The 72,089-nt window shown below is 32.8% G+C and overlaps 1 protein-coding gene and 1 long non-coding RNA gene across 2 annotated transcripts; both read left to right on the top strand.

Moving 5' to 3' along the window:
* The first annotated feature begins 29,405 nt into the window (after positions 1-29,405).
* Positions 29,406-37,693, top strand: LOC128867544 (ecdysone receptor). The gene is made up of 5 exons (XM_054108858.1): positions 29,406-29,430; positions 31,647-32,134; positions 32,249-32,392; positions 35,837-35,989; positions 36,097-37,693. Exons 1-5 carry the CDS (start codon positions 29,421-29,423, stop codon positions 37,003-37,005), a joined length of 1,704 nt encoding a protein of 567 aa, XP_053964833.1. The 5' UTR covers positions 29,406-29,420; the 3' UTR covers positions 37,006-37,693.
* A 13,923-nt stretch (positions 37,694-51,616) lies between these two features.
* On the top strand, positions 51,617-70,846 carry LOC128866858 (uncharacterized). The gene is made up of 3 exons (XR_008454960.1): positions 51,617-53,654; positions 59,758-63,931; positions 70,818-70,846. It is a non-coding gene; the product is annotated as an uncharacterized LOC128866858 (long non-coding RNA).
* The last annotated feature ends 1,243 nt before the right edge of the window (positions 70,847-72,089 follow it).

Genomic DNA, 72,089 nt, shown 5'->3' with positions numbered 1-72,089 from the left:
TTCCCAAAATCTGATGCTAACCTAAGCTAACCTTCTTGGCCGATTCCTGGACATGAACCCCTAATGAAGCCGAACAACCAAGTTCACACCAATCTTTAGCTTCTTCTTTTCATTTAGGATCATGATGATAAATCCAGGTCTCATCCATAGTGATGAATCGATGCACGAAATTCGCTTTATCCTTTCGAGAACGCTCTAAATGTTGCTGAGAAAGTCGCATTCGAATGGGTTTGTTTTCCATTGTGAGTGAATGTGACACCCATTGTGCACACAGCTTTCTGAAACTCAATACTTCAGTCAAAATATTACGTACCTTTTATTGCTGCCCACTGAGATACACACGGCTTCTACTAAATCTCTTTCAGTCACTCGACGATTTTCCAATGCAATATCCTGTATTCTTTCTATGATTTCTGGTGCTGATTTTGTTAAAAAAAATTACATTAAAGTTTACATTTACAGTAAAAGTTTTGCTTTATTTCACTTTTCCGCCAAAAAAAAAACTCCAAAATATGCCTACATTTGGCTTTGCTGTCCTAACCCCTTAAGGCATGGAAAATCATGTACAACTAATTAAGCTCCGAACGCATCAAATGAATCGAATTTATTCTTTGATTTTTTACACCGCTGAAATACTTAAATGAAAAGTCCCATTCTCAAAGTCTCATACAAATAACTTCAACGGACCTCAGCCAATTTAAATAACATTACCCATGCAAAGCATTCTAGTTTGTATCAACGTAGCACAGCATTCAATATTTACCCATACGGTCACACATACCTACATTAGAACAAAGAGAATTAAAGTCGATTGATTTGAAGTCAAATGCGAAAAGTAAATTTAAACAAGATTACAATTTTCAACAAACTCCTGACAAACATGCGCGCAAGTGAAAAACAAAGTCAACAAGCACGAGCAAATTGAAAAAAAAAAGATAGCGCGTATGCAGTTGGCAATGCAGCGTTGCCAATGGCGCAAAAAATTAAGCTGCCTGTAGCAAATAAACCATCAATCGATGAACTGAGACACGGATGATTCGTGGCTAAAGTGGACAAAAAGCAATTTAAAGTTGGTAAATTAGCGAATAAAGCGCAAAGCCTGTCGCACACAAGCAATTGGCAAATAAAACCGACAGGACGTGGGTGAAAGTAAACAGCGCGAAAATTGGCTTGATGTTGGTTAAAGTACACAGAAGGCCAAGAGGACACAGCATACATAGGTCATGTGCAAATGGAAGGCTGCTTATATCTACATATATTTGTGTGCACTATAAATGATGTTAATGCCAGGAAATTGTTTACACGCTTTATGACAGCATGCAACATACACCTACAGACTCTTCTGCATATTTTGCCATCCTTCCTTCGATATGTTAATGATATTTACAGCGCTAAAAATAGAATTTAAGGAAATGCGTCAGGCAACAGATTGAAATTCCAAAACATAAAAAAGTGTGTTATAAAAAATTATTTAATATTAAAAGAAATTAAATATATTTATATTTCCATTTTAATCCACACAAAATAAGAGTAAAAGTCGCTTAATAATATTTTGTGCTGGGGGGTAAAAAACTGAAATGAATTCACTGCTACAAAATGAGATTTAATGAAATCGCGTACGAAAATGGATGCCCTGTAGCAAAAGTAACTATAACTGCCTCTGTCCATACAACATTGTCAAGCTTGTTGTACCAAGGGGGAAATAAATTCCCTACCAACAACAGCTTACATACATACACACACGTAAGAACAAATGCTGCAAATGCCATATATGAACAACACTCATAAAAATTTACGTACACATGCATGTAAATACATGTCATCTTGCATGAGATTGTAAGCTAAAATTTATTATTTATACCCTCTTCTCATTTGTTTACGAAAGTTCTGTTAAAATCATTGTTTTTCGCGCTTTACAAATGAGAAAATATGCCTGGAATAAAATTGCAACACTGCTTTGCCAGCAAGGCAGCAGCAGCAGCCTCATTTCACTGCTGCTGAGGGATGCAAAAGGGTTTGTGGAATGTGGAAAGGATATGAGGGAAGGTGTACTTGACAGCGAGTTATTATAGATAAGTGCAATGCGGTGGAAGGGAGGCTGTGGCAGCAAAAGTAGAGTTTTTAATATTTGTATGTAGTTTTTTTTTTAATTTTTTTTCTTTTTAAATATAACTTTTGTTGACACGGAAGGCAGCGTGAGGGAACGTGCAGAAACAGAAGCGTGCACAATGGAAGTGAAGCTACTGCAAGTGGGGCATTCAGTACAAAATTGCTTTCGAATAATTTTTTATTGATTTTTTTTTTCTGGAACTTTAATAGTCTAACGAAATATCCTTTTCTTCGTTAATATAAGCAGCTGAAACTGTTTTTGAAGCTTTGACATTTTTCAAATAAGCTCGTTTCGTATTACAAAATTTAAAAAAAAATTAGAAATAAAATGATAGATTTTATTTATTTTTGTTAATCTTTCGGAGTTTTGTTTAAAAATTTAAATGGGTTTAATGAAATTATTTTTTTAAATATTACAATAGTTTGAAACTTTTGTCTTGATTTTTGTACTTCATATTTTTTATACTGTTGAATTTTTAATTTTAAATTTAATTAAATAAAAAATTTTAAAATTCAACAGTGCAAAAACTATAAAGCATAAAAATTAAGACAACTAATATGCAAAAAAAAAAGTTATAAAACCCATTTAAATGTTTAACAAAATAATCTAGAGATCAACTAAAACAATAAAATCAATAATTTTATTTGTTATCTTTTTAAAACGGTTTTAAGCAAACTAAAATACATAAACTAAATATTTGAATTTATCTAAAAGTATTTTTCATTAAAATGCGTATTAATGTATGTAAAAAAAAACTATATTAAATATAATTATTTTATAAAATATTCATTTATGTGTAAAATTCGTTTCAAGTGAAATTTCTTAATTTTTTTAAATCTATTATTTTTATATTTATTGTTTTATAAATAAATTCGAATTTTAACAAAAATATTATAAAAATAATTTTTCCTTCATCAATTATTTAATTTAATTTAATATGTCACAAAATTCTTTAAATACAATAAAAAAGAAAAATATATAGCAAAATAATAATTTAATAAAAATATTTCAAGATCTATTACGAGTGAAAAAATTAAATTCAATTATTTTATAAAATAATTTTATTGAATTGCGATAAACATCTTTAACATTTTTTTGTAAAAATACGAATTTTCTTAAAAATATTTGATATTTTTTCCATTTACATTTCTAAATACTAAATGATTACGCCGAAAATTTCATTTTATTTTATTAAAAACCTGAAATAATAAAAAATAAATATTTTAAATAAAGTTAAAAATCAATACACAAACAATTTAAATGAGAATATTTCAAAAAAAAAAATTATATTTAATTGTTTTATAAAATAATTTCATTGAATTGCGTATTAAGATTTTTCTCTATAACATTTTTTTTGTAAATAAATACGAATTTTCATAAAAATATTTCAAAATTTTTCCGCTTGCATTTCTAAATACTAATGAATGATTACGATAAAACTTTTTGTATTTTATCACAAAAATAATCAGAAAAAAACAATTCAAAAATAATATAAAAATTAGTACATAAATAATTTAATTATATATCCTTACAATATAATACAAATTTGAGAAAACTCAAAAATGTTGCAAATTTCTAAACATTTACTTCACAAACCAATTTAAAGCAGACTTTAAACTGTTTTAAAAAACTAAAACCTTTTTGTTATGAAATAAAATTAAAAATATAAATCAATATGTAAAATATGTTATATGAATATCATAAAATTGTATTATATTTTTCATCCGCTAAGCCTAAAATGACCCACATTGTCAACCTTCCTCCCTTCACACACACAATGCTACACACAAGCATCCATATATACATACAATACACACAATTAATGCAAATAATCCGCCCCATTTTTTCGCCTACTCAAGCAAAACTCTCATTTATGTATTAGTAAATGAACGGCATCAGAGCGTGACTACCACTACTCCACCAGCTTGCTAACCAGCCAACCCACCAACCCACCAACCTGTCTCCCGTAACTACTCAGCTGCTGCACTATGCTACTGCCAAACAGCTGTTCCACTACCCAACCTGCCTATGGGCCGTACTCAAACTCGCAGTTTAACCAATGCAGCCTAACGCAGTGCCACCCCCCCCGCCTTTTGCCTGTCATAGTTTGGCTACCCAGTGGCTTGCAACATTGATATTGGCCTGCACGATGCGCTTGTCTTGTTCGAGCTGCCGCAAATGCTTGTACGAGTATAATTTGCAAAGCAATGAGTGGTAAGGGAGATAAAAATTACATGCATACATACATACATACGTATGTGAGCAAGTGAATGGTTGTGCAAGGGGACAATGGAGCAGAGCAAAGGCGATATGTATGGATTTGAGTATGAAAGTGTGTGTGTATGCGATAGTATTGTGTGCACATGTTAAAAAGCCGTTCCAGTCATTGTTGGCGGCAACAACGTGGCAACTAGTTTTTACTTATATATGTATGATTGGTTGTATGCGTGAGCGTATATATGTATGTATGCGTATGGTTTTGCGTGTTTGTCTAAATAAAATGGCAGGCCTTTTCAAAAGCCTGGGCAACAAATAGTGCGAAGTCGGGCATAGTTACATAAATACTTGCATAAATACACACACACACAAACATGCATAGAGCAACTGCAAATGAGGCAACATTTTGCATTACAAGCATATATATGTATATGTAAGTAAGCATGTAAGTATGAGTGCTTGTGTGCTAGCTGACTTGCCTTCATTGTATGTCGTTGGCACACTGACTGCCACTGACTGCCACTGCCAGTGCCAAAGCCAAAGCCAAAGCCAGTGCCACTGCCATTGCTACAACAGCATTGCCTCCACTACTGCTGCCGTTGCCGCCGGGATCGTTGTCGTTGCATTTTGCCGTCACTATGGCTGCTACCGATTTAGCACTTGCAACATTGCATACCACAATAAGCTTGTCACATTGCTCCGCACTCCGTGCGCCGCCTGCTTTCAACACTGGGGCTTGGCTTGTACGTCGCTGCTAGGCAGGTTTTTCTTTTTAATTTTGTTTTTTTTCTTCTTTATTTTTTCCTTTGCTACTTACATGGATTATGTGGGTATGTAGTGTTAAGCATGAAACAAATATACTTACATACAAACATCCATAAGTATATGCATTAAAATATATGTAATATATGCATGTATATGCGCTTAAGTATGTGTGAATATGTATGAGTTGCATGCCAATAGCGGCTGCTAGGCTCCGGCGCAAAGGCACAATAACACAATGAACTCTATGTTGAACGACTGACTGGTGGGTTGGTTGGTTTGTTGGTGGATGGCTGGCTGTTGCAGTGGGTGGCACGAGCGGTTGAGGTGGAGCGGTGGGCGGCGGATCGATAGGTAGGCTGGTTTGTAGGCAAACTAGATTGTGGTAGGCCTGTGCTGTGCTCGCTATTACTTGCTCGCATACATACGTATTTATGTATATACGTATGTATGTATATATGTGTTTGTGAGCCTACATTGCTGCTGCTGTTGTTTGTTATGCGTCGAAATGTGGCATGCAGCGCGTATAGGCTCATGCTGTTCGAGTGTTGGCAGCAGCTGCCACTGGATTTTCCAAGTTGCTTTTATTTTTGTAATGTTTTCGCTTTTTTGCGCTCTGCTTTTCTGCACTTTACTTTACTTTTTTGTATGGTACTTAAGTTTTTTTATTTTTATTTTATGCATTTTTTTTGCTGTGCTTTATGTTTTCATGCCTCGTTTTGCGGCTCTCTACTTTTTTATTTTTTTATTTTTAAATTTTTTCATTTTGTATTTATTTTCTTCGTTTCACTTTATTACTTTTTGTTTTGAGTTGTCGTCATCAACGTCATGTGATTGCTGTACTTGCTATGTCACAGTTGTTTTTTGTTATTGCTGTACAAGCATGCACACGTACACAACTATGCGTGTGTATGTATACATTTAGGCGCATGCACTTACCTATATTACATTTGCGAATACGTACATACACACATACAGCTGTACATAGCTTTATAGGCACATATTTGTAATTGCAGTTGTTAATGGTTCTGTCGACAGTATTGGACTACACTGAAAAAAAAAAGAAAATCAAAGAGTGCAGAGCGCAAAATCAAAGGAGGAGGTGTAAAAATCGGTAGTGGTATTAATAGATGAAGATAAAATTGTTGGCGATAATACTCCCATAAAGTGGGTGGTGCGGCAGAATAGTGGCTGGTTAGCTAGCAAGCAGGCACTGTAGTTGGTTCAGCAGCAGTTGGTTGAATTAAAGGCTTTTGAGCGTCTGGCGATGGGCGCTGTGGCCCTTTGCTGGTGCTGCCTACACTGCGCTCTTTATTAGCCTACCCTTTAATATCTGTAATACGTTTTCGCCATATACACCCTTTACCGTGCCAGGTTATTTGTGTTGTGATAATGAAAATTGCAAATGAAAATAATCAGAAAAGTCGACCAGGCACAGCCAATAGTTTCTGAAGATGGCTTTTGATTGACAAGTCAATAAAAGCAATTATTTAGTTGTTATTTTAATCGTGACCTTAATCGTCTAGCTGCCAAACTCGGTAATTTACAGAGAAAGTACTCAACAATCTCCTTCTCTGAAAGGTCCCCACAACTGCAACAGTGCGAGTTAAATGGCCAACCTAACATTTCCGCCTGCTTACCCGATCGTCCAATGACACAATCGGTAAACACAGCTACGAGTTTGAAAATTGAATGGCGTGGTCTCCTCAGGACTTTCTGAGTCCTTCTTCTATTGTACTGGGGCCAGAGTGTTTTCGAAATAGCACATGAAGAAATGGAGCTCCATCTTTTCAACGCTTTCCTGAGAAATAAGTGTCCACTCCCCTTTTAGCAACAGTTAGCGGCATGCCGTTGACCGGATAGGAGGTCTCTGAGACCAATTCAGTCCCCTGCCTGGCAAGCTCATTAGTAATTTCTTGCTGGTATAAATAAACATGTCTTGGTAGCACTGTAAAAGAGCTGCCAAAAACCACATTTGCTTGGAAGTACTTAATAAGTATTAGTAAGACCGCGTTTACACAGGTAAACAATTCAACTCGTCAATTGTGGTGCTCGCGCTCTGTCAACTCCCTTTGTGTTCTCACTCTTCTCTATAGAGACTAAAAACTAACAATCGCAGGTACTTTGATGGGTAACTCCAAAGGAGAATTCGCAAAGTTAATGCAACAAAAGTCTCCCTGTATGCACGCGGTCTAATGAAACTGTCTTGAAACAGAGTTGGTCCTTTCACTTTCAAGCGCTTTAAATACAATGGGCTTTTTAGCCTGAGTGTTTTAAGCGTTACCAAATCTCTCGGTGCTTCTTGGCTCGACTTCTTTTCAAATTTCAATTTTAATTTCAGTGGCTTAAAAATCATATCCGGTTGGTCACATAGTGAAAAGCCATATTCAATTTACAATTTTCAAAGACACTTCTTGTCGAACAAAATATTGTGCGTGAAATTCGCAATGCACGCCAGCTTTTCTAATTCTCATGCACTCACCAGTCCACCCTTTTATTAAAAAAAAAACACCACTTTTACGCAAAATCGAGTCGTCCCAACTATGCACTCCTCTTGCACACACACACACACACTTTTTGCGACGCATCACCTCGGTCTGGCACCCCATCAGCTAACGGCTCGCCCCTAGTTCTAAGCGCGCTAGTCTAGCAGTAATGCATATTGGACTTGCTCTTAAGTGCCTCATTGTTATGCCGCCACTGCCACTCGCTAGCAACTAGCCTGCTTACTATTATGTTTTCAATTCACTTGTTGTTGCTATTGTTTTGTTATATGCTAATTTTTCTCATCTTTACCACACTTTGCAACTTCAACGTGCCATATGTTTGTACATATCCATGTGAATATTTAGTGTTTTTTTTTTATTTCAGTTTTTTTCTTGTTTTTTGTTTTTGGCTTTTATTAAGCTTGCTACCACTTCTGTTTAATGTATTCTTCTACATACTTTGGCGCTTCTTTCTCCTTTTCCACTTTTCTTCTATACTTGAATATTGTTATTGTTGGGGTTTTTGTTTGGGTTTTTATTTCTCTTTTTACACAGGGTACTTGTCGGAAATTGCACTCATAGGCGACGAAACGTGACTATTTAGTCCAACTTGTGTGTGCATGCAAATGTACTCGCCCATTGCCTGGATATGTACACTCCATTGTGTTGCTAGTTTTTCGTTCTTAAGACTTCCAGCTTGTCTGCGGTTACTTAGACGTACTAAGTAGTAGTTGTCTAGGATTTATGCGGTCGTCATGTTCGAGTCTTCTATTTTTTCTGCACGTATTTATTTTCTAAGCATGTGTGAAGTATATAGTTTACCAGAAAATAATACTTGAGAAAATTTACTTCCACTGCCTGGGCGCCTTAAGTGACTTTAATGCAACTTACTGTGTAAAGGGAAATCAAGAAATTTCTTACCAAGTTTGAAACAAACAGAAGTATGGCTTCACTGGTTTGGATTGTGGGTACTCTAAAAGTTTCAGAAACTATGAGTTTGTGTCTGATAAAATGGATTAGTGTACACCAGCGTTCGGTGCAAGTGAATTCTTTTTCACTCTTATCGATTTGTAAGAACATGGGACGAGTCTTGGTGCATGGAACCACAGACCAGTTGAATACTTTAAAGAGTAGCTAGAATTTCCATACTTCTTCGTCTTCAAATATTAAGGAGAATGGATTGAGCCACCGTTCAGTTAGACACCTTAAAATTAGCACGAATTTGCATCCCATTACATCCTCAAATTTCAAAGAGGATAGAGCGAGGCATAGTGCTTAGAACCATAGTCCAGTGACCCTATTCACAAATAGTATGAAGTTGGATCCTTCTTCGTCTTAAGATTTTAGGGATAATGGGTTAAGTTTTAGCACTTGGACTAGCAGAGTTGGCGTCCTTTTACGTCTTCAGATTTCCAGAAGGATGGGACGAGGCAGGGCATTTGTAATCACAGTCCAATGACCCTCTCTACAAAGCTGAATTCTTCTTCGCCTACATCGTTTCGAGGTACAATGGAGTGAGATACAGTGCTTGAAACCACAGTCTAGGGAACTTTTGCCACGAATTTGAATCGTTCTTCTTCTTTATCAGGCACAGAAAGGGGTTGGTGAGTCATAACAACTTGAAGAAAGTTACCTTCCTCTCAAATGGTACGAAGTTGAATTGAATCATTGGAGCAGGCTTCTTCTTCATCTTGATTGGTGCGGTAACCGCTTAAGCGCTTTTTAGTCGAGTTTAACAAAGCGCGCCAATCGGAGGTCTACCTCTTCCTCTGTTTCCACGAGCTGGTACCGCATCGAATACTTCCAGAGCCGGAGTATTTGTATCTACTCGGACGACATGACCCGGTCAACGTAGTCGCTGCATCTTTATTCGCTGCACTATGTCTGTGTAGCCGTAAAGCTCATTGTGTTTCTAGATTACTGCAGTATATTTCAAAAAGAGGAAGCCACCTCCAAAAAAACGATTGATTGCATTAGTTTACAGCCAAGAAACGCAAGCACTAGAACATCCAATTTCTTTGTAAAATTGTTCGCTGAGTCGGAAAATCCACATAGCTTTTTTTGTCTTTAGTTTTTGAGTTATCATCAAATAATGATTTTGGATGAAAGAAAAAAAGGTATATTATATCAAAAAAATTTGAATATCTGAAGTATCCGTTAACCACTCAAGTTTTAAGAAATGAATACAACAAATATTATATATCGAAAGTAGTTTTCTTATATATTTCTTGTAATATAAATCAAAAATTTTCATATTTTTGCAAAATAAAAAAGTTTTTTTAGCTTTGTTAGTAACATTAAAACTTTGAGTTTTATTGAAAAATGTAGTAAAAGCGCATCTTAGAAAAATTATTTGCCCTTACTGTGGTATTTAACTTGTTTTCATCGGCTAACAGATTCTCCAGATATTCAACATTTTTGTGATTTACCTTTTTCTCTTTAATCCAAACCCTATTTGGCGTTATTTTGAAAATTACATGACAGAAAAAAATGGAAATTTTCGGACCCAGCCATTAATTTTACATAGGATTGGATGGTATGTTTCTTGAATAAAAAATCATTAATTATTTGCAAACTTTTGCTAAGATTTAAGCTTTAATGAAGACCTGGTTTGCTCAAAATAAGTAAGGGTATAGACTTGCCTTTCTTTTCCACCTATGAATATTTTTTGTATGAAACTGATGTGCGTGCGAGATCATAAATAATGCTATTGCAGGAAATTACAAGGTCTATGAAGCAGCTTCCGCGAGTTTCTTAGCGAATTTTTTAAGTAGATTTCTCTTGGTTGTGTGGAGCCTAGATAAGCTCAGCAAACGCTAGGTTAACTCCAGTTCTTCTGGCTAGACGCCGATTGAAACTGATCGACAGGGTCGCTCTGGCAATTTTTTCTAATTAATAGTGGTGGTGGTGTTAAAGGACGCGTTCTTCGACCGACTGGTTTCGATGTTGTGAAACTTAATTTTCTTTCAAGTCTCAGCAGTTAAAGCTAAGTATGGAAAGATGGAATCAACCAAACAACGTTCACTCAACGGCCTTGCTTTTACGAGGATCAGATTTTTACATCTAAATGCTCGCCCGAGTAACTCACCTGAGAAGCTATCAAATAGCTAACAGCCGCCTGTTGAACTTTCTGATCAAGCTACAGCTGTATCGTTCATAATACCTTTTGCGTCCCCCGTTCTCCTTTATTTTTCTATCACTTTATTTTTGTGGTATGACAGTGAATTATTTCACGCTGTCCAGCTAAGTGTGCGACTCTAAGTGCTACCCCCTTTTATTACACATTTCTTGAGCCAGTCTATCCGAACTATGACTTCAGTTTGAGTTAAAGCAAGTAGCGAAAGCTTACTTTAACTTCTTAATTATTATTTTATAAAGAGTCAGCATTAAATGGAACCTCTTGAGTTCATTCGCTAATTACGGGCAAATTATAATAGTCCCTTAGTGCTCAATACTGTTCAATACTGTTGCCGCCTTGTACTTGTATATGCCTCCTTGGATTCTTTCAACTAAATTATAATTTTTTTTAATTCTCCTTTTGCACTGGTTCATCTGTTTGTGCTCTCTAAACGACCAGTTTTTTGTTTTTGTTTTGCTTTTGTTTTGTTTTTGCATACTACATACGTACATACATATTTACAAGTACATATCAATTTCACTGCCAATTGCAATATATCACTGAAAGTTACCTGCTGTTGCAACTAAAGGAAAAATTTCTGCACACCAAACCAGTATCTACATTTTTTTTGTTTTTATTGTTGTCTTTATTGCAGTTGCTGTCAGCTAGCTTGTTTGTTGCAGTGATTTGCTGCATCTGCTGATTTCTGACTTTCAAGTTTTTCCCTCAGCTGCATTTACCTGCCACAGATGCACTGCACTCGTCTCGCCTGTGTGTGTATAAATGAATGACTGACTGACAAGTCGTTTATTTATATGACGTTTTCTACTGCGCTCTGAGCCTTTTTGCATGCATACATACATACATACAAACATACACACATAAAAACATTCGGATAGTGGCATAGTATGCCCTGTGTGTTTGCTCCTTTTACCTCCAGTGCCATTCCGCTTTGTTCATTTGTGCACAACTTAGTCTTTCATCTAGCAGCTTTCGAAAAACTATGTATTCTCAACTTTTTGCAGCCTATCGGCAACTACGTACACCGGCAAAATGTCCATGAAAAGGCCAGTGAAATGGGAGAAAATAGAAAATTAAAGCATGGGAAAATAGTAAATTAAAGCATGAGAAAATTATTGAGCAATTGCAAAAACTTGTAATTTGTGTTTGAGAAAAATGTTGAACAAAAAAATAGTTATAAAAAAAAATGATACAAAAAAAGTTTGCCCTTTCCCTTGTTTTTCAAAATTCGTATTTATTTCTTTCTAAAGCATTTTTCGCTTCATTTTTCATCTTCAGTTAAATGATTGATAAACATATATATGTGCGTACATACATATATATATACATATATATTTATATATGTATGTACAATACCCATAACAGCTCTGTGATTTCCATAAAAGCACTGCTTCACGTAACTCATACGCCATGTAGGCGCACAGCAATGCGTGAAAATGTCTGCGTTTTGTTGCCTCTTCTGTAAGAAAAATCTGTTTTACGCGCGCTTACTTGCATAAAACTAAACAGTGAATGACTTTTTTTTGCTGAATGTACATAAAGAAAGAATTTCGTCTTAGATGTGTCTGCCCTTTTAGCTCAACACTCACTGTCTTTGATTGATCATTTCTCTTTTATATAAATGGATGTAATTCTTCTCAAAGTTACATAGGAACTATTGAATAATCCAAAGTAAGAGCAGTGATTTTAAACATAATATTATCGTGCATAAATGATTTGTGCAATGTTTTTTTATATAAATATAAATTCATATGAGTGTGAGTTTTGAGTGATTTTAATAGCCTCGCATTGTGTCACGCTGTAAATTAAGTGTATGAAGGAATGTGATTGAGAGCTATCTATTATTAGGCAAATAACGTGGCATCCTTGTGAATTGTGTGAAAATAAGATTTCTATGTAAATACAATGTAACATAACAAAATATTTGTTTTTGACACTTTGGTAATACTGATACGGGCCTTATGGCGAATACTACAAAGAAAGTTTTAAGATACAATCCCTTCCATTCTATGCGGTCACCGTATGATGATCGGCGTTTGATAGGATTATTAGTGGTTGAAAACATAAAAGGAGTATAACGGGCAGCTGCCGTACTTGTCATAGGAACTTTCGCTACCTCTGTTATTGCCTTTCGCTCGCACAATGGCTCTTGAGCTTTGATTGAGACCTACTTCAGTATCTAAGACTTGGAAAGTAGAATGTTCTGTATACAAGATGGCGCAAAATTTAGTTTTTGAATAACTTTTTTACTAATGCAGAAAATTCTGTTAAATGATGGGTATATTTATTTTGTCATTTATGCACTTCCTTGTTGCGTACTGCAGCTTAAAAAGTCATTTGCAAAAAAGTATTATCCTTCCGATTGAGTGATTTGGTGAGATTTTACTACCTGCATCTGTGTTCGCAATAATAGCAGCGCGATATGTTGCAAAGTTTTTACTATTTATTTATATTTAACTTAATCCCTTTTTTATTTCTTTATATTAAATATAAAAAAAATATAAAAAATAATAAAAATAATATTAAGAATTCAATAAAAAAAATAATATTAAAGATATTAAAAAAAAATCATATTAAGGATTTATTTTTGTTATATTTTTTTTTTAATTTTAATTAAAATTGTTTTTTTTTTCATTTTTTAAGTTTTTTTAAACTTATTTTTTAATTTTTTTTATACATTTAACTAAAAAACAAATAAAGGGGTTTTCAATTGGCGCGGGTCGATTTTGGCGCCCTGTGGTAGCCATTTTGTTTTGGTGACGTCTGTCAAATCTTTTGTGTATGCCAAATCATCATGGCAATTTACACGATTGAACAGCAGGTTCAAATGATAAAACTTTATTATCAAAATGAGTGTTCATTAACGCAAACGTTGATACAAATGCGCCCATTTTTCGGTAGACGTGGTGGTCTTCCAATTTCTTATGGCCCATATTGAACCATATGGACCTAGACGACATGTGGTTCCAGCAGGACAGCGCTACGTGCCACACAGCAAACACCATTTTATTCCATTTCAACATCTACCCGCCCTTATTGAAAAACACTTTATAAAAAAAAATGTATGGTAAAATATAACTTAAAGTTGCGAACTCATACAAAAAATTTAACAAATCGCTCTCAACATTTTTATGGTTATTAATAAGAATTAAAAAAAAATGGGTATGCAGTTGAATAGAATTTGGTATAACAAAGTGCAAGTTTGAAGTGGCTGAAAAATCGTGTTGATTTTTGATAATTTTTTTTTTTTTTGCAGAGGGTGTTAGGTGTTCTCTTCCATTGACTCAAGCAACAAATCAAAAACTACGTCTTACGATTTGCGCTATGACTAAAAAGCTGCATACCCACAAAAAAAGCTTCTAAAAATTTTGACTGAAAAATGTGAAATTTTCATAAAAATTTGTTACATTTTATTTTTTATTTTTAACAAGGTTTGAAATTTTCAGTAATATGATGCTTTTGGTTTAGTGTTATCTATACTTTTTATCTTAAGAAAGACGAACTAGTAAAATATCAAATAAATAGTCTAGCCTTTGCAAGTATCGCGCTGCTATTATTGTTAACACAGGTGCTCTGTATACACCGCATAAAACGCCAGCACTTCTACCTAACCTAACCTAACCCAGTCTATAAATACAAAGGCGATGACTATGAATTGAGATTCTCACATTCAATATATTAAAACAAAAAAAAAAAAAAAAAAAAATTACCCGGTAGAGTTTTTCTTTGTTTTGGTTTTTTTTTTTTATTTGGTTTTGTACTTCATTAATTTTCCAGCTGGAACAAGTTAACGCATAGCGCAAGTAACACATTCAACTATGATGTAAACATGCAGTCCATTGAATATGTAAACGTTCCCACTTTATTTGCGCTAATTCAATTCTTCAATCAATTCTAATCAATGAACTTCTATTTTTTTTTATTGGCGCGCAAAAAGGTCACCGGATTCTAAAACATATACTTTACCAAATGCAAATCCAAAAACAAGTGTAAATTTCATTGCGGCATGGCAGCAAAACGCTCTCGTCTGACTAATTGCAAATGAACCACTGTAAGAAAAAAAGGTGGGAAAATTAATATTAATTTTTCTTGAAAAGCATGCTAAAACCTCGCTTGTGTTATTAGTATGTAAATGTGAAAAGCCAGCCGATTACAATTGGAATTAACAAGAAAAAATGACCTCTAATGAAATCTATGTGCTCTTGGCAAAATTTATGCGAAATGCAATTGAAATGGAAAAAAAAATTGTTTAACTTAATGAGGCAGCAATTGAAATTGCGTTAAGGTGAACGAACAGAGCTCTCTCACGTATGACACAATAGCAATTTCCTATAAATAAATTAATTATTAGAAAATTGCAGACACAATGCATTGCATAATTGCCTGCTTTATATGCAAAAGTTTTTATTTGCACGCAGTCAGTTAGCTGCAGTTTGTTGAAGTGTTAAATGATTGTTCAAAGAAATCTTTTTTTTTAGAAATATGAGCAAAATTAAAATTTTTTTTTTATTTTATAAAACTATAAAGGACGTTCGACTTTCAATACTAGTGCAATTAATAGAGTCAAAAAATTTTATTTTTTTATTTGAAAGAACAGTTTTGTACATCATTTTTTTTATATTTCAATACCAAAGTTTAATGGAATCGTGTTTAAGAATATAGAAGCGTACTTTTTTGAAGAATTTTTGAAAGAAACATTTAAAAAAGGCAATGCATATTTATTCTCAATCTCACATGCAAAGTGTAAAGAAGAGTTTTAATCAGTTAAGTCCAAAGTGGGTTTTAAATAACTTTGAAATTTAATTGAAATTTTCTAGCAAAATGAATTACAAAATTTTTTGCTCAAAAAACAATTCGTTTTAATATTTTTCTTTCTTTTTTCACAAAATTAAACGTCCAATTTGGTTTTTAAATAACTTTGAAATTTAATTGAAATTTTCAGGCATTTTTTTCCAACATTAAACATTTATTTTGTTTCTTTTTAATATAAAAACCTTCCTTGGTTCCTTTTTAGTACAAAAAAGTTGGTGACACAAAATTAAACGTCCAATTTGGTTTTCAAATAACTTTGAAATTTAATTTAAATTTTTTGGCAAAGTGAATTAAATAATTTCTTACTTAAAAAAACATTTTTTTGTTTTTAATTTCTTTCTTTTCAAATAAAATATTTTTCTAACATTAAAACTTGTTTTTGTTTTTTAAATATACTTTAACAATCGTTCTTGGTATTATATTTTTTTTCCTTTTTAGTATAAAACATAATTACTTGTCACCATCTGAACTTCCTCAAAATCTCCTGTTAACTTCTCACTATAAAAAAGTTTGATTTTTTTCAATTTAGCCAAGGCTCAAGATATTATCGAGAAAAGTGTTTGAAAGTCAGGTTCCATCTTTTATGTTCTCTTAGTAGGCGGCATAAAGGTTTATACGAGTAGTCTTACATTTCTAAGAAGAAATAAATGAAGTATGTGCGACCTAAACCTGCCTGGCTGCCTGTGCTTCATTTGAAAAATTCATTTGAAATTTCCCTAAATTTCATGTCGGCTTAAAGAAAATAGGTTTGCACAAAATAAAAATTGTATTTAATATGTTAGACCCTTATTTATAATTTATATATATTATGGAATATATTTTCTTATATACTTTCACTTATTTACTCTACTCTACAGAGGCAAGAATATTATAATTTTTTTTTTTTAATTAGCTACTTACATTTCTTGGTGTTAACAACACCTCTTATTAAGATTGATGTTTGCTTAACTTAGCCTCCGGGTATTTGTGCAGACACTCATATAATAGGATGTCCATATATATCTATATATATGTATATTGCGTAATAATACGAAATAAATTTATTGCAGACAAAATACTTAGAATGAAGTGAAATCTATATTTGTACAAATTATTGTTGTGTCTTACTTAAAACGAAAGTTTAATTAAAATAGATACCTAATACTGCTTGATTTACCACTACTTGCATTGGTCGAAGAAATTAAGACTTTTCGAGGAAAGTAATAAATCTGAATTAGAATCAAGATTTGTCGTGTGCTTGATAAGCGACTGTCCGAGTGCAAATAGCCACTTATACGACTATGTAAAACGTGTGTGCACCTAAATGTATGTAGTGTATTGGACTATGTCTGGACTAATGCATGACTAACCTAATTTCGAATGGTACTAGTCCACATTCATCTGGTTACTCTCGCTTTACGATATCATTGTTGAAGGAATTGACTGCTTCGCCGTTGCTTACAAGTCGCTCACAATCGCATATATAGTATTACGTGCGAATACTGCTAATTTAATTCAAAATGTTTTATATATATTAAAATTTTTAGAAGAAAATTATATTTTTTGAAAAGTATTATTTATTTTTGGAAAAAAACTGTGTTTTTCTTTATTTTGACGTTTTTGAAAAACGCTCCCATCAGATTTTTTTCTCAATTTATTCAGTGAATTTAATTGAAATTTTTTGGCAAAGTTAATTACAGAATTTTTTACATTTGAATTTTTTTTTATTTGTTGTTTGGTTGGTTGGTTGGTTTAAGGGTGACCCCGCATCGGAGTGCCACATAGACCGCAAGTTGGGTCCGTTGTGTTGCCCTAGAGATCATTATGTTATATGATTTCCCCACCTAACCGAGATTTTTATTGTAGATTTTGGTCAAAGATATTAATTCGTTTCGAGAATTTGATGAGAGATTCGATTTTCAGGTCCGAGAGCACTGAAAGATTGTCAATTGTTGGAGAGCCTAGAAGAGCGAGTCGACTTCTGGCTAGACCGGGACAACTGCACAGCAAATGCCTGCTCGATACTTCCTCATCTTCGTCCTCGCAGTATCTGCACAGGTCGTTTTGAGGAACCCCGAGCCGACGTGCGTGAGTGCCCAAAAGGCAGTGACCGGTGATGAGAGATGTTATATGCCTTAGTTCGTGTTTCGAAAGACTTATAAGGGTTTTTGTCTGTTTCAGATTGTAGGATGGCCAGATTTGTCTGGTCGTAACGCAGGTAGTTTCCACTCGCCACCTCCGATCAGCAATGCTGTGAAATTCTCGATCAATGAGCATTTTACATGTTGAGAGCGGAATGTGGATTGTGGGTAAGTTACTAACATTTGATTGCGCAGCTCCAGCTCTTGCGAGCTCATCAGCTTTGCAGTTACCTTCGAATCCACTGTGACCCGGTATCCAGATAACTTGGACAGAATTCTGAACACTTATCTCGTTAAGAGATAAGAGACAGGATCGAACCACATCTGAGTGGGTATAAGAGGAGCTGAGTGCTCGAACGGCCGCTTGACTGTCAGTGAAAAAGCAGATATCCTCTAGTGATGTTCTATTTTCTAAGAGAGTTTTCGCAGCATATCAGATAGCGCATACTTCCGCTTGGAATACACTACAGTAGTCGGGTGATCTAAATGATAGATTGATGTGAGGGGAATTGGAAAAGATTCCAAATCCCACTTTGCCATCTTGTTTTGAACCATCTGTATATATAATCAGAGGGCCATCGATTTCGGTAAGATTTGTCTTCCATTCTTCCCTAGTTGGGAGTGAACAGGAGAATAGCAAGGGTGGTGATGGAAGACTTACATGATAGTCTATGTCGGAAGAGATAACAGTGTTCCTGTTCAGTATGGCCATATGGCCAAAATACTTATTCCATTTCGATATAGCATTCATGCGTGTCGCTGCTTTCGCTGCAATCGCTTTGCCAGCCAGATCGATAGGGAACAAGTGAAGCAACGTATTTAGAGCCTTAGTAGGTGTTGTACTTAAGCATCCTGTTATCAGGAGGCAGGCTGTTCTTTGGACTCGATCAATTGTGGCTACTCTGCACCGTTTTTCGAGTGCTGTCCACCATACAACCACACCGTAGAAGAGTATCGGTTTGATGATCGAGGTATATATCCAATAAATGATCCGAGGTGTTTAGTTTTTTTTTTTACATAAAATATAATATATTTAAAAAAAAGCTGTTTTAAAAACATTTTATTTCAACGTTACAAATTTTTTTTTTGTTTATTTTTTTATTTTTTCTTTAAAATATACTTTTTAAAAGAATTTTTTGGAAGAAATGCTCCCGGCAGATTTTTTGCTCAATTTATTCAGTGTGAATTTTGAGAATTTCACAGAATTTCTCACTTATAAAATTTCTTCAATTTAATTTTTTAGTTTTTTTCTTCTTTTTAGCATAAAACATAATATATTAAAAAAAACAAATTTTATTTCAACATTTAAATTTTTTTTAATTTATATTTAAATTAAAATATTTCGTTTTTGTCATTTTTGAAAAATGCGCCCCTCAAATTTTTTTTCTCAATTTATTTTTTTTCAACAATTAAAACTTTTTTTAATTTTTTTGTTTTGTTTCTACATTAAATATTTTTTGTTATTATTCCTTCATCCTTTTTAAAGGAATTTTTTTGGAAGAAATTTTTAAAAAACACCCCAGATTCATGAAGTATAATAAGAAGCAAACTGCAATTTATTGAATCTTGAAAATTTTGGTTTAGAATTTTATAAAGTGAAATAACTTTGGATCTTTTCCATTTAAAGTGCGTTTTAGCATAAAAAATATTTCTAGAGAAATTTTTTCTTTTAATTTGTTTTTTCGTTTTAGTAATATATAAAATATGCCTTTTAAAAAAATTTTATTTCCTTTTTGTTAATTTTTTTCTTTTTAAAATATATTAAAAAAAAAATTGGAAAAACATTTAATAATTTTGTAAAATTTTAATATAATTATATTTTGTTTTTTGTTTAAAAAAAATTATCATTTTTTTGTTCATAAAAAATTGTATTTAAGATTTTTAATTTTTTCCTCACTTTATTCAGTATAAATTCCAAGTGAATTTCGTTGAAATTTCCTGGCAATCGCATTGAAAATCACTCGCAAGTGAATAATAGAACTTGCCCGTCCGCCCCAGTACTCCCTGAAAGTTTCATAGTTGGATTCCCTTAACTTTTCATTTTATATTCAAATACGTTCTGTAGCAAGCAGTGACGAACGTCAGATTCTGCTTTCAATTTGGACTAGTTCGAGACCAATCATTAAAAAAGAAATTTTTCGGTGAAGGTGAAATTTTTGGTACAGGGTATTTACTTTGTAATGTTTGATTTCTCAGTTGGATACCTTGTCCATTGTTAGCTTTAGGCGTAGTAGCCACATTCCCACACACACGTTCACATATACGTATTTATCAATGTATGCTATATGTAAATATGTATGTTTTTACATATATCGACATAACTGCGTGTCTCGTATTAAAGTAAGTTCGACTTGTCGCTTATTTCTTAAATATTTAATGTAAGTAATTAATTGTCGCACCTTCTCTATTGCTACCAACAAGTGTCTACTTTCCTTGCCTACATTCGCATTCATTCATACAATTCACATAGCTATACTGCAATCGTGGCTAGTAAGGCGTATGAATACATAATTGTAATTTATTTGCATGCTAATTAAATGCTTGGATTGACAATATACAATACAACATGGATTTGTTGCATAGATTTGCAAAAAAATATGCGAATAATTAAATGTGCGCCAATATGTAATTTAATAAAGTAGATTTCATTAAAATTTATTTGAATGAAAAGTGTGTTAAAAACAAGAAACGAGTATTAGCCATAAAGTCCGCACAGGAAATTGCAGTGGAACTCTCGAGATAGTGGTGGTTATGTTCGGAAGTCTTTTAGAAGAAGAAAATGCTCAATATCGTATGCAGAATTTTTTTTTTTTCAAATCAGCTCGATTTTTGAGCGACTTTAAACTTAAACTTTATTATACTAAAATTGAGGTCTTATGTTCTGATGAGAGAAACAAGAACCGATAATGAAGATGATCCTAGAATTGAACGGGCTCTAAAGCTGCATACCCAGAAGTTTTCTAAAAACAAGTGAATTTTATTGTTTTAGTTTTGTGCAAGTTTTGGAATTTTATTTATAACATTTTTTTATACAATGAACTATATTTTTAGAAAAATTAACGAAAATCAGCATGAAAAATATTGCTCATATTGTAAAGAGTAATAAAATAGAGCTATAAAACTGCATAACCTGAAGTGTTCTAAAAAAAACTTTGAAAATGTTTGTAACACTTTTTCGAATTCGGTACAAATTTTGGATCTTTGATTTATAACATTTTTTTATACAATGAACTGAAAACGAAAAAGGTAAAGTAACTTATTTATGTTAGTACCAGTTTACGTTCGAATGTTATTTCAGCAGTACTTTCCAAAACTACATGGGGAACGTTTTATGGCTGTTTTGACAAAAGTTACACGATGATGTTACCCGTCTCGCATACTTTACCTCTCCGTCGGTTTATTCTAGTAGAATTAAGGTAACTCACCGGGAAATTCTACTTGAAGTGTAATGCAATTCCTCTATTAAGTTCTATACAAAAAACTTTTCCACGTCATTATTTATCAGATTATTCCCTTCAGGGTGCTGGGGACATGCAAAAAACGTGAGTGTGAATAAAATTAATTAGCAGCAACAAATGCGTAGTCCAACTGTCTGTCAGCGTGTGCTGAAGTAGACTTGTTTTGAGCCATTTTGAGAGAAAATACATGTAAAAGTTAAAGAGAAAATTTATGGCACTTATTTAATTCGCAAGGCCATTGCAAAGCTCAAATTTCCCAATGCTTGTTGGTGCGATGAAGAATAATTGCATAATGTTACAACTTGCATTTACATAATTACTGGCATATTAGGAATGTCAATACCGGGGTTCTGGCGTTTTTTAAGTCTCAAAAATTTCGGGACTACTTCGCAATAATACCAGAATTTTCGGGATTTGTAATTTACGAAGCATATGTAATAAAGATAAAAAATCCCTCTTTATAGCAAAAACAGCAAATTTAATTTTTTGGCAAATACATATGACTATTTTCAACCGTTTTTGTTTTGCTTTCCTTCTACCATAAAAATCAATGCATGCATATATCTGGCTCTGTTTGGCTGATTGCGAAAAAGTGGCTGGGTAGTAGGATTTTTAGCGATATGCAATCTGCACTAAGATCCCCTGCTACCTCACGCTGCTCTTTTCGTTATTAGTCAGTGAATGTAAGACAAAACTGAAGAGTATTGCAAAACACTACAAAGTTTGTCTTATTTGGGTGCCTGGACACTGCGGTATTACAGGGAACGATTAGTTGACTGATAAACTGGCTAATGAAGGTTCTGCAAGCACACCATCACTGTACCCTAAACCCTTCTTAGGGGTCAATACTGCATCGGTTTAATTATGGATTGAAGACTTCGTGAGGTCTACACATAGAAGTCGTTGGTGTGAGTTGAGCTCCTGCAGAGTAGCTAAGTGCTTTGTGAAAGAACCAAACAGGAAATTAGCGACCTTCCTCCTAATACTTAGTAGAAAGGACCTGAGAGTACTGGTAGGTGCAATCACATGGCACAATGCTTGTGGTGAGCATATGGCTACCATGGGAATCATTGACGACCCAATATGCCTATCTTGTCGTGAGAATGAGGACACTGCAGAACATTTTCTCTGTAGCTGTCCGGCGTTTTCTAGAATCAGACTTGGGCTGCTGTCGTGCGATGTTTTGAGTATGGATACTCTTCCTCGTCACGACTAGTCCCGAAACGCCGCGAATGTAATAACTTGATCCGGAAAACAAAAATCGAAAAAAATGTACATACTTAATACATATGCAGCTGCATGCGTGGGCAGGTAGGTTGCTTAGATGTTGTTAGTAAAGCCTATATAGCAGCTTGCGGCCTTCTACTAGGGTTGGGCATAATGCACTAAAAACTAAATGCAATATGCATTTCACTACCACTACTTCTTCAGTGGGAGTTAAAACACGAATTTCATTAATACGGAATATTTAGTGATAGCACTTCGCCTAAAATTGCACTTCGCCTAAATATTTAGTGACAGTGAAAGTTTTTAGTGATAGTTAACATTTTCCAGTAACATGACACTGCTTCTTGAAGAATAAGAGTAAAAGTAAGACACAATGAGCTGAAGCAGTATAAGTAAATGTTTTCAAAATTGATTTGTTTAATATCAATTTTTCAAAATTACCATCAGTGAGAATTTGCCTTGTCGATCAATTGACAATCCCGGCAAAGGAAGAAGTCTTCCCGCTGGCTTCTACAAATGTAACCACTGTATGCTTCTTATAAAAAAATGCAAAGGAGTTTCATGTTTCATACATATAAGCGCTCGAAAATAGGTGCACTGCATACATTAAAACAGCAACTTTTATTAGAGTCTTAAAACTATAAAAATCGAATGCCTTACATGTAACAATAATCTTGTTTGCGTACTTTGGGAGTTTATTTTTTTATTTGCAAAAATTCATGTATTACACATTTTTCTCTTTCTTGATTTACTGCTCATTCACTTTCACCAGCACAAATCGCAATTCAATATCGCATTTGTCACACCATAAATTTCTTATCAATATCTGTTGCAAGCGCCCAATTTGTGCACTGCAAGCAAGCAAGCATATGTTTATGAGCAGGTAAGTTAAAAAACAAAAAAACTAAAAATAAAAAAACTGAAGCATGCAACTAATAAAAAATATGCGCCTAAAACAACAAAGCTAGTCAAATTAAAGTAATGAAAGTCTTCGTGAATGCAGAAGACGACGCACTGGTCATTTGCTGACTACTCCAGAAGCTGCTAGATTCTACTACTTAACTACAAAAGCTAAAGAGAGATATATAGAATATCTGCAATTGTATGTATTTTTATGTTTTCTTTTCTCTGATTTTATGTTCTACTGATTGCCATAGAAGTGATTTTGATGGTCATAAAAATGTAATGGCAAACAAGTTTATTGGCATGGATTTGATATTTGGAATAGAGTACTTCCTGGTTTATGTGTATTTGTATTACGCACACATATATGCGCGTATATTTACAGAAATTTGTATTCAAGTAGTAGAAACTCATTTCAGATTTGTAGTCTAGTCTGTATTTGCTATAATAAAACTATAGCACTGTTCTGTCTGTATTAGTTGCATTGTTGAAGGTATTATTAAATACCAAAAGTGACTGGATTCCGTTTATTCTTCTTCTTTATTTGGAAATTCTTATAACAGAATGTAAGCGACCACAGTAATAAATTCTTCATTAATTTTAATACAAATGTGATGAATAAATCTTTCTTCTTGTTTATGTTTAACAAAACTATAAAATATTAGACATTATATTATAGTAATTTTCTCTGCTTCGGGCTGCTTCAACCAATTGCCCAATAGTCCTTAATCCTGTCCACTCTCTTATGTTATGTAGCCAACACATTTGCTTCCTTCCAATTCCTCGTTTGCCTTCCATTTTACCTTGCACAATAAGTTACAACAACTAATTTCTTTAAGACTTCTTTGTTACTAACTTTGTCTGTCCACGATATCTGCATCATCCGCCGATAGCACCTCATCTCAAACGCTTCTAATTTATTCATACTCGCCACCTTTAGTGTCCATGCCTCCACATCGTACGACAAAACAGACCAAACGTAACATTTAAGATACCGTAATTTCATGTTCACGCTTTTATTGGAAATAACTTTCCTGTAATTGGATAAAGGTTCCCTCGCTGTTTCAATCCGTCAGCAAATTTATTATGAGCCCAAACTTGTAAAAAAATCCACAACTATGGCCAGGGGCGTTCCCTGTAAATTTAAGTAAAATTATTATAATTTATCTTATGAAAAAAATTCCTATGACTGCATTACGACGTTCCTTTTGTAGTTCAAGTATACGTAATTTTCCCAATAGTCTGTTTATAAACTGGTTATGCCTTAGTATAGAAGGTCCACGACAGACTCTTGCTCAACTGATCCAGGTTATATAGTAGTTATATCTTGTAACCCTCCCCTTCTCCAATCACATGTCGTGATTTATTAGCTTTGTGAGATATTTAGAAAACCTATGTTGTTTTTGGAAAATGAGTTCCGCATACGAAAGACGATTTGAAGTAGTGTCTCTACGTACACACCCTAAAGGCCCAAAAATTGCACGCGCATCTGCAGAAGAATATTTGAAGAAGTCAAAGACGTTCATAAATCAATGATATGCTGAAGTTATAAACGTTACCGACGTCCGTGGTCGAGACCAAAAAAAGTACCTCTCCCAAGCAACATCAGCAGATCATTAAATTGTTTGTGACAAAATCGAACATATCGGTGCGTGTAGCCGAATCAGATTGAAGGAAAAGTGATATTAATGATTTTAATATATTTGACCGGAAAATCCTACGCCGCCTCCTTGGATCGGTGGGGATAGATCGCGTCAAATATCGCCTATATTACAATGTCTATGAATGCCGAGCTGAGCTAGATGGCTTCAAAATCGCCGACTACAGCGTCTTAAGTGGGCTGGACATGTTTTGAGGATGAACCCAAATGAAATTGAAAGAAATAGTAAGCTCTATGTGCCTTATAAAAGGGGTCGCCCAGAGGAAACCTGGATTGACACAGCTAATAACGACGCCAATATCTTTGGGCTGGGAAACTGAAAGAAGTATGCAAAGGATCGAGATTCTTGGTCGAAGTTATTGAAGGATGTCGAGATTCAACCCGGACCGCCTTGCCTACAATGATGATGATATTAATATATTCCCAGATACGATTCGAGGACGTTTAATCTTGGGATGCGACTATATGAAACGGCATTACTAAAGGAAAAATAAGCAACAATATTTTACAAAAGGCCTCAGCCATGTCAACATTGACCCGTTCATATTAGAAAACCTTTTATAGCGTATGAGGTTGGTAGTCATATTTGCATTGAATTAATCCTGTTCTGAGACTTCATTCTAAAATTTTTGCAGGTATAAAAATATATTTAAAAAAAATGATTTTCCGTCGATGGGTTTTATTCTTTGAGGGACATATGTTTTTTTTTTTTTTTTAATTTTTTTTTTCCTTGTTTTGTAGTGGTTTCACAAATCCAATATAACCCACACTAACAACAGTAGACTCCCCAATCGATGATGGCCGATAGCCAAGAGCAACGCACTTAGCATATTAATTTCGAAATGTGCCTACTTCTAAAAAACTCAAACACGTCGTCAAATATCGAATAGCAACTAATAGTTTATACATTCAACTGCTACTGCTACCATAGTATGCTATGAATGCTAGGCCTGCAGACCTAATTTGGTACATTGGAGCATTTTCTCACTATGCGGGCATGGCTAGCAAGTGGCTATGTGCTGTTGTATTCTCTACTTGGTTGTTGTCATGTCGTTAGAATTAGAATTAGAAGTACTGTAAAAATATAGAAGTTTAGCCATGCATGTGTCGAATGTGCGAGTACGTAATGTGTCTGCATGTTTCCACGCATAAAATTGCATGAATATGTAAATCGCATTAGGCGCATTTCTGCTTAAGTGCAGCCAATGAACGAACATATCGCAATCAACTATGTATGTTTTATATTACTTATATGTATATGTAAGTATAGTGAATATCTTTAGTTTGCGTGGTAAGCAGTTAAATCTCTTTTGTGGGCAAGGGACAACTGCTTTTAACTTTTCTGCAGTTTTACTATGATATGTGGCTTACACTGCATTAAATAGCTATAGCGCCAGATAAATTTTGATAATTTATTTCCATCTTATTCAAGTATGTTTTTACATTTTTCCATACCGTTGTTTCTCCTGTAAACACCGCACAAATCAAAGTTTCAAACTTTGTGCAAATAAAAAAAAAAATTTACAATTTTTTATCAAAAATACTCACTGTTTCATCATAAAATTTTTTAAAAAAATGTGGGATACGCAGTTTTATAGCCTATAGGATTTTGGTATAACATAGCGCGAGTTTGAAGTACCGTAGCTCAAAAACACGTTTTTTTTAAATTTTTTTGCGGAAATATTTATAAGTTAGTATTAAATAACTGAAATCCAAATCAGTACGCGAGTAAACACTTGTAAATGCAATGAAGAAAAATAAGTACTTACAAACATTGCCAACTGCCTTTGCTATTTTTTAATACTTTCAAAAAAATAGTTTAGGATTATTATATTATTCATGTAATTAAAAATAATTGGAAAAAATATTTGGATTAAAAACAAAACATTTAAAATTTTGTATTAAAATATTTAAAAAAATATTTAAATTATTTATGTTGCATATAACCGAATAACTGTATTCATTATGTAATTAAAAGAATTAATTAATATTTTTTTTTAACTTATAAATTATTATTTCTTAGAGAGGTAAATATCGCCTGTGGTACTAGTGGGTTTTTTAAATATATTTTTCTTATATTATAGAGATGTAAATAACAGTTTGAGATATTAGACGTCAGCCGAATTTATTTATTTTATTATTTACTTATTTGTTATCTTATTTATTTTATTTTCCATTTATTTATTTTATTTTTCTATCAGTACAAAGAGAGTTACCACTGACGCAACTAGTCATCGTTCGACTATCACCTAATCGAAATCTCTTTTCTGCTTCCTTTTACTCCATTAATTGGTGCCACAAAGTACGAATTTATAATTCACGTTCAAATTAACACTTTTATCTTTTTTAGCAACTGCTTAACATAATCAAACCTAACTTACAAGTGCATACAGCCCACGACAAATAGTACCGCATCACTGTTTTGACAAGTGTTGACTATTTTTTGATATTTTTTGTTTATGAAATTTTTTTCAAAAATTAAAAAAAAATTCCACAAACTTTTTATCCCAATTCCATGGTACTTAATCAGAGGTACGTTTCTGCCATAAAAAAGGCTCCTTATATAAAACTTTTGCCTGTCTGAGTGTTCCATTTGCGGAGTAACATCAAGACGAATACCGCAAATTGGGGAGGAGCTCGGCCAAACGCGCAAAAAGGGTTTAAGCGTCAATTATGTATGTACATATTTATGCAGTTTTATAGCCTAATGAATTTTAATATAAAAATAAATTCAGTTTAAATATGAAATGATTTTAATAAAAAAAATAAAGGGCATGCTTTAAGTTGGTAAAAAATTGCTCATTATTTTATTTCTTCAAGACAACGCACCATGTCACAGATCAATCAAAACAATGGCAAAACTACATGAATTGAACTTCGTATTGCTCTCACATCCACCTTATTCGCCAGATTTGGCTTCCAGCGTTTACCGGCTGTTCGCCGACCTAAAAAAATGCGCGTCGGGAAGAAATTTCACTCGAAGGAAGAGGTTATCGCTGAAATTGAGGCCTAATTTGTGGCAAAAGATAAATCGTTCAAGAAAATTGGTATTAAAATGTTAGAGCGGCGTTGGAATGATTGCGTTGTTCTTGATGGAGTGTTATTACGTTGTCGATTAAAGCTAATTTTGGCGTGTTTTTTTTTTGTTAGGCTCGGGACTTTTTCAGTCCATGTGTTATGGAAAAAACTTCTCTGCTAATAAGGCATTAATATCTCGACTCATACTCCATTTATTTATTTTTTTTGTTTTTGAAAGTGAAATCTTTATTTGCGCCTTCTAAACGAAGCTCTAGCGTATACGAAAAAACTGCGAACTCGTGCTCGCGCTTATTTAGTTCTCTTCATCATTCTATGAATACTATTAAATTTGGCTTTGCGCTTTGCTGCTGCTAACTTTATCTCCTTCGCTTTATTTAATATATTAATTTTTGGTGGTACGATCATTTTCTAAGGTTTACTGGGCTTGTGCGCAACAGCTCAACTCATGCATAATTTATTGTTGTATTCCATTCATTTGCATATGTACGCAAAGTCATGCATATAAGTTTGTAGTAAATAAATATGTACATACATATGTACGCATGTATATCTTAGTTTATATGTACGCGTATATTATTAAATGCATTGAAAGCTTACTGCTTTTTTTTAGTAATCCATACAATGTATTCGCATATTCTAAACGAATCGAAAAATAATTTTTTGACACCAACACTTTTTTGCTTGAATGCTTCTATTAAAATATTGCGGACGTCATTAATACTATACAAATACAACATACATGCATACATTTTTGTTTATATATGTACACATGTTATAAATAATGCTTAATATTGACTCTACGTCAACCATTCAGTCGTTCAGTCGCCCAGCCAGTCGCTCAGTCGCTCAGACATTCGATCGTTTTGTCTACTTATTTTGTTTATTTTCGTCTTATGCCGATTACTCATACGCCTTGGCTGGCTGGCTTGCTGACTGTCGATAAATTTTTGGTTTAAATTGTGGCTGACAATCAGGTCGCGCTCAATTCGTGAGACCTTCATTTAGTCATTGTTAACCATACATGCTCGGGTATGTGTGCGTGCGCGTGTGTGTGAAAAAGAGAGAAATCTCACACATTTTCAATATAAGCATTCACATATATTTTGTTTTTCATTTTCTTTTTATTTCTTCATATTTTACTTGTATATTTTATTTGATGTCGCTGTGCCTTTTGCCATTCATCTTCACCGGCTCAGTTCAGTGCCGCTAGTCTGTTGGCCGCGTCGTTTTGCGTTTTGTTTTGAAATACTCGTAATCGCTGTCGCAATTCGCACATTTTCGGCGGGGGTATTCCTTTGTTGGAGTGTATAAGTACATATTATTTTGCGTCGCTAATAAAGAAATTCCAATTCAAAGCCTTTGACATCTCTCAAATATTGAATTATTGAAAAGTATTACTTTCTAAAAGTATATTTACTTCTACATCCAAGTAGTGCTCGAAGCGCGTGTTCAAGCAAATATTCTTGAATTGATGCGGTGCGTCAAATATGCTCACAGGTAAATATCGTGTCGTTGCTCAGTTGTCAGTGTTTGCACTTTGTGTCTGGTTATGTGTCTATGCTCTATATGAACCTGTTCGTGATGTTTTTTTGTTATTTGTATGTGTGTTTATGCTGTGCTTAGCTATTTTGCCTGTCTTATGTTTTCTTGTATGAACGCGTCTAAACTCGGATATTTTTTGCTGGCATTGTTGTTGTTGTAACATTTGTGGACACGTGCGTCAGTTCAATATACAAGTCACCTGTTGAGTGAAGCTAAAATAAAAATAGTTCTGGTGTTGAAGATATATGAATAGGGAATGGTGTTGACTACATACAATTTTTGAACCTCTTGAGCAACAAAAATTTTCCGGATTTCATTTGACGTGAAATTATTTGTAATGTGATTTGAGGTGTTATCGTTGGTAATAGTGAAAAAACGTATATGAGCAGTTTGTGAATACTGTGTAAGTGATTTTTAAAGGTTTTCACAGCAAACGAAGCAACTTACGAGGGCTGCTATTTATGTTTCTGGCCTAACAATGGAAAAACGAACATTGGTGGGAGCGAACGTAGTTTCATTGTGTTTCAAAACATCCCCCGCGGCGTTCAATACACATTTGCATTTATTTTGAATCAATCTTCGAAGCACTTTGTCCAGGTGCATGCTGATCAAGCCAAATCTTATTGATTGTCATCATACCAATGCCCAAGAATGTCTCAATCGCGTGTTATGTGTATGTGGCTTGATGATTTCGCTCAATTATTTCGTGCAAAACATCAATATTTTCTCGCACAACAACTGCTTTTGAACGACCTACCCGGAATTCGGAGGTGAGCGCAGAACGACCTCGAAAAAATACACCGCACCAGTTTTTACGGGTACTGCTTGCTCGCCGTATAATGATTTTTGTTCATTGACGCATTCTCAACTTGCATCTTGCAATGTTCGATATGCTGCGGTGTAATTTGTAGTTATTTGATGGTGTGATGTGTTGCGCAAATTGCTTGTCAAGTAAAGACATGATAATTTTATACACGTAAAATAGCAGTAAGTGATATGATGTGATGATACGATGTGATATGAGGTCATGTGATGACATCACGTGATGAGCCGTTGTGATTGTGGGCTGTTGTTAAAAAAAGCGAATTACGAAATGGTGTGATATGATTTGGTGATACGATGTGATATGAGGTCATGTGATGACATCACGTGATGAGCCATGTTATTTTTGTCTATTGTATGTACTATATATATACTATATAGTATACTATACATATCCATACATATAAAAAATGCGTATTATGAGATGGTGTGATATGATGGATGTGAGGATACGGTGTGATATCAGGTCATGTGATGGCATCATGAGATGTAATTACAGGTATGCGATTTGTTTATAGTCATATACCTAGCATTGTACTGGCTATGGAAGTGGAATTATACGGATAATAATATCATATGCATAATAATATGACAGAGTGCGATTTGATGCTAAATATAGCATTTGACAATGTGATGAGATGCTAAACAGATATGGGATGACTACTTCTCATCTGTATACGTCATCTTTTTCTTCAGGTCCTTAATCTCTCGTGGGATATGCCCTATGTATATGTGATGTTGTTTAATGTCACGCTACAATTTATCTTATGAGTTGTTAAAATATGATTGAGTGTTTCTTTTATAATTTTAGTTTAGTGAAGTGCAAGACGAAAGTTTCTAAAAAATTTCTAAAAACATCCCATTGATTTTTTAATTTTTTTCCTCGATGGTGTTGCGCATTTTCCAACGAATGCACGGCAATTTTATTTATATAAAAAAGTTTAAAAGCTATAAACAACATACGAAAAATAAAAATATTCTTAGAAATTGTAATTAAAAGGCTAAACACCTGTGAAGAAATTCAAAGAAATGATACAGTAAAACCTTTTAATTAGCCATGTCACTTGTTTTCTAACTCATGTCAATAAAGTTTTTCAAATTGTTGTGAAATGAATAAAAATTCAGAAAATAGGTTTTTTTGTATAACTCGAGCGGTATGAAATGAAAATCTAATAAAATATTTTTTTTTTGCATTTTTACTGTTTTTGTTTTTTTAAATCAAGCAATCTCTCAAACCTGTTGTATATAATCAACTCCAATTAAGTCAATTCAAAAATTCTTCCCTAGCTATCAATTCATCATCATCATTTAATTAATCTCTATTCTCTTATTCCTTATTTCGTTTTTAGGTCGCGATGATCTCTCGCCGTCGAGCAGTCTCAATGGCTATTCGGCCAATGAAAGTTGTGATGTTAAAAAGATCAAAAAGGGTCCAGCGCCGCGTCTCCAGGAGGAGCTGTGTCTGGTGTGCGGCGATCGGGCATCCGGCTATCATTACAATGCGCTCACCTGCGAAGGCTGTAAGGGTTTCTTTCGGCGCAGTGTCACGAAGAATGCTGTGTATTGTTGTAAATTTGGGCACTCCTGTGAAATGGACATGTATATGCGACGTAAATGTCAAGAGTGTAGACTGAAGAAATGCCTAGCGGTAGGCATGCGACCGGAATGTGTAGTGCCGGAGAATCAATGCGCTATGAAGCGACGTGAAAAGAAAGCGCAAAAAGAAAAGGAGAAACAAACAACTGGTAATTCGCCTATTGTTTGTAAGAGTGAATCGATAAAAAATGAAATACTCGAACTGATGAATTGCGAACAGCCGTCGCATCCAACATGTCCGGTAAGTGCAAAACGTAAAAAAAAAATTTAAAAAATTAAATAAAATAAAAAAAAATTAAATATTGGTAATTTGAAAGAATTGTAAAGTAATTGATTGTTTAATTCATTATTACAGTTGCTACCTGATGATATTGTGGCCAAGTGCAAGGCGAGTAACATTCCGCCGCTTACACGCAACCAGTTGGCGGTTATATACAAGTTGATCTGGTATCAGGATGGCTACGAACAGCCATCGGAGGAAGATCTCAAGCGTATTATGGTAAGTAAATTGTCAAGACAATTCGATGAGGTACCGGTTAGAATAAAAAAGTAAGGGTTAAAACATTTTCGAATCCACGTTTTTGGAAAGCAAATTAAAAGTTCAAACTACTAAAGCTCTATAGGCTGCACCCATACAGTTTCGTGATGAAATAATGATTGTGATAAGTAAAAATATAATAGCGGCCCATAGTAAAGGTTAACCAGGAAAAATTGCAAGTGCATGTGAAATTATGGATTTTATAGAGTATGGCTGCCTACTCAGGTTTTCAATTTCTGATCAACTGAATTTTTTAGAGGATTTACAAGTTTCAAAGCTTTAAATACTTAAACCCACTCTACTATATTGGATAAATACAGTTATTAAAAAGGGTTCCTTTTTAACGAACTTCAACTTCATTCTTCTGACGAGAGGAGATGGGTGAACTTCTACGCAAAAATAATAATAGGACTATGAATAAGTTCGTTATGGTTTTACAACAGATGGCGTAACTTGATTATTATTCCATCGATCCACATTTCCAAACATTCATTGGAGAGCTACTGTCGTAAGGCACAAACGTCAGTATAAGTTTTTTATTTGAAGCGTAAACAACAATATTTTTACCACACTTGAAAATGTCGAATTTCGTGCCAAATAATGTGTTTTTGCGGGGAATTCTTCTTCATTATTTTAATATGAAGAAAAAAGCAGCCGAAAGTCATCGTATCTTGGTGGAAGTTTACGGTGAGCATGCTCTATCTGAGCGAACGTGCCAGAAGTGGTTTGCACGCTTTAAAAGTGGTGATTTTGGCTTGGAAGACGAAGAACGCGAGGGTGCGCCGCCAAAGTTCATGGATACCGAATTGGAGGAATTGCTCGATCAAGATCCGGCTCAAACGCAAGAAGAGGTTGCAAAAACTTTGGGAGTTGATCAATCAACCATTTCCAAACGTTTAAAAGCCATGGGAATGATCCGAAAGGTAGGCCATTGGGTGCCGTATGAATTGAAGCCAAGAGACGTTGAACGCCGTTTTATGGCATGCGAACAACTGCTTCAACGGCACAAAAGAAAGGGTTTTTTGCATCGAATTGTGACTGGCGATGAAAAGTGGGTCCATTACGACAATCCAAAACGTCGGGCAACGTATGGATACCCTGGCCATGCTTCAACATCGACGTCGGCGCAGAATATTCATGGCCTGAAGGTTATGCTGTGTATCTGGTGGGACCAGCTGGGTGTTGTGTATTATGAGCTACTGAAACCGAATGAAACGATTACGGGGGATGTCTACCGACGACAATTGATGCGTTTGAGCCGAGCACTGCGAGAAAAACGGCCGCAATACGCCGATAGACACGACAAAGTTATTTTGCAACATGACAATGCTCGGCCACATGTTGCACAAGTGGTCAAAACATACTTAGAAACGCTCAAATGGGATGTCCTACCCCACCCGCCGTATAGTCCAGACCTTGCGCCATCCGATTACTATCTCTTCCGATCGATGCAACATGGCCTGGCTGACCAGCACTTCCGTAATTACGATGAAGTCAAAAAATGGATCGATTCGTGGATTGCGGCAAAACCGACCGAATTTTTCACAAAGGGAATCCGTGAATTGCCAGAAAGATGGGAAAAAGTAGTAGTAAGCGATGGACAATATTTTGAATATTAAATTTGTAACCATTTTACGTCAATAAAGTTTCAAATTTCGTAAAAAAACCGCACGAACTTATTCATAGTCCTATTAGTTAAACATTCCGCTAAAGAAATTAATAAATTATTTAATTATATTAAATTAAATTAAAATTAAAAATATGAGAAATATACAATGTGGCGCAAAATTATTTATTATTTTGTTTTTGAATAGCTTTTTGAATAAATTAAACAAAAAAATATTTTGAGTGATGAAATTTTCTATTTTGACTCTTACTCGACGCTCCATTGCTTGTTTGTATACCGCAGCTGTCTACTTTACAAGTGTCAAATATAACTCAGGTACAACGCCATTTGCAAAAATTAAAAATCTTTCCATAGGGTGATTAATTTTGCGCCACCTTGTATATACCTATTCTGTTTAACAAAAATAGTTGACTTTTGTCGCACGGTGTAATGCTTAACTAAATCTCTAACTCATGTTTATGCATAGCTACTACAATTTTATTTCAAACCTCAAGTTGTTCCTTCTAACATTTATTAGTTGTCTTTAGACCTTAGACCAATCCTTAAAACGACGACTATTCGCGTTCATCATTTAGGTCTATTATCTTCAGTTCTATGAAGAGACGTCTTCTTGACGGAGGCCGGGAGTCATGGGTAATGTTAGTCTAGGCTGAACAAAATCTCCGAACTTTCGGAAGAAGAGTCTTACGAAAAGTGTAAGGACCGTTGTTATAGAATAAGATAAAACGAGAAGCTGCGGCGAATTTGCAAAGTGAAAGATGTCGTTAAGTTCGTCAAATCGCAACAACTCAAATGATTAGGTCATGTAATGCGGCTGAGTAAGGAACGTCGCCAAAAATCCTTCTTAAATTACAACGCACTGGCGGTCACATGTAAGGGAAAATATAAAGAAAGCGCTGACTCGAGGCTAGCATTGAAGATATTAAGAAACTGAAAATACATTACTGGTGGTCTGATGCCTTGAATCGTGTAACGAGGAAAAGGCTAGTTGATGAAGCTAAAGCTCACCCCAAACTTTAACGCTGTCTCATGATGATGATGATCTACAGTTTACAAGCTTTATAACGATCACCTTTGAACAGATCTTTGGATCGAACTGTTTATTTCTGATCTTAACGTTCGTTTCGAAGATTGGCTTCGTTTCAGGTTTGTGAAATAGGCAGCTATCATCGTTTAAAGCGATTATCTTTTTGTCTTTTATTTTGAGGTTGAACGATCTTTCAAATGATCATCCTGAAACGAATTGCCTTCATACTCAGAGTGATCTTTTGAAAGATAAATTTTGGTCTATTTTATTTGAGCTTAAAATCTAAACGTCAGCCATTAGACTAATTACCTTGTTATTCGAATTCCAGAAATTCATTTAGAGTGATCTTATTTAGCTACATATTGTACATATTTCGTATTTAGTTTGACGGCCTGTAAAACGACTACCATTATACCGAGCCACTGATTCTGGCTTATAAAGTACCCATCATCATTCAGGGCCATAATTTTTAGGCCTACCCGCTTCAGTTGACCAACCATTAGAACAAACTCTACGGTAGCAAACAAACTAATAGACTGATGACCTGTGAATCAATAATTTAATTTTCATCTTTCCTGTAACGATAATTTTTTAAAGCGCTTCTAAAACCAAAGCCGGATGACTACAAAGAGAAATTTTAATAAATTTTAATAATATTTAAACAATTTTTCTTCAATGAAAATATAAAAAACATTACATTTCTGTCATATATTCCAAACTGATTCACATAAATCTTTTTTACGTTCCACAGAGCACCCCCGATGAAAATGAAAGCCCAAATGATATCAGTTTTCGGCATATAACCGAAATTACCATTTTGACAGTACAACTTATTGTGGAATTTGCAAAAGGTTTACCGGCATTTACAAAAATTCCACAAGAGGATCAAATCACGTTGCTTAAGGTAAGCGCATATATACGAGTATGTAATTAGTGCATTTTCCCAATCTACTCACATCTATGATTTACTATTCGTGTACTGATTTCTCTTCCATTTCTCTTCCAACACAGGCCTGCTCATCGGAGGTGATGATGTTGCGCATGGCCCGACGCTACGATCACAATTCGGATTCCATATTCTTCGCCAATAATCGTTCATATACGCGTGATGCGTACAAAATGGCCGGTGTGGCCGATAATATTGAGGATCTATTGCATTTCTGTCGGCAGATGTACTCGATGAAGGTCGACAACGTCGAATACGCGCTCCTCACTGCCATTGTGATCTTCTCCGATCGGCCGGGACTTGAACAGGCCGAACTAGTCGAAGCGATACAAAGTTACTACATCAATACGCTGCGCGTTTATATATTAAATCGGCATTGCGGCGATTCGATGAGTCTCGTCTTCTTCGCCAAATTACTCTCCATTCTCACCGAGTTGCGCACGCTGGGCAATCAGAATGCCGAAATGTGTTTCTCGTTAAAATTGAAGAATCGTAAACTGCCGAAATTCCTCGAAGAAATCTGGGACGTACATGCGGTGCCACCCTCCGTGCAATCACACATACAAGCGACGCAAGCGGAACGCGAAAGTCTAGAGGTAAATGCAGCAATCGCCACCACATCCACATCGGCGGCAGCAAGCTCATCATCTGCCTCACCAACGGATATGGTCAGCGGTAGTGGCAGCAACTTTGCAAATCACTCGCCCAGCTCCACGCCCGTCACATCGTCATCGATCGGCTTGAATGGTGGCTTGTCGTCAGCGACGGCGGCGGGTACATCGAGCATATACGGCATGCCACTAAAGCAGGAGTACATCATGGGGCCCGGTAGTGGCATTGGCATCGGCGGCAATCTGACGCTCAAGTCGGAACATTTAATCGGTATGCAGCTATCTGGTGACCACCACATGATGGGCATACAACTGAAGCAGGAGCATCTGATGGGTGGCGGCGACAATAATACGGCTGCATAGCAGCACGCGCATGTGCAGCAACATACGCTGCTGCTCGCGAACGCAGGCAGTGGCAGCCGTGTGATACACGACGACGATGACAACATGGATGACAGTATGGATGATTCTATTAATGGTGGTGATCTCGTCGTGCACGCGAGCAGGGGAGTTAGTGTTAAAGCTATGCAGCGGGGCGTCGGCGGCGGCAGCGGCGGTCATGGGCTCGAGTGATGGGAACGCAGCTAATAGGAGAGAGAGAGGCGGGGAGTTATTTGATGTACACGGCGAGCGTGGCGCACCCTTTTGTTTGGTTTAATATTAAGCTTTTGTTTGTTGTTAAGCGGTGGGGAGTGGGCGCTGCGCAGTGCTGCGCTGCACGCGCGATTGGCCTGAGTGTATGGCAGCTAGACAAGCAATTAAGGAAATTAGTGAACATAGAAGAAAAGCAAATGTGCACTGTTGTAGCGGGGCGGACAAGGGCACATATGTATATGTAGGGCGTGTACGTTAAATTTTGTTGGTTTACTGTACAAGCCAAAACAAAAAACTGCAGTTATTTAGTGATTAAGTGAAGGCGTGTGCAGGCGTTGTGGCGGTGCATGGGAGGCAAAGATGAAAGCAAAACAAAAAATTAATGTAAATTATTATCGACGTTTACCAAACTGTCACAGAACGCACGCGCACACCATTTTGTATTTATACATTTAAATGAAGAAAAATCTGAAAAACCCTAGGCGATATGTTCAAGTTTTTGTTCGTTTTGAAGCAAAGATTGAAACAAATTTAGAGGAGAAGAAAAATATGAGAATATAACAAACTTATTGTAAAAAAAAAAACGGAGCAAAAGTACTACTCACTCGTATAGTATGTAGTTGTAATTATAAAATAAAATAAAAAATAATTTGTAGCGTACATAGCATACATTTAGGTGTAGCCAGCGGTTCCATGTGTAAAAGCGAACATTAAAGATGCATACAACAAACATAGTCTACGTCTAATAGCAAGTTAAGCGAAAACACACAAACACACACGAACACAATATACACTCAAAAAACATATACACACACACATAAATAAACACAGCCACTGAATGAGCTGAAGATGAAAACTAAAACAGAAACGAGTTGAAAAACAATGAGTAAAAGTAAGTGAGAATTAAGAAAGATATTTTTCTTAAAAAATATGTGAAAATTGTTTGTAGTTTATAGCATCATGGCATGTATAAAAGATGAAAATATTAATTTTTTTTAATTAATTATTATGCAATTAATTATTAGCGCTTAAACTTACTTTTATTGACTTTAAAAACATACATATACAAACCACATAAACATTTATTGATTTTAAATATTAATTTTTGTATTTTAATTACAAAACACATTTTTTGTCATATTGTTGTGTAATACTGCAAATAAAGAAATAGATTGTTGAAATTTTCAGACGCAGAAATTACAAAAAACAAAAAACTGTATTTTACTTAAAACAAAAACAATATTACGAAACTATGCAATGAAATTTGTAGAAAAAATTGGTATAGAAATTAAAAAAAAAAATCAAACATAAAATGCACTTTGCTATTTATCGACACAATAATTCCATACACGCCAGCATTTCATGCAATTTAATATGAAGAAATTAATATCTGAAAAACTTGGCTTCTATGTGCATCCACATTGTTGAGTCAAAGTTGGTGTGAAGTTCAAAAAATATACTTTGAACATACTACAGTTTGAAGTTCAAAAAAAGTTATATGCTTTTAAGCGTTGATTACAAGCTGCACCTTTTTCTCAAGCGCGTCTCAAGTCACTTATTCAAGCTGGACAACTTTTTTGAAAATATAACAAAATTAATGCTGATTTGATTTGTTGCCATTTAAAACTGTAATTGTTTTCTTTTATTACTCGAAACTATCACTTTTTGTTTACTACTGTCACTTTTTTGAAAATATAATGAAATTAATATTCAAAGCGCGATGCAAGAGCAGTTGGAAGTTCGAAAATCAGGCGTCTGAAAAAAATCAAAAATATTTAAATAAAAAAATAAGAGTTGGGTACGAGGCACATTAAACAGGTAGTAGCAGTAGAGCAGCTGAATTAATTTTTTTTAAATTTATTTGGTCTCTTTTTTTCAATTTATTTGGTCTCCGAATTGTAATTTCTTTTTTCAATTTATTTGGTCTCTAAATTGTAATTTTTTTTTAATTACTTCAAGCTATCAGTATTTCTTTATAGATTTTGGCATTATAGTGACCAAAAGCAAAAACCAAATATTATATTGTTCTTGCTGTTTTTGCACTACTGCAACCAGCTGTTCATAGTGCCTTGGCTGGACACCGCGAATGCTACAAAACCTGTCAGTGTGAAGTGCCTTGCAAAAAAAAAACACATTTTAAAATTTTAAAAATCGTATCTGAGGATTTTCGAAAAAAAAAAACAAGATTTTTGATTGCGAGCAAATTTTTGCTTTTGAGTCAATAAATGCTAAACTTTCATGGAAAAATTAATTTCTAAGGTACAGCTGCTAAGGATTAAAAGCTGAAATTTTACCTGAAAAATCAGCAATTTAATGCTTAAGAGATGCAAAGTGGCAAATTTCAAAAATAATTAAATTATTGTAGGTTGTTTTGTTAAAAGTGAAAAGTTGAAAAATTAGTTGCAAACATTTCAGCAACGCTGAAGCGATAGACTGGCATTGAAATATCAAATTTTTTGTCATCGAAAGCAGGCACTGAAATATCAAATTTTCTGTCATTGAAACATCAAATTTTTTACATTGTCATCGAAAGCAGACACTGAAATATCAGATCTTATAAAAATTACTTGCAAAGCCACATAAAAATGAAACTCATCTTAAATTTAATTGTATTCAAAAATTTTTTTATGCACAATTTATAGCGACCAGGGCCGCAGGCGGGTGATATGCATTAGTAGTCGGGCAAACTAAAAAAATAAAATTGGGGTGTTCACAAGGGTCTCGTTAGTGGCGCAAACTTTAAACGGCTAAAAATATATTTAGGTGATGCGTAAGGCATCGCTTAAATCATATTAGCAATTTTCCCACAGTTAGAAAATATTTGATTGTGCTTTCAAGTTCTTTAAACATTTATTGAAGCGTTAAAACTTCATGACACTAACGGCGTCTTGTGAATCACCTAAATGTGCACTCTGCCACTAACGCGCGGGGCTTGTAGTTTTTATTGTTGTAATAGCAGCAATCCTCTCTAAATGGTTAGTAACTTAAGCCGGTAGTGGGTTGGTGTTGTAGTAGCAAATGCATCAACACCAACCAGAACTAAGTAAAGTGGTAAAAAATGCTGTTTTTTTTCAAATCTTATGCTGACAGGTTTTCAAAAAAGTTGCAAAGTAATTATTTTTTATACAAACAAGAAGAATGTGGATAGAACATTCAATGGCTTTTCCATTGAGATATAATTTCTACCGATCATCAATATCGTTTTCGAACATGAGAATTTTCGAAAATTTATGCTCTACTGAAAATTGTGTTTAAATAAAACGTCTTCGATTGTATTGCTGTTATTTGAAATATGGCGCTTCAACTGCTTTCAAAATACTTTCAAACATTTTTAGATTTATTGAAAAACCAAAAACTAAAAAATTTAAGATATTTTGAAGAAAAACAATTTAATATTTCTTGAAGAAAAAAATGTAAGATTTTTTGAAGAAAAAAAGTTAAGAGTTTTTGAAGGAAAAAAAAATTTAAGATTTTTTGAAGAAAAAAAATGTAAGAGCTTTCGAAGAAAAAAGAATTTAAGGGTTTTTGAAGCAAAAAAAATTTAAGATTTTTTGAAAAAAAAAATTTAAGCGTTTTTGAAGAAAAAAAAATTTAAGAATGTTTAAAAAAAAAATGAAGGGTTTTAAAAAAAAAATCTAAGATTTTTTGAAGAAAAAAAAACTAATCTTTTATATAAAACCAATTTTAAATTATGTCACTTTCGAATTTCAGCGGGGTGTTTTTTTATTTTAGTTAGCTTTAATAATATTTATTTGGATTTTGAGTTTTCAAGAAAATATTAATTCAATGCCAATCCTCTGAAAATATTAAAGATCAATTTTACGAAAATATTCAATTTCATTTTTCTGAAAGTATTAAATTTCATTTTTCTGAAAATATTAAATTTCAATTTTCTGAAAATACTCAATTTCATTTTTTTGAAAATATTAAACTTCAATTTTCTAAAAATATTCGATTTCATTTTTCTGAAAATATTTTTTATTTTCAAATGGCGTCATCTCTGGTCATTCCTTTGAGCGGCCAATGAAATTAAGTTCGAAATTTTTGTTTGTAGATTTCAATATATTGAAACGCTTTTCGGCGACTTTGTTTAAATTGGAATACTCTTATACACTTTTTCGGACAGTTTTTCTTCAGTCGTTTTTGCGTGCAGTGTTTTGAAATTGTATAATGTTTTTTTTTTCTTTCTTTTTTTTGAGATTTTTTACAATAAAAATAAATTTGTTAAGAAATGTTACTCTCAATTGATTCTGCATCGAAATATTTTCTCATAATTGCAAAATATTGCATTAGAAAATTCGGTTATAAATTTTCGAAGTGCTCCCCTTTTGCCGCCGAAATCTTAATAATAACTTTTGAATGGCTAAATTGGCAAAATATAACTTCTGATATTATAAATTACCAACAGAATAATATTACCAGAATATCTAGAACAAAATCTGAGATCAGGAGATAAAAGGAATTTTGCACGAAGTCCAACGAATTCATCACTCGTAATTTGATTTCTTCGAATACTTGGTATTGAGTGCTCCTGCAATTTCACATTTATTTAATATGAATTGTTTATGTTCGCAATTCGATATCTGATGATCGACAACACAGAATTTGCCTTAACAAAGCGGCAAGTGATATATAAATTTCATATTAATTTCAATTTCAAATTAAAATTTTTTTGTTTGTCCTCACAAAGAAAATATTTAAATTGATTTGAAGACAAGATTCAATAATGTGGTTGCATTTCGAACTAAATAGCACGAAAAATAGTTCAATATGCATTAAAAAATTTTGTGACACACACAGGCGCAAAATTCAGTGTTAGTATAAAAAATAGCAAAGTCATTTTATGTGGCATAGGTTTTTTTACGAATTTCAAAGAGGTTTTAAAAAATTAGTAATTCATGCTGTTTTTTTTTTCTTTTTTTTATTATTAAACTATTCGTAAAAGTAAAAACGCAATTAAACACACACACATACACATAAAACGACAAGTTGGACTGATTTTTATATTAAAAATTAAACATTTAAAATAGATACTCTTTTCTTTAAAGGAGTATGTGTGAAGTAGAAAAAACAAAAATAAAAACAAAAATAAATATTTACTAACTAATAAAACCAAACAAAAACAAAAACAACAAAAGTGAATATCAGACTAATATTAGCGCAGCAAGTACTAAATCTACATAGAAATAATAAACCAAAAGGAAACGAAAAAAAAGCAACAAAATACAAAAAACTTATTAATAATTTAATAAAAATTAACAAAAAATATATCTACGAAATAGTAAAAGTAGAATACCAATACATCATTATTCCCTCCTCTTTTTACATTTTCAGTAAGAAACAAAATTTTCGAGCATTGCTTCGTCAACATGTAAAAGCACACATACATTTATAGAAAAAGGCATTTTAGCATTAGCTTAAAAAAAATTAATTAATTTTTGGCGGCAATCCGATTTCTTTTTTACTAATTTTCCATCCATATCTAATGATTAAATTTTTTTTCTTTTTGGAAAAATTTATATGTATACGCAGTAAAGCTTTTAATTTTATTTCTTTAGCACTTTACTTGTGGAAATTTTAGAAAAAAAATTAGGCATTTAAAAAAGAAAAATTGAAAGCATGTCAACATTTTTTTAAAGAAATATTAGCGTAATTTTCCACGTGCTTGTCACGTTTTTACGTGAAAAGAAAAAAATTTTAAGAAAAAGTGATTGGAGTTTGCACAGTGAGCTATAAAAACCTGAATTTGATTAAAAAACTTTCAATTTAAAAAAATATTAATTTATTAATGGTTGATAAAAAATGTGCTCTTACATACACATACATTTTTTTAAAAGACATTTGGGTGTTGCGATTGTGTTGGTTGAGAGGCTGTTGGCAGTGTTTGATTACACAAATTAAAATTTGACTTAACGGATTTTTTTTCTAAAAAAAATAATTTTTTCTTACTAAACTGTTGGTTTTAATTCAAATTTTTTTTTTTTGTTCTGAAATTCAAAATTTTTATTTGTTTTAAAATTTAGAATTTTTGTTTTTTGCTATTCAGTTTTTATTTAATCAAATTTTTTTCCTTTGAAATTCAAATCAAAATTTTTATTTCTTTTTAAAATTTAGAATTTTTTTTGCTTTTCAGATTTTTTTTTTAATTCAGATTTTTTTGTTTTGAAATTCATATTTTTTTATTTTGAAATCTAGAATTTTTTTTCTTTTAATTAATTTTTTTTTGTGTGTAGAAATTCATTTTTTTATTTTGAAATTCAGATATTTATTTTTTATAATATTTTATTTTTTATAATAAACTTTTTTGTGAAATGTACAATGTTTTACCTAATCTTTCTTCGAAAGCTTTATTTTCATACATTTTTCAGATCCCCGAATTTCCAACTAAAAATCATATATTTTGATTTGGTTTTTCTGTAATTTAATAATTTTCCGTTTTATTCAATATTTTGTATTTTTGTAATTTGATATTTTGGTTTTTCAGAAAAATTGTTTATCCACCTTTTTTTTTTGTTTTTGTCAATAATATTTGTTGTATTATTCATTTTATGCAGTAAAATTTTTTCCAGTAGTTCGCACTTTTCGAATTCAACTTTCATAAAACTTCAAAGTTCCTGTGTTTTTCGTTAAAAATTCGGGTTTAAAATTTACGGATGTGAAGAGATATTTTTTTCATTTTAAAAAATTTCATTTCAAGTTTTAAAGCAAAGAAGCAAAAAAAAAGTTTAACAAAACAAAAGCTTTTTGTAGGTAAAATTTTTATAAAATGTTTAAGAATTTTTCCTTCGCAACTCAATTTTTATAATATAAACTTTTTTTAATACCTCTGTCGTTAGTTAACATTTTAAAAATGGTTTCGAATAAGAAAAGAAATATTGCGCGAATTTGGACAAATTTTTTGAATTTCTATATTTTTGAAACTTTTCAAATGCAATTTTTTTTTTGTTCAAAAAACCTGAAACAAATTCTTTTGAATTTCTGCATGAATTTTCCAATGAAATTTTTCATTTAAAAAACTCCAAACGAATTTTTATTTTTAGTTTAAGAAAGGTCAAAATAATTTTGTTTTATACTTTTTTCAAAATATTTTTTGAATTTCAACATTTTTCTAATTTTTCTGACCAAATATTTTCATTTAAAACACTTCGTATACATTTTTGGTTTTAATTTAAAAACTGTCAAAATAACTTCTTTTTTTTCCTTCTTTCAAAATATTTTTTGAATTTCAACATTTTTCTAATTTTTCTGACCAAATATTTTCATTTAAAACACTTCGTATACATTTTTGGTTTTAATTTAAAAAATGTCAAAATAACTTCTTTGTTTTCCTTCTTTCATAATATTTTCTGAATTTCAACATTTTTCTAATTTTTCTGACCAAATATTTTCATTTAAAACACTTCGTATACATTTTTGGTTTTAATTTACAATAAAAAATGTCAAAATAACTTCTTCTTTTTTCTTCTTTCATAATATTTTCTGAATTTCAACATTTTTCTGACCAAATATTTTCATTTAATATAAAACACTTCGTATACATTTTTGGTTTTAATTTAAAAAATGTCAAAATAATTTTGTTTTATACTTTTTTTTCAAATAATTTTTTTTGAATTTCTACCTTTTTGTAACTTTTCTTATAAAATATTTTCATTCAAAAAACTTCAAATAAACTTTTGGTTTTAATTTAAAAAATATTTAAATTATTTTGTTTTACAATTTTTTCTCAATATACACTTTTTTACTTTCTACATTTGTGAAACTTTTTAAATAAATGTTTTTGAATTTCTGTATTTTTGTCATTTTTCTATTGAAATCTTTTCATTCAAATACTAAATTTTTAGTTTTAACTTAAATTATGACAAAATAATTTTGTTTTATACTTTTCTTACTGTAAATACAAGAACAAATAATAACCGATTGCACACTGGTTTCTTATTTTTTTTATTTTGTTTGCAAGTCTCGCCAACATTTTGTTTCACCCTCGTAGACTCGTACAAAACATTTGCAAATTCACAAAAAACTTTTAAAATTTTTCGCAGCGTTAAACAGTTTTAAATAAATTCTCATCCATTCACTCACACAAATCAGCACACGAAATAGCCCATTCCTGCAATCACTTTTTTCGCTCAAAAGACTTTAACTTATTAATATTTTTGGTGCATTGTGCGCTAAGCTATTAGAATACAAATATAGCGTTTAGGCAATGAAAAAATATCAAGAAATCTATTAAATTGTGTGCAAACTTTTTTTTTGCACACCTCAAATTGACTCTTTATGCTAACAACTTGACACTGCAAACAATTATTTTATATATAAATACCTACTTATATATATATATTTTTTTACATGCTCTGTTTTGCTTTGGGCTGACTAAATTTTTTCGAACTTCGAATGGCAAGCAAAAAATCAAAATTTCATTACATTAAATTACTTATTCTATCCACATATGCACGCATGTTTTTTTAATGAACTCTCATTTTTTCTTAAACCCACATCTTACTTTAAATTAACCAAAAAATTATAACTATTTTTACAAAATTTTGGCAATATTGCAATGTTTTTTTTTATTTTACTTAAACAAATTTTTAGTTCAAAGAAAAATGGCCTTATTTTTTGATAGCTTAAACAGCGTGAAAACGCAAACTAAATTAAAATTTTTTAAATAAATTTTTTTCACTTCACACTTGGATGTTGTTTGGAATTTTATATACTTTAGTTAAAAGCTAGGTTTTTATTGATAAGTTTTAATAATATTTTAGTTTAATATAATTAAAGAAAAAACTGTTGAAGTATCAGTGTTTTTAACCAGGGAGTCGGTAGTAAAAAATTAGCTTGGTTTATGAGTTATGTAATGAATTAATGAAAATTGTGCAATTTTGTATAAATAAATTAAAAAACAAATAGTTTTTATTGGAAACTACAATATAAAACTATGTAAAAGCGGAGGTGAAAAATGCAAACGAAAAATATATCTAATTTTATTTAGTCCATCAACATTTTTACATTAAAGTCAGTGTGTGTCAAAATAGTAATATATGTATTTTATAAAAAAAAATTAATATTTTGAATTTTTTTATCCAAAACTTTTTATTTTCAAATAATATTTTGATTTGATTTTTTTCTTTTACCTCTGAAAATTTTTGATTTTTTTTTTGGTTTTTCTTTTCTTATATCATTTCACAAAAATTTTGGAGTTTTTAAATCATATTTGTCTGATACTTTAGGTGGTCGTTTTTGTAAAGAAAATTCAGGTGAAATAATGTTAAGAATGTCTTTTGGAAGCTGGTTTGGATAAAAATAATATCTACTCTGACTTAGAGAATCCTTGAGTTGTACAGTTAATGATTAATGCTTTGTCCGTCTTTTCGGGTAAAAAGAAATTTCTCTTTGGAATTGAATATCTCGAGGCTCGCATTCATCATTATTTTGATTAATCTCTTTGAAACTACTTGTTTGACTCAGTTTTGAGGGTGACAACATTCTAACTGGATATGTCGCTGCATCTATCCGCTCAATTCGAAATGAATTTGCTGTTGTGAAAAATCTGCAATCTCTAGCTGAACTGAACAGACAATTTTTTTCTCTAAATTATTTTTCCCCAAATTATTTTTCCTCTAAAATTTTTTTTCTCTCTTATTTTGTTTTCTACAAAAAAATGTTTTCTCCATTTTTTTTCTACAAAAGTTTTTGTTTCCACATTTTTTTCTACAAATTTTTTTTCCACAAAAATTTTTTTCTCGAAATATCTTTTTCTCCAAAGTTTGCTTCCCACAAACATTTTTTTTCTCCAACATTTTTTTTTCGTCAAACTTGTTCCTACAACAAAACTTTGTTTTGTCCAAAAAACTTTTTTCCTCGAAATATTTTTTTCTTTAAAAAAACTTTGTTTCTCGAAATATTTTTTTCTCCAAAAAATTTATTTCTTCCAACAATTTTTTTTCCAAAAATCCTTTTATCCAAAGTTTGTTTCCCAAAAAAATTTTGTTTCTTCAAAAAAATTTTTTTTCTCCAAACTTATTTCTACAACAAACATTTTTTTGTCCAAACTTTTGTTTTTTTTACAAAAAAATTTTTGGAACAAAACAGTTTTTTGTAGAAACAAGTTTGCAGAAAAAAAATTTTAAGAAAAAAAGTTTTGCAGAAAATAAAATTTGCGTAAAAATATTTTTGAAGAGACATTGTTGGAAGAAAAAAGTTTTTTGGAGAAAAAAGTTTGAAAAAAAAAAGTTTTGCAGAAAAACACATTTTGGAAAAAGTTGAAAAAAATTAAAAAAAAAAATTGAAAAAAATTAAAAAAATGTTAAAAATTTTTTTTTTTCAAATTTTTCAAAATTGTAGAAAAAATAATTTTTACATTAGGGGTAAAAACTGTTAAAAAAAAAAAATCCAGAAAAATCGGAGAAAACAAAATTTTTGAAATTTTGAAAAATTTGAGAAAATAAATTTTTGAAATTTTTCAAATTTTGAAAAATTTGAGAAAATAAATTTTAGAAATTTTGAAAAATTTGAGAAAATAAATTTTAGAAATTTTTCAAATTTTGAAGAAAAATTTTTCCTCCATTTTTTTCTGCAAATTTGTTTTCATTTTTTTTTTCCAAACAGTTTTTGCCGCTAATGTTAAAACTATTTTTTCTACAAAACTGTTTTTCTCCAAAAATGTTTTTCTCCCAACTTTTTTTCTCCAAAAATTGTTTTTTCCAAACTGGTTTCTACAAAAAAATTTTTTCTTCAAAAACTTTTTTTTCAAAAATTTTTTTTCTCCAAACAATTTTTCCCCTAATGAAAACATGTTTTTTTTTCTACAAACCTTTTTTTCTCCAAATTTTTTTCGCCAAACTTGTTTCTACAAACATTTTGTTTCTTCAATGTTCAAAGTTTCTTTTTCAAATTTTTTTTCCCCCAACTTTTTTTTCAAAGATTTGCTTGTCCAAACTTGTTTCTACAAAAATTTTTTTCTTACAAAATTTTGTTTTTCGCCAAACAATTTTTCGCCCTAATGTAAACATTTTTTTTTCCTACAAAGTTGTTTTTCTTCAAAAATTGGTTTTTCCAAACTTGTTTCTACAAACATTTTTTTTTCGTAAGATTTTTTTTCCAAACAATTCTTGCCCCTAATTTATAAAAGAAATTTTTTGTAAAAAATTTGTTTTCCAAAATATTTTTCTCCAAACTTGTTTCTCCAAACTGGTTTCTATAAACATTTTTTAATACAGAATTTTCTTTTCAAATTTTTATCCTCCAAACAATTTTTTCCCCCCTAACTGTAAATGCGTTATTTTTTCCATGCATTCGTTTAGAATTGTAAATGAAGTTTTCCGCTTTATGCGCATGTAAAATATTCTTACATGTATGTATGTATTATTTAAACAAAAAAAAAGCAAAGTCAATCCAACTTTGCCAGTGACAAAAAAAAATATGAAAAGAAATGCTTTTAAACAGCAAATGCAAGTTGCGTTGCAATCGGAAATGTTTACATTTATCTTTACAACATTACAATTAGCGACAAACATACGTTTGCATATAAACTTTTTAGTATTTTTAATTGACAATTTTAATAATAAATTAAACATTATCTTTATGCCTAATTTAAGTATTTACCAATTAAGTTTTAACCCTAATTATACGACATATAAATGCAAAAGTTAATTATGAAACATAAGTGAAGAATCTAAGAAAAAAAAACACATACACACAACAACAACACAGTGAATTGTAATTAAATATTCCTCAATCATTTAATAAAAAAATTTAAATGGAGAGAAAATGCATATAATTATTAAATAATATTAGTTAAATCAAGCGTTACAAGTTATACACACATAGCATACAAAAACAAAAATAATGCCCAATGCGACAGTCATTTGCCTTCGCTGTTTTAAGCTTTTAATATACTATATAAAAAAACAATAATGAGCTCTTAACTGTAATGGTAAAACACCCACTGTACTTTTGTTTAATAATTATTATTATGATTATGTTTATTAAAATATTATTACATTTTTTTTTGTAATGCAATTTACATATTTGCAATGTTGCACGTGGCAAATGCGATGCAGCACCAACGCTGCTACACTAATATTAAATGTTAAGCGCGAAGAGAAACATATATGCAGAAAAAGTTGATAATGAACTTCAGTGGAAAACAGTGAAGAAAATAAAATGTTGAAAAATTATTGAAAAAATATAATAAAATTCATATTTTGTTTTATTTTACCTCTTTTGTCGTTGAGTTGGTTCCAGAACTCGGTTTATTTTTTATGATTTTTTTTTGCATTTCAGTATTTTAGTTTTTGTTTCTACAGCACAAAATACTATACCCCGTACACGCTTGAAGAAAGCGCTAATGGAGCTGAACATAAACCTAAGTTGTTCCGATAGCGTAGACGCGACTGTAACTAAGTAAAAGCGCTTATCATTACTTATATTTGGTTGCAAACAGACCAAAAAATGATCCATCACATAAAATTTGAAAGCGCCAAATGACAGTTGGATGTGGGAAGAGGCAAGCCTTTTGGAAACTTTAGACAGCAAAAATTATCCAACACGAAAACATATGACAAGACACATTCATTAAAGGTGGTGGCACTAGAATAACAACAAAGATTTGTGCATTAGAATGTCACCACAAAAGAAAGTAGAAAAGAAAAAGAAAAGGATGAACTACGTTGCACGCTGAACAGCCGATTGCAGTTGCAACTAGAAGCAACAGGCGATGGGGCGCATGGAACGGCTCTTCGTCATTTCAAAATGTGCTGACATTTTAATGTACAGGGTAAAAGCACAAAAAATAAAAAACAGGAATATTAAAGTGGTCCAGAAACAAAGCCGAAAAACATTGTATGACCATACAAAGAATTGTTTCATATTGCAAAAGAAAAAAAAAATTTGTTTTTTGGTATCGATTGATGAATTTTGAATGGCCGGCAAAGTCCAGGTTCGATCATGTGAAAAAGTCGTGTTTTTTCCAAATTTGATATGAAAACACTAAAACTACAATATCCAGCAGTGGTTGCTCAACACAAACGAACGCTAATAATTACGAAAAACTGAATCTTTCATCAATTTTTCAAATAAACTTTCTCGCAGACAGTGCTAGTGCTCAAGGTCAGATTTTTGTAGTGTAAAATTTTTCAAATTTTGGTTAAAAATACGAGTAGTTTGTCAAAAATATTGTGAATAAAACCCCTCTGCTAATCAGCCGGTCTACTGATATCATTTTTAATAGATGCGCCTTGATATGTATTATCTGGATATGACTGAACTTTTTTTGTAAGCAGACAAAATTAATATAGTTTTTGTGGAATCTGATATTTTGTGCGCTTCTGCCCTTGCGCCGGGTTGAAATTTTCAGTTGATAATCAGAAACTATAAAATGGGAAATTTAACAACGAAAAGTGCGGGTACATAAAGTAAATTTATGATACTTTTTTTGGACCACACAAACATTTTCACCTAGGATGTTTTCTTATACCGACTTTTGCAAGACGACTTTGGTAGAACAGACGATTGGCTGGTCTTTTAAGAATTTCAAACAATTAATAGCTTTGAACGAACGAACTGCGTAAGAAGGAGCTAACTGTGCATTCCAATTATGACATTTATATATATATATTGTATATTTTTTTTTAAGATTATAAAGTTGATTTAATTTATTAAAAAACAAAAAACAAGTAACAGCAAATGACGTGTAATTTTGGTTTCGTCGATTCCGTTGAGGTATTTTTGATGTTCAAGAAAGTGCCGAAAATTACGCAAACCTACAGTAATAATCGAATAATCACCCAGGAGCTAAGGATCGACCATAAATCAATTTTAAACGCAAAAAATCTACGCAAAACGAATGGATTTCTCCCCCAAATTAATATTAATTTTGTTAGTAAATGTTTTTTTGTTTTATTTATACGAAATTTAATTACAAATAATTACGTCACAGGAGTAAGGCAACTAGCAGCTGGAGCTATCGATATGTGTTTTTTTTTTCTTTTGCCTCTTTGTTAATTTTGACATTTTCGAGCTTTAACTACTGCTTTACAAAATTTGAGTGCTTAGAAAAACACAACTGCCGTAATTTTTAATTAGTATTAAATTTAAAAGAATTAGTTCTCCAAAAAAATTAGCAAACATTTTTAATTATTTAACTAAACTAGCATCATTATTATAAATTAATATTTTTTAGGCACCCAACAAAATTATTTATCATATATAAGCATAAATTATATTAATTTTACAAGTATAAATTATATTCATCTTATAAGAAAATGTTTCACTTTGTTATATTTTTTTTTAATTTTGACCTTCCCAAGCCTTAATTACTGCTTTACAAAATTTGAATGCTTAAAAAACTGCCGTCATTTTTATTTAGTATTAAATTGAAAAAAAAAATCAAAATTTAGGTCGCAAAAAATTAGTAATCACTTTTACTTTTCTAACCAAATTAGCATCAAATCTATTTTTTAAATAAAATTAGATACCAAATTGAATTGAAGCGTGCTAATATTCGAGTGAAAAGTGCAATTTCGTATATTTATTTAGGTATTTATAAAAAATTGACGAAAAATGATTTTTTTGCAAGTCGTACATACATTAGAGGCTAAACATTTTTTCTAAAATATCGAAACAACTTTAAAAGTAACACTTAAAAAAATAAAATAATAAACTGCATTGAGGAGTTTAAATAAACTGAGAAACTGATAGTGAAATAAAAAATATTATAATAATTAAAAATACACCAAAAAAGACAAAAAACCAAAAATAAGAAAATAAAAAATAAACCAAAAAAAAAACAAAAATATATATGTAAATTACAAATAATTAAAAAAAACTGCATACACGAAAAACTTTTACAAATAAAAAATTTGAATTGACTGTTTTTTCTTAGACTCTATAAAATAAAAGTGAAGCTAACAAATCGAATTGGTGATTTCAAGTTAATTATTTCCGTAAATTTTTAGACTTTAGAAATTCTACGCATAAGCACAATTTTTCAAAACTTTCCAATGACAAAAAATAAGTAAATGTAGTGTAGACACAACTTAAAAAATTATACGTTTTAATAATAATTATTATAAAAACTAATTAACGGTGCAGCATATAGAAAGTTAAGGAACATACACTGAGAGAGAGAGAATAGAAAGAGAGACTTCTGAAAAAAAAAACCAAAAAACCAAAAAAACGATACACAACAACAATTTAGCGCTTGAACAACAGATCACAATGAAATTTGTACATTTGTTGAGTTGCATACATTTTTATAAGCAGCCTAATATATGCATGTATGTATGTAGTTGTAAATTGGTTAAGAACACTTGGTATAAGTAATGAAATATGTACTAGGGATGTTATGTGGGGGGCATAAATGTAATAAGGCTGTGAATTGCTTTGTTATGCGCGTCTGAAATCGAACAGAAGGAGAGCAGGAAAGGGAGAGGGTGTGAGAGAAAGAGTAGGAGAGAATGTGTGAGAGAAAGGGCGTGTTTGTGTGAAAGGGAGATAGAGAAAGAGTGTGAGAGAAAGAGAGGGAGAGAAGAGAGATTTAGAGGAAGAGATAGTAGGAGTGAGAGAGATAGAGTAAGAGAGAAGAAAAGCGAGAGCAGAAATAGAGCTAGGGGAACGTAATGAAAGATTGCAAGCAGGAGTGTGAGATTTAAAGAAATAATTATGCATAGTAAAGATTTCCCGGCACGCAAAGCAATGGAATGTAGAATATCGCTTGAACTACGAAACGAGCGTGGTGGGTGAGAACACCGCGACAAATTTGTGGGCGGGGCAGTAGAGCACTGAATGGAATACTGCATAGATTACACAAGTAAGGCATCAACCGAATGGGGGGAAAACTCTATTAATTGTGGGCTTCTAAAAACCAAAAGTAAATTAAAAAATTGTAAACTTACAAATTTGTAAATTGTAGCAAAAAAAGAAAATAACGATAACGAAAGAGTAGCAGCAAAGAGCGAAAGGCTTGAAGCAAAATTCAAAAATTGACGAAGACTAAAATATGTTTGTGTATACTTAAAAATTGAGAAAATAACGACAATGCTTGCAAATTTGCGCCGAGCATAAAAAGAGTGCCAGTCTTGTTTTTTTCCTCATAATTGAAAAATTAAGCCTTTTCTCGCGCTATTTCCAAACAGCAAATATGTAAAAAGTTGCGTGCAAACGAGACGAACTAAATGCAAAATGTACAGTTAAAGTATACAAAACAAAACAAAAAAAAAAACACAAAAAATTAGAAATGACAAAAATTACAAGTATAATAACCTAGGCTTGTTGAGCCAATTAACTTGTATATGAGCGCAGCGGCTAGGTTTGATACGAAACGAAAAGCGCGCTAAAGTGTAAAGTTTATAAATAAATAAATAAAAAAATCTTGCATCCTAACCTATCCTAAAACTAATCATAAGAAAGCTAGCAAACACTTTGTAAGTACACCTAGTAGGCTTAAACATTATTTGACCTTATCCGAGGCTTGTAAACGCTTAGGTTTTAACGTTTTTTATATAAATACCTAACCTACAAAACAAAAAAGAACAAAAAAGAAGCAAATTAAAACCTTTTAAATCTCAATATTTAAGAAGCATGAAATTAGAGCAAAAATAAAGAGTAAAAAAATGCGAAGCAAAGTCGACAAAAGCAAAAGTGAAAAAATCTACCTTAAGCAACCTTTTAAACCATAAGCACCTGAAAACTGAAACTCTTGTTAAAAACCTAAAACAAAAAATCAAAAAAAAAAAAAACAAAAAACAAAAACCACAAAACACAAAGAAGGTTGAATCTAATAGTGAATGAAGCAGCGCTAAAGCAGAAATTTTAAACCAAAATTATTAAATATTTAAATAAAGTTAAAAACAAAGTAAAAACAAAAACAAAAACAAATGTTATTTCAAATGCGCAAAAATTGTTTTTGTTATTTTTCAACCAGTAGCCCAACATGAAGATACAAAAACCAAAAACAAAAAACAAAACCAAAAACAACAAAAACAAATATTAAACAATTTATTGTACCAGTTTAATTTGTTGAGATCTCTAATTCTGTTGAACTGTATACATTTTGTTGAAACCCCTTTTTTGAGGTCATTACAAAGGCACTTAAATGCATTCCTATGAAACTTTTTCCTCAAAATTACACTGTAAATACCTTGTCGTTTGTGTTCCCAATTTCCAAGTTCCAAAAGAAACCAAAAAAAACGAACTCATATACACACATTGAAAAAAAAAATATGCTACCTCATCTCGACGAACAAAGCAAATGCAAAAATATACAAACATACAAACAAGTACATAAATATGTGTATGCATACATACATACACGCATAGAAAGAAGTGCTGAGAAAAAATTTAAGCAAAGTGCACCATAAAAACGAAGGAAGGTTTGAAGTGCGTAAATTCGCGAAAAATTATTTATGTATGTGAGAAATTAACAAAGTTGTATGAATACTTACATATTTTCATCTGAAATCATAATTGAAATATTAATTGTTTGCTTAAATAAATGTAATATAGCAGAAAGAGGAGAGTCCCAGTTCATCTTTACAACGCTACCTTGACAAAAACAAAAACATACAAGAGAAATATAATCGATGAAGTATAACATACATATATATGTACTCATAAATAGTTGAAAATAAACATGACACACTTACATACACAAACGAGTATAAATACTTAAAAATGCTTGTGCATAAATTTAAAAAAAATATGTTTGTATAGCAACAAAAGCGTTTCATTGCATGGAGTAAGCAGAGAAGTCCCTTCCCTAACCATTGATATTTACTATACCCATACAATTTTTAGTTTAATCACATCAATTCACTTCCTTCCTAGTTAATTTTCACGTTAGTCATTACTTTCTTTTGACCTTTTATTTATTTCGTCCAACACAGATCTCATTTGCCGTTTACGAATCAAGAAAAGATGAAGTATGACTGTTTTTGTAAATATGAAAAATATTGATAAATTCTGGAAATTTAAAAATCTAATTTAAAGCCGAACTAACCAAAAATTAATTAAAAACATTTAAAAAAATAATAGCTCTTCATAAATTCTGCAAATAAAAATTTTTAAACCAAGAATTTTTCTAAACTAAAATAAAATTTAAAACTTAAAAAATATTGAAAATTTGAAAGTTTGTGAAACTCAGAAATTTTGCAAGGTCAAAACATTTTGCACATTCTAAAATGAAATTAAAACTCAAAAACTACGAAAAATTCTAACAAATTAGAATACTCTTTGCTTTTCATAATAAATGAAATTTCTGCAAAGTAAAAAATTATCGAAAATTTGAAAAATGCACAAAATTTTGGAAATTTCGAATTTGAAAAAATTTCAAAGTATTGAATTACGAGTATAAGAAGTGAAATTTCCGAGCAAAATTTAAATTTAAAAAATGCAAGTAATTTCGAAAATTCCAAATCAAAAGAATTGAAATTTCCAAAATAAAAAATTAATATGAAAAATTTCGAAAATTTCAAATGAAGAACTGAGGTTTACAAAAAAACTTGTATTTGAAAACTAGTATATATATACAGGGTGGGCCATATAGCGTTTGCTTTTTGAACCACCTATTTTTTTGAGAATGGTAACACAAAAGGCATTTCAAATGTGTTCATAATTTACTTAAAGGTATGGCATGGCAGAAATACACTCGGAGGTTTGCCATTGCCTGCCGAGGGGCGACCGCTATTAGAAAAATATTTTTCTTAATTTTGGTGTTTCACCGAGATTCGAACTAACGTTCTCTCTGTGAATTCCGAATGGTAGTCACGCACCAACCCATTCGGCTACGTCGGCCGCCGTTGAAAACTATTAGAACTTTGAAAAATGAACAAGTTTTGAAAATTTTCAATTAAAAGAACTGAAATTTCCAAAAAAATTTCAATTTGAAATCTATTAAAAAATTTCAAATGAAAAGACCTCAAATTTCAAAAAAAAGTAAATTTGAAAAATATTGAAAGTTTTAAAAGAGCGCAAAATTTCCATAATTTCAAATTATAAGAAGTGAAATTTCGAAACAAAAGTTAATGTTGAAAAACATTAAAAATTAAAAAAAACTATATTACAATTTCCAAAAAAATTTAAATTAGATTTGAATGTAAGAAATTTCGAATTAATGAACTGACAGTTCCAAAAAAAAACTTTATTTGGCAAATATTAACACATTGAGTGCCATGTCGCAGGAAAGCGTACAACATGGGTTATTTTCCATTGGACCTAATCGTGCGATTTCATATGAAACTACGTGATTTTTTTTATGTTCTTACCTATAGTAGGTTTATTTTTGCAAAAAGTGTTGGTCTAATTTTTATAGCACTTCTAATTCCCTCATACGCGGCTGTGTCGTACAAATATAGGCGACATATAAACCCGATTACAAATCCAAAATAAGCAACAAAGCAGATAGGAAATCGCTAAAAAATCAATATTCCGTACACTACTTATACTTTTACACTTTTTTTGCCTGAACTTTAATGGAAATATTCATCAAATCCGCTTGGCACTCAACGTGTTAAAAATTCGAAAATTTCTGAAATTCTGAAGAATTGTAGTTTGAATTTTGGATACATTTATATTAACTCTATTACAAATTGACCATAGGGAAATTGCCTCCAAGTCGTTCCAGATGCGTCTGCTCTACCAATTATGTCCTCAGCAAGGTCTGGTGACACAGAAACGTATATTTGTGCATCGTCAGCATAGAAATGAGTAGATACAATCCCACCAAGGTTGAAGGCTTGCAATGGAGGAATATTTCGAGTAATCAACCAAAATGGTGAAATTAAGTGGCCGCCTAGAAGCAGCGATTTGCCCGCTTTACACTACATTTTTCCATTGCGAGGTATATTACACACGATAAGAATATTTAACCAGGGAAGTGTTTCACAAAAAAGGCACCACGACAGAAAATGGCAAAATCTTCAAGTATCATAAAAATGCTTCTCATAAGAAGTAGGCTTTTATGCTTGTTGGTTTCTTCATAGTAAGACAGCATGAAAACGCATACCACAAATTAGAACTGAAAGTGGGACAAACATCTAAGGCAGTACCTCCTTATTTTGCTCCGTCAAGCCTTTACAGCCTTTTACTACAGCTTTAGTGATAGGCAAAGGTACAGAATACATTTCATTAAAACAATCCATTTGACAGTTTTTAAACCTCCTTTCCATGTAGCAATGCCACTTTTTCATTTGCTGAAAAATATTTAAATTCCAACCACATACTCATTTCTAAAGAAAGACTTGATAGGTTACATTGGGTTATGGTGGTAGTCGGTCTGTACGATCAACTGCCTTAGATCTTACTTAGACGTTGTGATACCACTGAGCGACACAGGAACCTCATTTATTTTTCTTCGTGGAACCATTTTGTGGCTCTTATGAAGCGCAGGATTGGGCCCATCCTAATGCCAGACAGTTCTGTGATTTTAGCTTAGGCAGGACAATTGCAAAGGTAGTGTTCAACTGTTTTTTTCTTTTTCTCATATCTACAACTTTTACAATATCCATGGAAGAAAACTCCTAAGCTCAAATATGGTCCGCCATATAGCCAATGACAAGCCACGACCTTCGAGATATCGTCTCTTGAGAGACTAAGCAGTTCTTTTGCCTTTTTCTTGTTTATTTGCGGCCATAGTAATCTAGATGTTACGCATATGGCTTCATCTCTCCGTGTCCTATTGGTCTCTTGGATAATGTTATTCTTAATTACTAATTTACTCGCGGTCATAGGAAACCCAATGGTACTTCTATCATCGCGCAGTTGAAGAGTAATAGTACCTTTCCTGGCTAGGTTGGGTTGGTTAGGTTGAAGCGGTTGTCCTATGGGACACACTCAGGCTCATAGCCTATTGTGATGACGCGTTGGGAGCTTTACCCATCCTTTGGGCGTGTGTACCTATTAGGCAGTGCCCCGTTATGACTAAAATCAGTGTGCTAAGACTGTGTTTATTTTGGCTTAGCAGAGAATCTGTGCGTTTAGCATTGAGAGTCGGCCATAGTTGACGGGCGATTTTGCAGGTGGCCTCATTACGCCATCTTTCGTTTGCTTTCCGTACGATTTCTTCAAGGATGAGTAGCTTACATGTTTGTAAGGGTATGCCTATGTCATTGCCTATGTACTCATCGGTAAATTTGGTGCCGAGTCTCGTTAGTTCATCGACTCTGCAGTTACCGTCAATGTCGCGATGGCCAGGAACCCATATTAATCCTTAAGCGAAATGACTCAGCCATCTCGTTAAGAGATGTGCGGCATTTCATGGCTACCTCGGAGGTTGTCGACTGTTTTGTGAGAGATTTTATAGCCGCCCGGCTGTCAATGAAAATGTAGATGTCATTTCCAGATATCGCATCACACTGTATCAGTGTCGCGGCTTTCATTATTGCCATCAGTTCAGCCTGAAAGGCACTACAGTACTTGGGAAGGCAAAAACTGAAGGGATCCCCTGATGCTTGGAGTATACACCTCCACCCACCCTGTCCTAGAGCTTTGAGCCATCTGTGGTTCCCTTGAGGGTAGGAGGGTCGTACTCATAGGCTAGCTCATCGGCTTTGCACTTTCCCTCAAGATCTCTGTGCCCCGGAACTCAAATAAGACTGACCTTGAATACGACAGTAATATCATTTAGGGCTGCCCGGCATTCATGTGCAACCTTTGATCTTAGTATAGCCACCTGGTGGACTTGATTTGTGAGCGTTATTTTTTATTGATTTAAATGAAGCAACGAACGGCTGTATTGTTATAATTTGCTCTATTTTCTTATTTTACTTTACATTATTTTTTATATATTTTGTATTAATTTAGTAAATAATTTTTGAGAAATCCTATCCTTAATTCCTTCACGCCTTAAAGGTACCTGTTTTGCAGCAATATTAAAATTAAACATATAAACAGATAAGTAAATAGTAAACTAACAAAAAATATAGAAATAAAAAACAAACAAAAAAATAAAAAATCATACATGAAAGATAAATAAAAAAGTTGTTAACAAATTTATTGAAGAACAGTTAGTTGGCTATAGCAACATGCAAACAACCGCAGACGCCTCTCGGCACGTCGGCACAGTCGTACCTAAAAACGTGTATAACAAGCAAGCAACTAAAGAAGAAAACAATGGGTTTTTTCATACAATAAGTATAATGAAAACTTTGTGCAAATATCAACAAAAATCGCGTTTACCTATGCATCCACTCGCATGGCAAATCAACCTTCTCTTACCATCACACATTACCATACTAATTTGCAAGCATACAACACATACACACACTCGTTCATACGAGCGCATACTCGTGCATACGAGCCCATACTCACTCGCTTTCGGCACACGAACCTCAAAATGATAGAAAACTTTTTTTGCGCATATTTTCACTGCCAAAAGTTTGAAAACAGTAAATAAATGAAGGAATATTAATAAAATTGCATTACAATAAATAGCAAACAGAATTCACTCTTACACTCAGCTTCTATAGAAAACAATTAAATGAAAAATACTCAATATCTAACTATATAACTGCTATATTTTATATTTTGTAGATGACTTGCAAGCAAGCAAAACAGTTTGAGAACTTATGCATAAAATATGTATATTGTCTGAAATTTGGCAAAATTTCTCCAGTTCACTTACACACATAAATATACATACATATATATATTAAATACTTAGTGCAAATGCAGGCAGTGCTTGCATGATTATAAATTTATTCTGAATACAATACGATACAAAAAAAAAAAAAACAGAAAACAATAATAAATTTAAAAATGCTATACGCTATAAACCAAACAAAAACAACAATGATAAGCACTTCAAGCAACAGACGGCGCAGTATATACAGTGAAACCTTAAATTTACGCACATTGGTGAAAACAGTATAAAACTGAAATATGCATTTCAATTTAAAACAAGACAAACAAGAAAAAAGAAAAGAAATAAAAAAATTCAACCAAAACCGAAAATAGCTACAACAAACAGTTATGTCTAATAATTATCGTACTCGTATAATGCAATGAATACGTAATTTTAAATTTTTCAAATTTATAAAACAACAAAAAACCATATGTAAGTACGTTTCAAAATAATATTTAGCAAACCATGAAAAATTACAGTAAAGTACTTACTTGCGCAAAACCAAATAAATCAATTGACAATGAACAACTACCATAAAAAAGTAAAATAAACAGCAACAAAACCAAAAACAAAAAAAAGTTGAATAAATAAATGCGTTTTACAATTTAGCATTGAGAAAATAATTAGTACATAATTTCGAAGCAACAACAAGAAAATATACGAAAAACAAATGCTACACTGCCACTAACCAGTTTATGTATTTTGAGTTTTATATGTAGTAAAAAGATTTTTGGATTTTATATTACTCGTAAAAAAGTGGCGGTTTACAAAGGTGCTTCAGCGGCGCACACAAACAGTGGTTTTAATGAAACAAAATTTGAAAATCGTTATTGATATTACGCAAATACGGTTGTAGCCATTTTCACAAAAACAAAGCGCGTTATTATTTGATTTACAATAAAATTCACCAGCACGGAAATACTCATGAGGCACACATTTTTCAGTGTAAGCCAGAAAATGTACATATAATATAATATAAGACAAGAAGCTGCCATTTCGGCTCGCTTCTCTAACCCACATCTATAACTTCCACAGATTATGTTCAAACAGAAATGTCAGGTGGGGCCCGCGAATTTCGTTGTTAAAGCTAAAAGTAGCGGTACCATACTATAACGCCATAACCTTCATCATAGTATGAACCATAACTATATTTATGCCATCAATGATTGTTGCGCTTGCCATAAGCAGCTGATATTTACATACATATTTATTATTAGGCGGAAACTACAACCGATGGTCGGTTTTGGCCGCTACCAAAATGTTGCGCCAATCGCCTCTGCATTACGCGCCTTGACGCCAGTTAGAAACACCAAGGGCGGTCAAGTCGTCATCTACTTGATCTTTCCAACGTAGATGAGAACGTCCTTTTTTGTGAGTTTCACCAGTGCATTTCGAAAAGGGCATCTTCTTTGCTGGAGCATTATTGTCTATTCCTTCAACGGTACCTAGCCAGCGCAGCCGCTGAATTTTAATGCGCTTCAATACGTCGATATCGGCGTACAGCTTGTAGTTTCATCTTATTCGATATGCATCATTTACGCAAATCGGACCATAGATCTTGGAAAGAATTTTTCTGTCGAAAGCTCCTAATGACCATCCATCAATGTTCGTCAATGGCCAGGACTTAGCGTCATACAATAAGACCAGAAGGATGAGTGATAGATAGAACTTTTTTTCGTGCATTCAGAGAGGGCCTTACTTTTCATTTGCCTACCCAGCCCAAAGTAGCACCTATTGGCAAGAGTTTTTCTTCGCTGGATCTCTTGGCTGATGTTGTTTTTAGTATTAATGCTGGATTCTAGGTAGACAACGTTCTTGACTACGCCAAACCCGTAATTGTCAATCGCAACCTGTTGTCCAATACGCGTAGACTTTTTGGTTGTTGAAACAAGGTACTTTGTCTTGTCATCGTTTACCGCAAGGCCCGCTCGACAGGACCCTTTTTCAATTCTGGAGAAAGTTTGTCGATGTCGATGTTGGCGACGCGAATAATTTTCTCCATCATCATATTGAAAAAATCGTATGATGAGGGATCGCCTTGTCTGAAACCCCCGCTTCGATTCAAATGGCTCAGAAAGATCTTTGCCAATTCTCACTGCGCTGGTGGTGTTCATTTGGGGCAAAGCGGCACCACTAATTGTAGTACGTTGTACTACCGCTCTTAATTGTTTCTAAGAATTGTTTGATTTATACGATGAATAGCAAAGACTGACACCCCGATTCTGGGTGAATCCTTTTTGCAAAGAAGGGAAATGCTAGTCTGGAATATTAAAATTATCAAAGATACTACCAATGTGAGCGTCATAGAAAAATACTAATTGGCTGTAAAACATACTAAATAACAGCGCATTGCTTCACAGATGTTGGCAATACATTGTACGCTTGACTTAAAATACAATCAACGCATGGATTACCAAATTCATTCAATTTGCTGTCTCGATTCGCAATTCCATTGAAATTGACCAGTAAAAGCAATCGCAAATTTAGTGTCGAGATGCTAAGAAACTAAAACTGACTTAGGACATTTCACCATATGCAAAAAGATTAGCAAATAGATTGAATTTGACTCACATTTGGGACTTCTCGAAACTTTTGCTTACAACTAAATAATCGAGTAAGTAATCGACCACTACTTTCTTACTCGTTCCTTTTTTTACATAATTGATTATCGGAAAGCTTTCTCGGTTTTCGATTTTTCACTTAGAGTAATTGGCAGTGATTTATAACATATTTCTTCGTTGTTGAAGGAGCATCTCTAAAAATGTACCCTTCTGAGTGTTAAATAACTACGGCAAGGCAAAAAATGTAAATACAGGTATCCCTCGTATAACGCGATAGTTACGTTCCAGAAGAATTGCGTGTTATGTAATTCCGCGTTATCTAAAACATAGTTTTCATATAAATTTGGGGGTTATGTTCCAATAGGTTTTTTTTTAAATAAAATACATACAAAATAACAGATGCACATATATTTCAACTCAATACTAAAGTTCAGACTTTATAATACAATTAAAAACACAAAACAAAAAATTTGAAAACAAACTAAAACAAATTAAAGGTTTATTAAAAACTTTATTGTTATTCTTCAAACTTCATATGGTAATTAATCTGTTTCACTGTCTTCAAAGATATTTGCACGTGGGCGTTTTGGGGGAGCAATAGCTTCATCAGAAGATGTTTCTTCAACATAGTTTTCGCTATTGGATAAGGAACTCGTTCCGGGACCTTGTGGTTCTTCTACTGGTTTTATAATTGCAAAATCTGTTATCAGTTTTTGGGGGGTGGTTTTTTTAAGCTCCTTTTCAATTTCGTAATAAGGTGCTAGATTAATATCTATTCTATCTATCTAAGGCAAAAAAGGGTAATTCCCGGTTTACATTAAAAATACATTACATATTATAAATATGTGGTACGCAAATTAGTGTTACCAGATTTTATAATTATGTATTTTCCCCTTCGCATTATATAAGCCTAAATTTCCCGTTGTACTGAAACCTAATTTTTCCAAATCGCGTTATATCGAAACCGCGTTGTATAAGACCGCGTTATACAAGGGATACCTGTATATGACCTTCCATTTTGATATAACCAACACTTGGTTACTATTTATCAGCGTTTTAAGTCAAGACAAAGAGAATAAGCCTCATTTGTTAAAATATATTTTGCAATAATCCATTTAAAATTAATTGGTCAACAATTTCATTACTTCACGAAATTTCCTATATGAATTTTATTACAGAAACGGGTCGACATGGCAGCTCGTTGTCTATTTTCGTCCTCGGGCGAAAGTGAGTTTTAGCCAAACGATAGCTGGAAAGTGAAATAAAAGAAAATAGATATAAAGTCTGAAAATTATAGACGTGGTCTGTTTCGCTGCCTAAATTCATTTAGCTTTTCCCACAACAATAACAAAACCAATTACTTTTAATTTCATTATTTTACAAGTTAATCTGCAACGCGGCCACCGGTAGCCGAATGGGTTGGTGCGTGACTACCATTCGGAATTCAGAGAAAACGTAGATTCGAATCTCGGTGGAACACCAAAATAGAGAAAACGTTTTTTCAAATAGCGGTCGCTCCTCGGTAGGCAATGGCAAACCTCCGAATGTATTTCTGCCATGAAAAAGCTCCTCATAAAATGTCTGCCGTTCGGAGTCGGCTTGAAACTGTAGGTCCCTCCATTTGTGGAACAACATCAACACGCACACCATAAATAGGAGGAGGAGGAGCTCGGCCAAGCACCTAACAGAAGTGTACGCGCCAATTATTTATTTATTTAATCTGCAACGCAAGAAGTCATTTAGTGCGAATAGGAACTTTATTAACAATTCATTAGAACCAAATAGTAATGTGTCAAATGCTAAGAAGGTATTATATTATAGTTAAGATAACAAAACGGGTCGGGGCTGCATCTTTTTGTCTTTGTACATTCTTCAGGTGTCCACATAATTCATATTTCATTAAAAAATTCAAAGTATCACATCGATATCTTCCATTTTGATAATTCCGCATTTCGATATTTTAAGGTGAACCCAATCAAAAAAAAAGCAAAACAAAAAAATGCGTTATAATAATACCGTAAATGCGACAAAGCACTCACATTCATATCTTGAAAGAATTTTATTCGCGAAAAAACTATATATAAAATCAAATGTTTATTTTGCATGTATTTTGATTTTGCAATTTGACGATTTAAAAGAATGTAAATTTCAATCAGAATATAAACAAAACAGATCACTTTTACATACAAACCACCAAAACGAAAGAATAAAAGCAAATCAGCTGTTTATTATATGAATTCGCCCTACAGATTGGCTAACAAAACTCATCCGTGCAGAGAAAATTTGTGAATCAGATATTTTATTCAAAATTAGTTATATTTCCATAAAAATGGGCTAGTTTGAAACCACCAGCTGAAGGTGCACCAAAATGACGTTAAATGAAAAAAAAATTAAATTAATATTGTACTTTTTCACTAATGAATAAGTTTTATTTATCTTAATTTTTTTATGTAGAACCATTCATGACATTTATTTTTTAAAGATAATCTCTTCCAAATGTTAGCTGCAACTGCGCCGTAATTCGGCCATCCATAAACACAAATTTTGAATGACTCGCTGGAGGACTGTGGTCGATATCTTGTGAATAACTGTAGTAATGTTGGCTTTCAAGGCCTTACATACCCCCAAAAATAAAAGTCTAAAGGTGTGATATCACATGATCTTGGTGGTCAATCCACTGGTCCGAGACGAGAGATAATTACTCACCGAGCGAGTAAGTCCATTGTTTCACGGGCAGTAAGGCAAGTAGCGCCGGTTGTTTTAAACACGGGAGAGACATCACGGGCTTCAATTTCCGGCATCAAAAAGTCGTTTGTCATAGCGCAATAGCGTTCGGCATTCACTGAGACTTTGGCGCCAGCTTCGTATTTGAAGAAATATGGGCCGATGATTCCTCCAGCCCACAGACCGCACCAAACACAAACTATTGTTTCCTATGGATGTAATGGTTGTACTTGAATGGTTCAGGTTCGAATACTTTCAGAGCTGGAGCATTTGTATCCATTTAAACGACAAGCCTTAGCCAGCGGAACCGTTCTATCATCTACGATATTCGTTCAAAGCTCCAACAATTTTCTGCAGAATTTTTTTTCGAACTCTCCAAGGGACACCGCATCGGTTGACAACTTTCAATTCTGCGCCATACAATAAGACAGTCATGATGAGAGACTTTTAAAGTGTGATTTTGGGGAAAATGGGGCCTACATACGTAGAAAAAGTATTTGGTCATATCATAGAATCAGACGGAGAAATTGGTATATAAAGGCTTTTCGCCTTGATGCAATCACTGAACTCAGATTTAGTATTACTTTTGCCACATAATATGGGCATGAATCGAGGAGGATAAAGGGTTTTCCAATAACAGGTGTTATTTTGAATAGCCCGCTATTTCGGTAGATGTCACTTTTGAAGCTGTCATTTTTTGATATTTGACAAGTAGAAACTACGCCATTTATAAAAATGGAACGATGCACGCTTAAACAACGCACTGAAATGATTAAAATTCACTATAAAAATGGTGAAAATTTGGCAGAGACGGTTCGTAAAACTCGAAAATTTTTGGATCATCGTGAAGCATCTTGCCGGACCGCAATACAGATATTGCTGAAAAAATTCGAGCTGTTGGGACAAGTTAGTGATGTGAAGAATAAAACCCGTGCACGTCGCTTAAGAGCAGCCGAAATTATTGCTGTTGTAGCAGAAAGTGTTGAAGAAAACACAGGTTTGTCCATTCCTCGTCGTTCTTTGGAATTAGGCAGTCCTCAAACGTCATTACACCGTATTTTGCATACAGATTTAGGTCCTAAGGCTTATAAAGTCCAGTTAACACAAGAACTCAAGCCGACCGATTATCAACAACGTTGTGTCTTTGCTGATTGGGTCGTTGAAATGCATGAAAATGATCCGGAATTCTATCGAAAAAACATCTTGAGTGATGAGGCCCATTTCCACCTCGGTGGCTTCGTCAACAAGCAAAATTGTCGGAGCTGGGACTCAGAAAATCCAAGAGTTATTGTTGAAAAGCCTCTCTACCCACAATACGTGACTGTTTGGTGCGGTTTATGGTCCGGCGGAGTCATTGGACCCTACTTTTTCGAAAATGAAGCTGAAGCAACAGTTACGGTGAATAGATTGCGCTATCGAAAGATGATTAACGATTTTTTGTGGCTGGAATTGGATGGTATTGATCTGGACAACGTTTATTTTCAACAAGACGGCGTTACGTGCCATTTGATATTTTACGGGAATAACACCTCTTATTGGAAAACAAACAACTTCGGCTGTCACGCCACCGGGTACTCGGCTATCGAATTCTGCCCGCTCATTTCACACGTATTCACATATTTGTCCAATTAGTCGTTGTTCGGATGGCGACGAAGTAACATGAGTGAGGACTATGTTAATTTTTTTTCGTATGCCACCAACACAATCATAGTGTTTGCTGACTTTTGTTGTAAACAAACTGCTGTTATGACGCACCGGACGTCAGTCAAACAGTTGATTTTTTCAAATTCGCTGAGAGCCGATTGACGGAATGACCTTGGTCAAATTCACACCCACTTCAAATTGATACTCAGATTTACTTCAACTAGGAACTAAACTTAGTTCCGAATGCACCAAATTTCTCTGCATGGATGATTCGTTTATTTTTATGTCCCCACATACAAACATATATACAAATTCTACTTATCAACTGACTAATTCACTGACATCTGACTAAAAACAGAACTTAACTTGTAAAATGGTAAAATTTTAATATAAAACAAAATGAGTAAAACCAAATTCAAAATCATTTAAAAGCAAAACTGCGCTAGTCTTAGAAATACATATTGAGTGCCATGTATCGTATTTAATATATAAAGATAAAATTAGAAATATATATGTATACCAAACGAATTCATACAAATAAACCACAATAAAATTGAATTTTAAATTCAGCTGATAGAAACTTTTTGAATGCATTAGGGTAGTTCGCATTTAAGTGAAAATAACGTGGAATCATGGCATTAGCAAATTATTATGGCACATGCACATATACATTTTGTTGTTGGTGCATTGTCAAGGTTAATTTGGAAGTGGTATGTCAGCGGCCGCCGTAGCCAAATGAGTTGGTGCCAAACCTCGGGCTTCAAACACCAGTTGATAGAAGAATTTTTTTTCTAATGGCGGTCGCTTCTCGGCAGGCAACTGCAAATTTCTGCCATGAAAAAGCTGCTCATAGAAAACCAACTGACGTTGTTTGCACTTAATTATGGATTGCCCTTTTATATAGAAAAAATAAATAAAAAAATTAGTAAAGTAAAAACCGGCAGTTACACAATTCGACTTTTACTGCTTTCAGTAAAGCCATGCATTAAATATACACATCCATATGAACGTATACTTTCAGTCAGCAAATAGGACACATATTTACACTTACTCAAAAATAAAAGAATTTAATCTAAAAGAATTATTTGCATACAAAATTTCATTGTTATGATGGCAATAGAATGTCTACATTTTGGTATTTTGAGTGGAAAATGTACTGCGATTTAAAATCATAGACGAAAAATAAAAATGAAATAAAAATGACTTGCGTGCACGTTTATAAATGGCAGGTACTGTACGTAGCCAAGTCGAGCTTCTCGTACAAAACGAAATGTACAAAGGGAATGAAGAGCATAAAAGGCAATACAAAAGTGAAGGAATAAGGAAAACCGCATTTTGGAAGAAGTGCAAAAGTGAAAAAGTATTAGTAAAACATACAAACAAGTACATAAAGGAAAAAGGTATAAAGAGTAAATAAATATTGTTAAACGTAATCGAAAGGTGCACAGATACATACATACGAGTACATACTTATACATGAAAGAATACGTATTAAAAAACTGAAATGTACTGGATGGGACCTTATATAGGCGACAAATAGTTAGAATACAGAAATGCATTGGTAGATGTATGGGGAATTTTATTATTGACTGTTAAAGCATAAAGCATAAGCGATTGGATAAGTGAGCGAAAAACTTGAGAAAATAATTAAAACAAGACAAGAATTTTGAAAAAAGCATATTCTTCTAACAACCAGCCATTGCTAGCGTTCATTATAAAACATTCATATTAAAAAATATGTATAAAACAAAAACAAAAACAAAAACACAAATAATTATAACAATTCAAATCCCATTTTCCTTAGTGATTAAGTTTTTTGTAAATTTAATGATAGTATGTGAAAAAGGTCTTAAAGATTTTTATACTTCAATGCATAAAACACCAGAAAATCTGCAAATGCTGTATATTGCAATTAAAGTAAATTTCAATGATTAAACATACATTCATACACACACATCTATTAATACGATTAGCTTAAGTTATTGCATAGTCAAATAAAAGATTGATTAATCTTAATGCAAAACCAATTCAAATTGAAATCACGCAAGAAAAAAAAAATCAATGAAAATTTAAGGAATATAAAAAATCTATAACGAAAACCAAAAAACTAAAAAAGCAAAATACAACAAAATTAAATAAAGCAGAATATATGACAACAGTAAAAATACCAAAAATATTACAATAAAATCTCTTACTTGATTCATGATCTATGCATACATACATACATATATGAATATACACATATTCAGACTCTCGTATAAGCCGATAATATACATACATGCGTATATATACACACACAGTAAATTAATAAATATATATAAAGTATATATATACATACATATATTCTGATTATTAATGTAACGATGTCGGTGAAGATGATTTTTAAAGATCGCTCTTTATGATAATTATTATTATAAATATTTGAAGAAAAAAAAACAAAAAAGAAAAATTACGTTTAGATTTATGTAAATGTAAGTTGTATATAAAACAAAAAAAACTAATGGAGAAATGCAATGTGAGAAACTGAATAAAGATTATTAAGACAAAACCATATACATACAATATATGAGATATATTAAAGGTGAAATATGAAATAAAAATATATATATTTAAAATATGTTCAAACAAATTAAAAAAGCGTTTTTTTCTTTATTAATCCCTCAAGTGAGATTCACTAGCACATTTTAACGATATACGATTGATTCTCCTTCCTTAAGGCGACAGATACCTGTAAACGGTCATATTTTCCCTGATTTTCATTAAAATTATTTAAAATGAAGAAGTCAATATATTTCTTTCAAAATTGGCATACAGTTTATTTATACATCAAAATAATATACATTTGTTTTTTATTTTAATCATTTAAAACAGTGGATATACACTCAATTCTTCCAGTAAGGTCGCAGCGGGGCTTCTCAATCGGCGTGCATTGTAGCATCGACGTCAGTGACCTGAATACAAAACACCAAAAATTTTTTTGTTTATTAATGTCATAATTTCTATATGAATTAAAAACAAATGGAAAAGTTCGAGGAATAAAATGCTTAAAAAAAATTGAATTTTGGGGCGAATTTTCCTACTATTTTTGCTTCGAAAAAATATTTTTTTCGAAAAATTATCGAATTGTAAATTCAGAGAGAAAGTAATATCATGAAAGGTGTGTGCAAAATTTCAGGGAGATCAGTCAATAATTTTTTGAGTTATCGTGTACCCCAATTCGAAAAATATAGTTTTGAGAAAAACGCGTCTAAAGTTTGAATACAACGTAACTATACCTCTCCCAGCGCTCGAACACACGTCACGGTTGACGGTTGACGATCTATAATATAAGAGACTCTTAAATTTACGGCATATTCTTAAAGGATTATATTAACATTTTATGAAAAAAAAATTTTTTTTTACAAATTTTACAGGTATCTGTGCCCTTAACCACAATTTTAACGATTTTGCTATTCGATAACCCATTTCATAACGATAATCGTTAAAACACAATCAGCTGTTTGGTTAACCTGTCGACAACAATTTTGGAGTGGTTAATTTGAATGAAAAAACAAGAATTAGTAGTTTAAATTAATTTGAATTATTTTTGAATTTGAATTTGAATACGTCACTCTGAGGTAATGCGAAAGCACTTCCAGGGTGGGCAACAGTTTCAAATTAGGGGGAGCTTTTTAGTCTACAAAGGCAGCTTTGATAATGCATTATGCACTTTAACCTCTTTACCGGCAAAAAAAGAAAAAAATATTTATCGTCCTGGACTTTCATTGACATCAATTACAATTAGGCCCTTCTTTGGGGATTAGAATTAAAAAAAACAAATTTTTTTGCATTTTTTTAAGTATATATGTATATACATATATATATAATTTCCGCGTACGCTTGTTTTGGGTGTTTGACCGAGCTCCTGCTCCTGTTTGTGGTGTGCGTTTTGATGTTGTTCCACAAATGGAGGGACCTGCAGTTTCAAGCCGACTCCGAACGGCAGATATTTTTATGAGGAGCTTTTTCATGGTAGAAATATTGTTAATTTTGAAAAAAAGCTTCGATCAAGCACTAGATTAAAACAACGCGAACGTGGAGAGGAGGTAGTGACCCCTCAAGCAGTGGATTGACGTTTACTCCGGGATGTGGACAATTCTTTCCACGTGGCTGAAGGGAAGTTCCAAAAACTATTCCGCTTAACTCCAGACTTGGCTGAAGACCTAATTTCACAGGTGGAGAGTCATCTTAGAGGTTCCAGAATAACACCGATTACGACTGAAAAACAGGTAAGTCTTGCAATATTCAAGCAAATTTAATTCTAAATTCCGCCTTTGTGTAACAAGGCTCCAGCTGCCCTGCGATTTGCTTTGCAATTCAATGAACTTGACGTTAACGCCCTGTAGGTGAGCAATGGGGAATATCCATGAGCCAGTCGTCTAGTAGCCGAAGTAGCCGATGCAGTCAACCGTACTGTGTTTTGCTTCTTATGACCCAAGTGGAGCGGCAAGCCCCAAAAGAAATTTTTGACTGAGTTGCTCGGCTGTGGCGCGGCTTCTTTGATATCCTAAAGCAATACACATATGTACAAAAAGTATTAAGTAAATGATAATTTCAAATAAAGAATTATTTCATTTTAATTACTTTGTGGAAATATAATTGAAGAAACACTCAAGCACGCAACTATTCGCTCATTTTGATATTTAATTTGATGCAATGATGTGACTCTCTATAACTTTGAATAAATAGAAAAATACAAATGTTTATTGTTAGTTAAAATAAGTTTGGGAATAGCAAAATCGTTAAAAGTTAGGGAATCGCACTACTGGTCTCAACATGCGGACGTAATGGCATGCAAATCACCTCATGCGATATCGCATCGCTTATGACACCAGATTTATCGCATGCAATAAACTCTCTTTTCGGTGTTTTGATGGATACGAACATATCTTTGTAGTGGCGAGATCTTTGTAGTGGTGTCATTAAAAAATCAAGCAGAAGTTTAAAAAAGAAGCCACTTTAACATGTTTTGCACATAAAGGCAACGATTAACTTGAATTAGCGTATTTTATTTTTTTTTTTTTAATTTAAATACATTTTTTCTCCTGCTCTAAAATTCAAGGAGTGCTTCGTTCGGATTTTTTTGTTTATGAAGAATTATTTATTTATTTATTTAAGCCTATGAATTACAATCCTTACAGACTCTTATTCAAAAGTAACTTAGATTTAAATATTTATAGGCAACAATAACATAAAATTCAAAAGACTTAAAAAAGAAACTCTTGAAAGCGAAAAATCAAGATCAACATCATTATTAATGAAATTTAATTCAC

The sequence above is a fragment of the Anastrepha ludens genome, chromosome 6 (genome assembly GCF_028408465.1).
Source record: "Anastrepha ludens isolate Willacy chromosome 6, idAnaLude1.1, whole genome shotgun sequence".
Taxonomy (NCBI): Eukaryota; Metazoa; Arthropoda; class Insecta; order Diptera; family Tephritidae; genus Anastrepha; species Anastrepha ludens.
Note: the sequence above shows the minus strand (reverse complement) of the source record. Positions and strands in the feature narration are given on the sequence as shown.

Coding starts and splice junctions, on each gene's coding strand:
- LOC128867544 (XM_054108858.1), top strand. Junction 32,393..35,836: donor AAGATCTCAAGCGTATTATG/GTAAGTAAATTG, acceptor TACGTTCCACAG/AGCACCCCCGATGAAAATGA. Junction 35,990..36,096: donor ATCAAATCACGTTGCTTAAG/GTAAGCGCATAT, acceptor CTTCCAACACAG/GCCTGCTCATCGGAGGTGAT.